Here is a 72089-nt window from a genome sequence, read left to right on the forward strand (position 1 = left end):
AGACGTCTGGAGGATCTCCGAGTGATCAGCAGTCCCCAGAAGGCCCAAGACCACACATCGTTCATGAGGTAACCGCTGCTCGTCCTCCAGAGTGTGGATAGTCTCATAGTTATGCTATCAGGCCTTAGATGGCTCCGCTAAAGAGATTTGTGTCATTCTGACGATGGCTTATCCTTTTATTTCATAGAAAGGCCAATATTGTCTTGTCGCTGCTTCTAGACATTGTCCTCGGCATCTTCCTCATTTCCTGGCTCTATCAGGGGAACCACATAGGTCAGCTGGCGGATGCTCTCATGCCCGTGGCTGATGTGAGTTATATCTATTTATGTGGTGTGTACGGGGATCTTATTCTGGATTGATCATAATCGATTTTGTCTCTATTTTTTTTATCCTGTTTCTACCATAGCGTGTGGCCGTGGAACTTCAAGGCCTCCTGCAGTGGTTGATGGGAGCTCCGGCCGGGCTGAAAATGAACCGGGCGTTGGATGAAGTCTTGGGGCGATTCTTCATGTATCACATCCACCTATGGATTAGTAAGTTACCCTTACAGCTCTGATATTGCACAGAAACACTAATACAGTTCACCTGTTCACCCGTGTGTCTGCCTGGTAAATGCACAGCATGTATTTCATGGCTTCCTCACTCCCATACCTGACCCTAGTTCACTGCTTGCAGGTTACATCCGCCTGATGTCTCCATTCATTGAGGTTATCCTGTGGTATATCGGATTGTCAGCGTGTCTCGGGCTGTCCGTGGCGCTCTCTATTCTCTCTGATATCATTGCACTCCTCACCTTCCACATATATTGCTTCTATGTGTATGGAGCCAGGTAAGCAAACCACCCACGAAACAGCCTATCACTTACTTCTTTAGAATAATCCCTATTTATATCTATGGCTCTTGCACTAGTGATCAGAGGGGCACTGGCCAGTTCCACGTAGTGTCAGGGGATTTCTAAATGCCTTTAGTCTGACTGCGCTTTTCTCACCCGCCAGACTTTACTGCCTGAAGATGCATGGGCTTTCTTCTCTCTGGCGTCTGTTTCGTGGTAAGAAGTGGAATGTCCTTCGGCAGAGGGTGGACTCTTGCTCATATGACTTGGATCAGGTACACAAGCTCAAGATTGCCAGCAGAGGGCGACATAGCAATGCATGTGAATAGTTTATATACTGAATATAAAGCAATATGACTGGTATATAGTTATTCATGAGCTTCACTGACAGTGCTGTACTTCTCTATGGTTTGGTGTATGATATATGAATTTATCATGTCTTAGTCATTGATTCTATCCCTGTGTTTCTTCTGCAGCTGTTTCTCGGGACCCTGCTGTTCACAATCCTGCTCTTTCTACTGCCGACCACTGCCCTTTATTACCTCGTCTTTACCCTGGTATGTTATAGTCACTATCACAAGCGTGACAGTTGTTACCTTGTGTAATAATTCCCTTTTATGAGTCTTACAATTTGCCATATGTCTCAGATAAGTTCCTGATATATAGATCAAACATACCTATAGGCATCCATTCACCAAATATAGGCTAAAAGCGCTGTGTGAATGCAGCTCTATCTAAACATATCAACATCATGTCCGCCTCTATGAGTCATAATAGGAAGCAGCTCTGAACAAGCACCTCCTGTTCTGTCGCCCTCGAGATCTACTTGTACTACAATCACCTGGATGGCCGCCATTTCATACTATATCTCCTCTGCAGAAGCCGCTGTATAACGGTTAAAGCTTGACCAGGACAAATCATATTATCACCCCGGGGAGGTTGTCTCTTTAAAGGGGTTTTCTGAGTCTTACATATTGATGACCTATTCTTAGGAAAAGTCATCAATATGGGATTGGTGGGGATCCAACAGCCAGGACCGTCACAGATCAGCTGGTAGAAGAGGCTGCAGCCTTTTAACTGAATACCAAGCATGGTGCTGTACATACTAAAGGGGGCGGGGCTATGCTTGGTATTGTAGATCAGTCACTTGACTGGGACTGAACTGCTGTTGTACAATGTGACTGATAAATGTTACATCATCAGCACAGGGAAAAGGCCACACAGATGTCATCCATGCTGTTTAATAATGGCTCAGCGACACGCACACAGTCATGTGTATGTTGCCTTAATCAGAATGACTTTTGGGTTTCCTTTTCCCCCCCATTACTTTCAGTCGAACCCTGGGATGTGGACCCTGACATCTTCAGTATTGGTGTGGACCTAACTGATGCACCATCCCCCACCTTATTGACGTGCCCTAAAAACGGGTTATAGGGAAACCCCTGACAATGGTACCGCTTACCCCTCGTCATGTGACGTTGCCCCCTACAGCACTGTGTGCAGACATTCACAACCAATGATGAGTAAAGGAAGCGAGATGGCATTAGATCACATATGTAAATATTAGATTAGTAAAGCCTGGTTGTATTTCAGTGAAATATATATATGGGGTTGGCAGCAATGGCCGTGGCACCGATCCTGCCTGCAAATATTTACACAGTGTAGTCATCCTTAACCAAGGAAATTAAATGTCTTTATTATGAGTAGGCTCTATCTGCGCTACCTTTAATCTACTATGACTAAATATTTCCAAGGTAAATTATATTAAAAAAAAATTAATTGGCTTGTTCTACCCTTAGGATATGTCATCAATATTAGATCAGTGGGGGTCCAACCTATGACACCCCTACTGATCAGGGTGAGTGCTGCAGGCTCTCCCCAGCTCACCAGACACATTGTCATACATTATATAGCGGCTGTCCTTTCTACTGCAGCTCAGTCCCCTTTCACTTGAATGGGGCTGAGCTGCATACAGACCATGTGATAATTGAACTTGACATTGCTGGCCTGTGTAGCAGAAGCAGCTCTCACAGGAGGACTGCTGCTGCTTCATTCAGCTGATCTGTGGGGGTTCCAGGTGTCAGTCTTTCACAGATCTAAGGATGGGTCAGCAGCATGTCTCTTCTCAGCTGCTCCACCGTCTTTTGGTATTAGTACAACAATGTTCACTGCATATGCAATCCTATCGGACAAATATATAATCCGAACAGAAACCAACTATGCTAATCTCTGCCCTTGCCCCAGCTCAGCACTGCCCCCTCCCCTCCATTAGGAGCAGGGAATCTGTCCTGTCCAGGAAGGTTTTTTTATAGATGTAATGCAAGTTCCTGCATCTTTCTGAAAGTACTCTGATATTCCTTTGTAGTTTTTTAGTTATTTTTCATCCATTCCCAGAAAACCCCTTTAAAGGGCGGGCATTGACTTTCACGCCTTAGTACCGTATGGGCCGTAGGGTTCAGCCAAGGGCCTGCACTATAACAGTGAATAATAGATAGGCTTATAAGCTATGGAATAGGAAGTTCAAGAGTCCAACCACAACCAGTACCTGTCACCAGTGTGAGGTGTTCAGCAGGGGCTGATCTGTAGTGACCTCCCATAAATGGTGTCTTGTCCAAAAAAAAAAAGGAAGTTACCGTGTAATAAAACCTACTATATAATGTACAAGCTTCTGATAAACCATTCGTATATACAGGTGACATTTTCTCCTAACCATTCAGAATTAACAGGTGGGAGGGCACACGACACGTCATGGCAGGCCAATATGGTGACAAGTCACCGACACTATACTGCCTGGTACATATTCTATCTGTGGCCTTATTCTCTCCCACAGCTGCGGCTTGTCATGATCGTGGTGCAGGGCGTGATCCAGATGACCATAGATCTCCTGAGCACACTCCCTTTCTATGCACTCTTACTGCGCCTATGTCGCTCCTACAGATTGGCAGGTGAGGTTCTGCACATTTTTGCAGCTAAAGGAAATAATGCTGTCATGTGAACTCTCTTGTATACCATATATACACCATGTATACACCTGTATACACCATGTCTGCTCGGTGTAGTAATGGCGCTCTCTTACCTCCCGCAGCTGGTGTAAAATTTCAGATGTTGGAACAAAAAAGTGGAAAACCTCTTAGATTACTGATGCAGGTAACGTACGACTTCTTCTCTACTGGAGTACACTCCCCGGGACTTGTTGGATATTGGGGTGAAGGCTTTAGTCTGTCTGACACACTCTATATATAAACACCCTATATAGCAGAGGTGTAACTTGAGGCCCCAATGCAAAACCTGTAATGAGCCCCTTTCTACTATGTTCCATTTAGAATAGTGGCGTATTTTATTTTGCTGAGGGCACTTTAGGGCCCCTCTCATGGTCCAGGGTCCAGAAGCAACTGCAACCACTGCACCCTGTTATTCCCGGTCTAACTCAACTTTTCTGCTCCTTGGGATGTTTTTTCCAAGTAGTAAAGGGGTGAAGTTATTTCTTTGGCTTTTCCAGAGATTCCTTGTGGTCGAGGCTATTGTACATCTTATGTATCAAAACCTCAATCCCTGCCCATCTAGTGTTATCTGTGCGATAAGACAAAGCATTCACATACACAAGAAGCAAATGGAAGACACTCTAGACTTCATTCATCACAATGGGATGATTATTTTTTGCACACAATTAACCCTTTGAATATTGCTATCCATCTATACATGACTTGTTTATTTTACAGCCCTGGAGTCCTAAAGATTTCCTCATACAAATTAGGATATGGGAACCCTTTCTGTGCTTCTTAGTGGCCACATATAAAGGGTCATTTTATATTTTTTTTCTTTTTTTTGCCATAGATCAACCCATTACCATATGGACAGGTGTTGCAAACCTACAGGCTGCCATCCAGAAGATGTTACCCTAAGGATACTTGGGGTTCCTTATGTAAAAAATTGTTCATTGGAGAAGTGATCTACCCCTGGAAGCAGAAGGATAAACAGCATTAAGGAGGAGTCTGCGACATTACCTTTAAGTGAGGGATGAGACGCTGGAGTGTCCTTACCCACAGATTCATTAAGGTCATTAAAGGGGTTTTCCAGGCTGCATAATTGATGACCTATCCAACACACAGGCCCCCAGCTGATCAGCCTCTTCATGACTTACCAAGCACAGCGCCATATAGCTGTATAGTGGCTGTGCTTGGTATTGCAACTCAGCCCATTCACTTCAATGAGACTGTGATCGATGAACATGGCACCACATGGCCCGTGAAGTGGAAGCAGCACCACTGCCACTTCAGCCAGCTGATCCAAAGGGTCCATGGTGTCAGATGGATCTTCAGCTGCTGCCCAGTCCCAATAATAGGTTATTGATTACAATGTTCTGGAAAACCCCTTTAAGACGCAATGGGGGAGAGTTACTGATCAGTGCTCCAAAAACAGCTATTCAATGTTTTAGATACTTTGTTGCCTTGCCTGGGAATGGGCGGGGCTAAGACAGAAAAGGTGTGGCCTAATATGTACCAGGATTCTGGCGCAACGTAAGGCTACATGCCCATGACCGAGTGTGCATCCGAGGGGGGACCGATGTCACAGCAGAATGCACTCTGATGACTTCCAAGTGGGTTCTGTCCCCATGGACTTCAGTCGGGGGTTCATTCCATTCCATTGTCACGGAGCAGGATAGGACCTGCCCTATAATTATTGAAAAAGAATGGAGCACATTCAGTCCTATAGGTGATCTAATCCCAGACTGCACAATTGCACCAGATTTATCCTCCAGCATCAGCCACGATGATAAATCTGGTACATATTTAGCCGGTCGTAAGCATTATCCGGATTAGTAACCCCCCCTTCCCCCTGAGATCTGCAGTGGAACGTCAGTGCCATCCCTCCTGCTCCATTCTCTTGTGCACATTCATATTTAATAGTAAAAGTACTGACCTCAGACTGCACAAAACAGCCACACACTCTCCATCCCTGGCAGCTTATTACCTATATGGAGGGGCCCCCTTTTTGTTTCCAGAAACGACCCCTTTCTTCTTGATGGGCTCTAACTGGTAATCCAACAACAGTAAAGACTATATCTTTAGTTGTGCCTGTGTTGCAATTCCAGATGCAGCCTGTTCATACAAGTGGCGCTGTTTCTGCAAGGGGATGGAGACCTGTTTTATTCTAATCTAACATAACTCCTTTAAGTTGTGACCGATCCTGTATTAAAAGGGGTTGTGACATTATGGACACTTGTGCCCCATCCTGTGGATAGAGGATAAGTGTCCATATCTGGGCAACCCCTTTAAGGTTGCTGTTTCTCTTCAGACTCTTTTGCTATTAGAACATGGCAGCTACGCACACGTTACAATACGAGGTCAAAGTGAAGGATAATAAGTGCCACATAGAAACTTTATGCTCTGGCCAGATTTAGACACCCCTGTATTTTAGAAGCGGGCAGGAACCACTTAGAGCCCAGTCATTGCCAAAAGTAACAGAATACCTATCCATATGTATAATATTCAACTTTCTAATCTGCTTTGGGTTTCACTTCTCCATTTTTCAATACCTCTGCTTACTTTCAGTGGATGGTAACTTGCTTACTTACACCCAGCAGCTTTTTTTTTTTTTCAATTTTCACACTGAGGAGAGCCCGCCCTCTCAGTGACATCATACAGGGGAGTGACCGCCCCCTCAGTGACATCATACAGGACCCAGCAGCTCTGTTCATGGCTTCCTAACACGGGTGCAAAGCGCGTTACACTGTGTCGGTGATCCTTTCCTTCTATATTTAACCAATTCTACAATGAACACATTTTATTTATGTGCTTCTGTGTTACTAACTTTTCCACCGTCTCTGTATAAATCAGTAGTGCAGGGACTGTACATAAAGAGTCTCGCTATTCCTGCCCCTTATAGGACTTGCATTTTGTAGTTTTCCCCCTATGCAATCTCTCTCTAGTTCTCCCCGAGCTGGTGGGTGAAGACTAGCCCCTGTGATGTCTCCCATACACTGCCTACAGAAGGTAAAGGAGAACCTGCTCCCTATCTCCATCACGCAGAAGCTGCAGCAGGACCTTTTAGGACAGTATAGATAAGTACTGACCTGTATTACTGTACAAAAGCACTTGGAGTGAAATAGAAACTTACTATGATCTGTGTATCTTCTTTCCCATTCAGATTCTGCTCACTCCTTTTCCTTTCCTCTCCATAGACTTCTATGTAATATGAAACCTCTGTTAGAGGGACAGATTCTGCAGAGATTTCAGAGTGAGTGTCAGTTTAAGGGGCGAGAGATCTGGAAAGGTAGAGGGAGAAGCATTTTTATTTTCTGAGATATATTACAAAGTTTATTCTATTTACTTGTACTATTAATTTGTGCAAAGTTTTTTTAAAGTTTTTTGGGGGGGTTCTTAAAGGGGTTATCCACTTTTGAATATTGATGCCTTATCCTTGGGATAAGCCATCAATATCAGACAGCCAGGACCCCCACAGATCAGTTCTCTCAGTGCAGCCCAGCACCCAAGACTGTATTGTCTGATCTATGTTGGTCCTGGCTGTCAGACCCAAACATAATATAAGGAAGTGGATCGCCCCTTTAAGCCATATTAGAATGGGACCAAAAGGTGGTGGACTATAAAATGTTCCTAAAATGAAATCTGATAAGATGATAAATGAATTATTTATGTTGATTTTTATTTTATTGTTTAATCTAATTCCTATGTGACAGACTGCGCTGTGTGTACAGGACCTAATGGCGTCCCACCCTGGATGAAGAAGGTTTTTTTCTCTTATAATTGTGATTCTATGTCGTTCTCCTTCCTCACCATCTATATATAGAGTTGGGCCGTTTATTTCACAATCCTTATTGTGTTGATTCTGAGACATTCTCCATGATGATAATCTTCTCTCCTACTACGGAGTTGCCGCCTCTAAGTCTTGTATTTCCATTTTTCCACGTCTTAAGTCCTCTCTCCCCGCACCTGGAGGCAGATTTGTCTTATAATTGATGACGTCTGTGAATAGTTTTTGTAAAATTTTTAATTGTGGAAATTCCTGAAAAAAAAATATAGAATTACAATTTTTATCCAGAACGGTTGTGGTGAATTCTATGTAGGTGTGGAATTGTATAGTGAGAGTGTGTTCACATGTTGCGGTTAAGATGGGTATTGTTGCAAAGCGGTCTGGTTTTTGCAGCGATTTTACTGAGATGTGTGATTTTAAGTGAGATGTGTAAAGCCCGGGCCAAAAACCGCAGACCCTGCAAAATTCCAACCTAAAAGGTACACAATGACCACCGAATGAGATGACGTACGATGACCGCTTCTGTGATGACGCCTCTTCTCCGGGCTTTGTCACGGAAGTGATCGTTGTGGTCAGACTCACTATCTTAGTGGTCCTTGTGCACTTTTAAGGGTGCATTCACACTGAGTAAACGCTAGCTAATTTTGTAGAGTAAAATTACACTTGTAAATTTTGCTATCCCATTGACTTCAATGACATTTTACAGGCGTATTTTTTACAGGCGTATTTTTTACAGGCGTATTTTTACACTTGTAAAAAAATATCATTGAAGTCAATGGAATAGCAAAATTTACAAGTGTAATTTTACTTTACAAAATAAGCTAGCGTTTACTCAGTGTGAATGCACCCTTAAGGGTCCTAATGACCAGTAAGCCTCTAGTCCGGCACCAATGACCAGGCCTCAATTCACAATTCTGGATTCATCCATTGGTTTGACCCAGGACTTAGTTGTTTGGTGGTCCATGACCCGGTACAGGTCTGCGGCCCGGTAATTGGGGATTTGGAGTGACACCATAGACCCATGTATAGTGAACTAAAGATGGAATCGCTGCAAACCTTGGCCCATTGAATCGATTTATTTTCTGCAGAGCACAATGGAGTTGTTCAAGTCTCCTGCCCCTACCAGGATGTCGAGCTCGGCCGTTACCACAGGGAGTGTCTCCTGCAGGATCCGGTTACTATCTAACAAAAGATCCCAGCAGTAACCTGAGCTGTGTAAATAAGGAAATTGGTTTCTTGTAGGCTCGGCTCCACTCACCAAGACCATAGAAGGAAGAGCAGAGACCTTAATATATCTGTATAATATATTCTACATGTGAAGTAATGGAGCACGCCAGGCTTTACCTGTCCAACATCTGCCCGGTGACAACATTGTGACATTTGTCAAGAGTCCTCTGGCACTTAGGCCTCAGGCAATACCGAGTCACAAAAGCAGACGGGAATAGGAGCTGCTCTATTTTTTGTGGCTCGGCCCTATGACTCCCCCACATGAATCTGTATCACAAATATGGCCATGTGCATGGAACCAGAGCAATTAATGGGTCCATAGCCATTAGTAATTATGGGAAATAAATATGGTTGTGTGCATGGTGCCTAAAACATTGATGGCCAGTTCTTAGGATAGATCATCAATAACCTGGGACCTCTGCTGATCAGCTATTTGAACAGACTACAGAATTTATGAACACTGCGGCTTCTTCCTTGTGCTGATGACATTGTGTTCATTGGTCACATGGTACAGCTCAGTCTCATTAAAGTGAATGGGGCCAAGCTGCAATACCAAGCACAGCCACTATGTAGTGTGTGGCGCTGTGGTAGTCAGTGGAGACTTTGCAGCACTCATCCGAATGCTGTGGTCTCTTCATATAGTCGATCTATTGCGGTCTTGAGTATTGGTCACATTGATGAGCCATCTAAAGGACCTGACAACCAATGGTAATGGTATGCAGATGGGGAAAAAAGTGTCACCACTATACAATGTATTCACCAAAAGTACTTGCAGTATAGATTTGTATATAGTACAGTATAGATGTGTATAGTATGTACGGTATAGAGATGTATTACAGGATAGAATTGTATGTGGTACAGTATAGATATTACAGTATAGGTTTGTAGTACAGTATAGATGTGTATATCAGTGTACAGAACAGATTTGTATATAGTACAGTATAGATGTGTATAGTATGTACGGTATAGTGATGTATTACAGGATAGAATTGTATGTGGTAGAGTATAGATGCATACAGTATAGATGTGTACAGAACAGATTGTAGTATAGATTGTATATAGTACACTATAGATGTGTACAGTATAGATATTACAACATAGAGTTGTATTACAGTATAGGTTTGTATATCATAGTGTACAGTATGGATTTGTATATAGTTTATATGTATCTCTCTTATTGGACGATGAATGTCATGTGATCATAGCCTTAGCCTAAATAACACAGTACGGCTCTGAGAGCCCCGGCACCTGCAGAGGACGCCCCCTGCACTCCAGTCTAGGTGGGCGCTATAGAGGGGTCAGGCTGGCGCTGATGGCACTTTCATCACCTCCACGTGTCCACCAACAACACAACAGCAGCTTCCGGGTATGGCCGGCCACGCCCCTCGCCTGCTCATTGGCCGAGTATATTGTGTGTGTTTCGGTGATTGGTCAGAGCGCGCAGTGACGTAGAAGGGGAATCCTCTGGACTCAGACAGGTGGAGAAGTGTTATTGTAGCCCAGATCCGCCTGACACCCGGAAACTGACACCCAGCTCACCCGGAATATGGAGGAGGGACACTGAGCCACTGCCCAGAGGATGAGAAGACCCCCAGAGAGCCCCCGACACTATGCACCCTGCTGTGTGGCTGCCACTGAGCCTGTGCCTCGTACACATCCTGCAGGTGAGTTACTGACAGTAGTTGTGGTACTACAGATCCCAGCATGTCTGTCAGGCCAGCCAGAGAGAGAAGAGCTCTGCTTACTGACAGGTGTAGTTACTCTCCTGCTGGGATCTGTGGTTCCACAACTACAACATTGCCAAGATCTTTAGTCCCACAGCCACACAATTGCTGGGATCTGTAGTTCTACAATCATACAATTCCTGGTCTCTGTGGTGTCACAGCCGCACAAGTGCTGGGATCTGTAGTTCCACAGCTATAACATTTCCAGGATCTCTAGTTCCATAGCTATTCTATTGCTGGGATCCATAGTCCCACAACTACACTGGTGCTGGGATCTGTAATTCCACAGCTATGCTATTGCTGTTATCTGTAGTTCTACAATCATACAATTTGTAGTATCTGTGATGTCACAGCCGCACAACTGCTGGGATCTGTAGTTCCACTGCTACACTATTACTGGTATCTGTAGTTTCACAGCTATATGTTATTGCTGTGATCTGTAGTTCTACAACCACACAATTCCTGGGATCTGTAGTCCTTTACTCCTGGAGAGCCACAACCTGTCTAATACGACCACCATTGTGCTGTGTATCCCTGTGTAGATACCTATACATCACTTGTACAGATTATAACTATGATAGCGAAGTCATGTTGCACGTTTCGCCAGAGTTGTCATAGTCCCTTAGTACATGTAGCACACAGAGATGACTGACGCGCTGACAAGTGCATAGATCAGGTGTAAAAAAAAATTTAAAAAAACAACAAATTTGCCATTTTCTTCATTTCTTTTGTTCCCCAATCTCTGTGAGAGTCTGCCTTGGCAAGGAAGGAGTTAATGTTTGGTCTTCCGTACAGAGATTAATGTAAATCGGGGCTTGGTTTAACCCCTTCCACTCTACTTTAAGTTCTCCAGAAGAAGCCATTGTAATTCCTGTTCCTTCGGGTGGGGTCTGCACGGGATGTACTTTTGGCTGGTCAGCACTTGCAGATAATTCTCCGTAATGTACAGAAGAGAGAAAGTCATGCAGGAGAATTCCGGAAAATCCAGCGCTGTATTTGTGGAAAAGTGACTCCTCAATGGCCACATCCAATGTGAACCCGGTCCTAAAGCTGGAAATATGAAAGTCGCAGATGTAATACAGTATGTAAGAAACAGGAAGTGTGATAATTATTACCGCTGTATTTAAAGGGGATTTCCAGATTTAGAGAGATTGTTTTGTGACTTTGCTGACAACACTGTGTGACTCCTAATAGAAGTGAATGGGGTCGCACCGCGAATCTGGCGATTTTATCATCATAGCCCTCGCCTAAATCTGATGTAGTAGAAAGTTCTACAACCAGGATAATTTCTGTATAAATTTCTTTCCGTTTTCAAGATCTCTCTTAGGTTAAAACCCCACGAAACATCCCGCAGCGACAACAAAAAAAAAGCTGCAGAAAAAACCCGCAGCGGTAACGCATCGCGGTTCTTCCTGCAGCGCTCTAGACAGAACGTTTGCAGCGTTTTCCTCCGTGGACTTTCTATTACAATTATACCTATTGGAAACCGCCAGCGTTTCCGTAGGTATAATTGACATGCTGCGATTTCCAAAACCGCAACGGTTTTGGAAATCGTGGCGTGTCCGCAAGGTGGGCATGAGATTCCTTAGAATCCCATCCACTTTTCTCTTTCTGTGAAATGCCACCATTTTTCTCGCAGTATCAAATTGCGGCGTCTCTGTCCCACGGTGCCCCGAGCACTGCTGCGACTGGTCACTGGAAGCCTTAGGACTCATTCGCACCGTGGAAAATCCGCACCAGAATCTTCCCTCCATTGAAGCGCCCTACTCGATCTTGCCACACATTCTGCGGCAGGATCTAAGACACGAACCAATCCACTGATCAGGCCCATCGGAGCTGAATCGGGGTGAAAACCGTGTCGCCTTTTTGCTGCGGGAGGATGGAGCGGTTTTGTCTGGGTCATGTGATCATCACACATGAACTTTTGGCTTCATTATGGTGCCCGTACACATCACAGCCGAGCCACGGTGACCACACGTGATTTATAAATCAATAATTATTGATCATTTCCATGTTTGCCGCGATTGTCGTTTAGTGGTTAACCACGTGTGATTACCACAACTCAATCGCAACGTGTACGGACACCCCGACTGTATAAGGGTAATGATCCATGGCCTGGACTGACTAACATTTCCTCCACGATGACCCCCATAACGTACCGCCATTGAAACCGAAAGTATACAGGAATGTTGTAGTTGCCCCTAGTAGCCTATCACGTATCAGCTCTCATGGCCTATATGTCTATTGGAAATTGAAAGCCGTATTCTGATTGGTTGCTATGGACGACTACTCTGCTTTTCCTCGGTGCCATTTTGGTATTTGCTTCGTCTAGTCGTCGTATCGCGCGTCTCCGTGTTCCCGCTATTACATTTGTAGCTTGCTGTGTAAGACAAATAGGATCCGGTTCTCTCATGGAAACTTTCCTGGCCAAATCAATATTTGCTCCTGTCAGTGACAGGTGTATATTACATAACAGCGCGGTATTCTCAGCTGCGGGATATCACCTCGCTTAAAGGGGACGTCCATTTGTGCCCATAGATGTCCATGGAGTTGTATAAACCTAGAAAAAGATGGCTGCTTTCTTCTACAAACAGCGCCACTTTTGTTCCTTGGTTAGTTACGGTATTGCAGTTCGGTTTCATTCGAGCAAATGGCGCCTGGTCAGTATAACTTATTGTGAATTTATAAAGCGCCTCTTAAAGGTGCAGTGTCTCTTTAAATCCTTAGCCCTGCAGGTTTGCCATTGAAGATTCTGACAGTCGCTCCTTAGCCGCAAGCGTTGTGTTACCACTTTATATTGTCATGTATTGTTACTAAGGTTATCCATAGTGATTGCTGGAACATGTAGTCCCCCAAAACCCCTAGTGCACCAGCTTTGTGGAACTACAAATCCCAGGCAGTTTTTGGTCACAGTATTGTAACTCTTCTTGTGAACGCGCAGGGCTCATCCTCCTCGCAGGAGAACTCGCTGGAGTGTCATTCATTTTCTGGGTCTATATCAGGGGCTTCTGGGGACAGGTCATGTGTGTTGCACCAGTTCAGTTTCACGTGTGTCACCGTATGTCACCGTCTGTCATGTGACTTGTGCTTTTCCATTGTTTGAGGCGTCTGGATTAATCCACCCATTGTGCAAACAGGGCGATGGGCAGGTGTGTGAGCCGATGCTATACACACAAGCTGAATTCTTTTCAATGGGTCTACCTCGACCCTCACTATGCAGCCCCACTGTCTTCTAATGCTATACATAGCGGGACAATGCACTTTCTGTGCCAGGGATGGGGGCGCTGTTGGCAGTGCTGACTGGTATATAAAATGGTATGCCTGTGCCTATGGTTATCAGACATGGGAGTGGTAGGAGATCACTGTGCAAACTGCATGTGTGAACCCGACCTAAACGTGAGGTGTGTCTACTACCGGTGGGCAGGGCATGGGCTACAGGTTTATAAAATGGCCTTTTAAAAATGCAGCTCCAATGAATAAGGATTTGGGAAGGGCAATATTCAGAAATGTCCTGAAGAAATGAAGTTTTACAGATGAACGCAAATATATAATGCTGGGAGCTGTAGTCTTATGCGGCTGCCCTCCTGGTGCAGTCACTGTGTACATACATTACATTACTTATCCTGTATTATACTCCAGAGCTGCGCTCACTATTCTGCTGGTGCAGTCACTGTGTACATACATTACATTACTTATCCTGTATTATACTCCAGAGCTGCGCTCACTATTCTGCTGGTACAGTCACTGTGTACATACATTACATTACTTATCCTGTATTATACTCCAGAGCTGCGCTCACTATTCTGCTGGTGCAGTCGCTGTGTACATACATTACATTACTTATCCTGTATTATACTCCAGAGCTGCGCTCACTATTCTGCTGGTGCAGTCGCTGTGTACATACATTACATTACTTCTCCTGTATTATACTCCAGAGCTGCGCTCACTATTCTGCTGGTACAGTCGCTGTGTACATACATTACATTACTTATCCTGTATTATACTCCAGAGCTGCGCTCACTATTCTGCTGGTGCAGTCACTGTGTACATACATTACATTACTTATCCTGTATTATACTCCAGAGCTGCACTCACTATTCTGCTGGTACAGTCACTGTGTACATACATTACATTACTTATCCTGTATTGTACTCCAGAGCTGCGCTCACTATTCTGCTATTAATACTACATGTTATGACTAATGTAGTGATGTCTTGTACTGCAGTGTGATACTGGAGCATCGGTCTCTCTGCCGGAATCTATGCTCTTTGTGTCTACGCTGGATGGCAAATTTCACGCCGTGAGTAAGAAAACCGGAGACGTACTATGGACCCTTACAGACGGTAAGTCTTTTTGGCGGTAACAATCTTGTCGTTGGTTATGTCTTCAGCAGAAGTATATGTATGGTGCAGATTTTCACTGCGGATATCGCTCCGTTCAATGTATCTGCAGCACAATCCACGTCACATGTAGATCTTGCTGCAGAATTGTTCGGCCACGTGTTGTCCCTGGCAGTGCCCTCTCACAGTCGGCGTCTTGTTGTTGCTGGAGGAACAATACGAGTCATGTTGTGATCACCTCAGCGACCGCCGCCGTTTCCTTTGGCTTCTGCCCAACATGCTGATGGTTTCCTGACTCCGTATCCATAACTGCGACCAATAAAAGGTGCAGCTGTTTATGTAGACAGCGTGCCCGCTGGTTGTAGGGCCGCGCACTATACTTAATAATCATTGGACTTTGGATACATAGGGTGAATTATGGCTTACATTATAGGAACGTTCCAGTTTGGAACCTGTTCACATTTTATATTGGAGAACTGCATCATGAGCAATACTGTGATTTAAAGGGGTGTGCCGATCTGAGACATTTTATTTCTCTACTAAACCTCTAGTACCCCTGACTTTAGGAGAAAGGGGATCCCTTAAAGGGGTTTTCCAGGCTTAAAAACTGAAGATTGAACAGGTCGGTGTTTAAAGACACCACAACATTGGAGTGAGCGTTGCGGCCCCTTCATTGAATACCAAGTACAGCGCCATACATTGTATAGTGGTTGTGCTTGGTATTACAGCTCAACCATTCAAGTGAAACACCACTGACCTCTAGCAGCATCACTACGGCTTCAATCGATTGATCTACGAGGGTCCCAGGTGTCAGACCCCCACTGATCTACAACTGATGACCTATACTAAGGATAGGTCATCAATTATGCCCTAGAATCCCCCTTTAGCCCTATATGTTGTCATTTTGCCTGTCATCTTACCAACATTATACGATTTGTGAGTTCTTTGTCAGTCTCTTATGTCATTATACTGCAGCGTATTCATGGTGTCCGTTCCAGTAAAATGCTGACGTCTGTCCTGTATCTTCTCTTCCAGACCCTGTGATTCAAGTCCCCTTCTATGTGTCTGAGTAAGTCCAGTATTCACACTGACTGGGGCAATGCAGAAACCGGTTGAGCAGTTTTCTACCTTCCTCCCACAGTTAAGGCGATGTTCACATCTGCGTTGGAGTCTCCATTGACTTGCAGTGGTTTAGGTTTAAAAGATCGGACACCGGACGGCTCCCATTAGAGTGAATGCTCCGTGTGTGACTCCGTGTGTGACCGCTGTTGTAGTGACGGGTCACAACAATGGATAGACCAACACTAGTGTGAGCCTAGCCGAATAGCACTGGGTAGGGGGCAGTGGGGTCTACATCCTAAAATCACCCTTGTTTCAGTAATCCTCTATGTTTCTGTGCTGTATCCATAGTCTGATTTATGACATACAGTACTGTAAGGTTCTGATTATAGGGGGTTATGTCACTATATTTATATACCTGATTGGTGGGGGTCTCACTGCTGAGGCTCCCACGATCCAGAGAATGGAGGAGTTTCCCCAACCATGGACATTCAGCCTTCGCTCTGGGGATCGGTGGGGTTCTCTCTAGTCAGACCCTTCCCCACTGCAGCCCTGGGATCCTGGGTTCAACATCTGGGCTTGTATGCTGGCCACTTGCTCCACTGCCCACCCTGCGCTTTAAGTCCTTTGTTTGAGAACAGCACAATACGGATGGTTGTCATCTTACCTTACCTTTCACGGTATAACCCCCTTACACCTTATGCATTCTGTCCAACAGACCCGCTTTCCTCCCGGACCCCAGTGATGGCAGCCTGTACATCCTGGGGGGAAGGAATAAGGAGGGGCTCATGGTAAGTACCTTTTTGATGATTATGTAACTTTATGGGGAAGCTTTTTGTGTATCTGTTACTGACCTATATGCTACCGCTACGGGGTCTGACCCTGGTCCAGAAATTTCCGTCTCCAAATTTTAACCCCCACTGCATGCACTTGAATGACCTCTTAGATTGTGATAGATCATGGTTGTCACTTGTGCTCCTGGACTGCTTGGTTTACATGTGATCCAGTTGGCTATGGTCACAGTCCCATGTATGTCTGTGATCTGACAACTGATTATAATATAATGCTATTTTCAATCAAAAAGTTGTCACTTGCTTCAGTACCTAGTTACATGAAGAGAAAATAAAGGACTTGGAGTTGGAATTTCTGGACTATGGTTTGTGCCCATGGCGGGACCAGAAGCTTTTGAGTCACGAGGTATATACGGATTTACAATCAGGACAGGTTACATAGGTATAGCCATTTGTGTAGGTAATAGAGCCCTGTAAGGAGAATGTATACTAAGAAATAATAGAGGGAAAATAATTGGGTAGAGCCACAACTTATCTGCCTCCATATTCCCTAGAAATTACCATTCACCATCCAGGAACTGGTCCAGTCCTCCCCCTGCCGTAGCTCTGATGGAATCCTCTATACAGGTAATAATACCCTTGTATGTGCCCCTATACGGTGTCGGCCAGCAATGTCCAACTATGTTATGGTAGGGGCCACCTATGTGTTTTATGAGTAATGGGTCTGTCTGTGATTACTCCTGGACAGGGAAGAAGCAAGACACCTGGTTTGTTCTGGATCCAAAGTCAGGAGAAAAGCAGACCACGCTGTCCACGGAGTCATCTGACGGGCTGTGTCCTTCCGCTCCTCTCTTGTACATAGGCCGGACACGTAAGTTGTACATGGACACTTAGACAAAGCTTACTATACACCTTTTTATGTCCATTTGACTTCTTAATGTAGCATTACATGGCAGCCATTTAGATTACGAGCCAACCAAGTAATGCCTGGAGTAGAAAACCCCTTTCCCAATCTTTCCTCTAATTGGCGCTGTCACCTTGAGCATTTTGATGTTTCATTTATTCGAATCCGTTCAGTTATCCCAAAGCTATAAGCCCTGTTGGGTTGTGTTGATACAAATATGGACCTACTAGCCAAGTGGGCGGTGACACTGGTTTCTCTGGGGCGGGGTCTCTGTACGCCATGTACTGTTACTGCTCAATTGGCTAGTATAATCTAATTTCCATCAACACTAACAGGGGTTAAATCTTTGGAACGGTTGAACGGATTTGGATAAACAAGACGCCAAACTGCTCAGGGTGACAGCGCCGCCGATCAGATGATGGAGGTCACTGGGATTTTCTGGTCTGGTGACACGTCCTCTTTATATGTTTGTATTCAATGACAGCAAGCAGAGATAGTGGGAAATAGTGACTGCATATTGTAAGATCTCATACCCGGTGACTGTGAGGCCCCAAACCCCTTATTTATAGGCCTGTACTTTGTGGTTACAGTGGCCAGCTATGTCCTATAGCATTGTGTCCTGTGATTAACCATCCATTTTATATCGTTCAGAGTACATGATCACAATGTATGACACAAAATCCCGGGAACTGCGCTGGAACGCCACCTTCCACGACTACTCCGCTCCTCTGTGTGATGACGCCTATGAATACAGTGAGTACAGTGAAGACATTCAGCATTGGTTTCAAACTTTTTTGACACATTTTTAGTTTTTCGGGGGTTTTTTGCTGTAGCATACTGTAAGGATCTGAAAACTTTTCTTTAAAAAACGCTAGAGGTTTTTGCAAAAAAAAACGTCAAAAACCACTCCAAAAAACCGTATCACATTTTTTCCGCCTCCCATTGACTTCAATGGGTTTTCCCAGGCGGAATCAATCTGAAGATAGGACATTTTCCTGCAAAAGAAACTCCGTGTGAACAGACCCTAAGGGTTGCATTGGTTTCATCTGTAACTGGGTCCAGAAGCCAAGGGGCGGGGGGATGGGTTACGGGTACAGTTAATCATAAATTTATTCCCCCTGCCCTCTGGTGCACTGGAGTGTGAAGATTTATGATACACAGCCTTCCACTGACAGAATAGAGAAAATTAACCCTTAAGTGGCCAAAAATTAGCAATTTATTCAACAGATTATAGTCAAGGACGAATTCTGTGGGGATGTTGACAGGGAATGGGTATGATGGGAAGTTTGTGCGCAGAGGTGTTGTGCACAAGTCATCATGGTGGTCTGGGCCAGAAAGAGAAGGAAGTGTTAATTCTGCTCCAATGCACAGATGGAACACAGATGATGGGTGTGAGGAGACATGGCCAAGGGGGCCAAAGCTGACCTTTTGTATCCAGGCCCATGAGTCTCTGGTTTCTCCTTCTTTACCATAGAGATGGCTCACTTTGCCTCCACTGGAGATGGGATGCTGGTGACTGCCGACCAGGGGAGCGGAGAAGTCTTATGGATGCAGAATTATGGTTCCCCCGTCGTCGGACTTTTCATGTGGCACCAAGACAGCTTGAGAAGAATCCCGCATCTGAATGTCGCACTGGAAACCCTCCGTTACTTGACGTTCAACTCCCAGGACATACGTCTCCTCAAGTGGAACTACCAGGCGGTCCAGGAACTGAGCAGCACCAAGACTCACTTGCTGTGAGTAGACTTACCTGCTAGAGGCATGGCCTAACCTGGGGTCTCAAGCTGCAGACCACCGTGAGAACGTTGAAGGTGACTTGTTCCCTGCTTTACATACAGTGGCGTAACTACCGCCATAGCAGCAGAGGCAGCTGCCACAGGGCTCAGGACATTAGGGGCCCGGTGACAGCCGCTACCGCTGCTATCATTATACTCGGGGGTCTTTTCGGATCCCTGAATATAATGATCGGCGGCCCGGGAGAGGTAAGAAACATAAAAATCACGGTTACTTACCTCTCCACGTTCCGGGCAGGCTTCGGCCTAGCTGGATTGGAAAAAACTTGATGCTGTTTTTGATTTTCCACATGACCCATTAATCAAATATTCTTCACCTTTGGAATTAAGAAACGGCACCAAAAAACAGCATGCACTTTTTATCCTGATACAGTTATGATACAATTTTTAACTGTGTCCAACTGCACCGTGTGAATAAACCCTCATCATCATGGTTTCTTATAATTCTGCATTAGACCTCTATCAGTAATAACTACAGTATGAAGAGTGTCTCTCGTTGGAGAACTCGGCACAAATATGCATTGCATAACCAGCCATTGATTGTATTGGGCACCATGTAATACTTCATTTTCCCTGCGGAGGTGCTGCAGTGAAATGCAGCACTTGCTTCTGGGTTCCCTCACAGATAACAGCTGATCGATGAGGTTCCCAGTGGCTAATTTTAGTAGGTATTATGTAAATTAGAATCACATTTAGGCACTTTTCTCTTTCTAGGCCGTCTCTGTACGTTGGGAAGCACGCCAGTGGGTTTTATGCTTCCACGTCGCTGATCCATGAGGGAGTCTCTGTAGTGGTGAGAATATTTTCTAGCCATATTCTTTGTCAGATTTGCCGGTGTCCATCTAGGTAGGACTGATATTAAAGGGAGGTTTATGAGTTATCACAATGTTCTGACCTACTGACTTGTCCCTATGAAAACACTTCCTGGATCCTGGGCTTGTGTAGTCTTGTTCTAGAGACATTTAATGGATCCAGATCCATTTTGATTAATTTTTGATATACTGTTCCTTATCTGAATATGTCACGTTTTGCTATCACTACTAGCCCCAGGGCATCACACTGGCCCGTATAGAGGGGCCCACCACTCAAGATGTCACCTTGAAGGAGTCCACTGAGTTTGGCGTAACCCCAACCACAGATGTCAAGTACCCGCTTGGGAGCATTGTGTCCGCGAATCAGTGGCTGCTTATAGGTAAGACCTTTTGTATATTATTCGAGCCCGATGTGTCACTGTATGGCACTATTATGTGTGCAGACTATGGCAGTGGTATATGGGCCTGGTATAGTGGTATCAGTTACTCTTAGGGCAATAGAACTTTTCATTCTCCTCTTCGGCTTACAGCAATTCCCCCCCCCCCCCCGATATCTAGGGGCCCCCCAAACCTTGATCCAGCCCTAATTCTATACATACTGACATATGTCTGCAATTCTATAATATTTAGGTGAATTTTACCAATACATTTTTATATGGATAACATTTTTGCCATCTAGGACACCATGAAGTTCCTCACATTGTTCACACGACCATGCTCCGGGCGTTTCCAGAGACCCTGAGGAGGGACACGGAGACAATCATTCGTGGACCCGCACCCAGGACACTATTTGATGATGTAAGTGATCTGGAAGAGCCGCCACTTGGTGTAATACATTCACATCTGTGTTGGCTGATCCATTCTTGTCTGTGATTTCAGACACACTCTGATACGTTACTAATATATTCTGAGGATTACATGTCTTTGTAGGCCCTAAGCCTGAGGCTGCACTACTGACGCACCCTACTGTAGACATGGCACCTTCAGATGTCTGATACAGTGTTGTTATAGAGACCTTGCGTAGATCAGAATCAACATACTCATCAATTTTCCCATCCCGTGTGACATGTTTGGTACATCAATGTGAGTGCTGTGGCCTCAACTGAATACCAAGCACAGCGCTGTACATCGTATAGTGGCTGTGCTTGGTATTGCACCTAGTCCCACTCACTTGAGTGGGACTGACAGCTTTATCCAGTGACCAATGAACATGATAGAAGTGGACGTAACAATTACAGGGCCTCGGATGTCAGACCTCCAACAATCACATATTAATGTAACCCCAAAAAATCCATCACATGCATGCAAGGTCTCCATGGCAAAGTTGGCACCTGACATAAATTTAAAAATGGGGGTAAGTTGTCATCCGAATCTCTAAGTAGTAGTCTCAGGCTTTGGGCCTGTAACTATAAGCAATTATATCTTGGTATAGAATTGAGTTACGGTATTAAAAATTAATTAACTAAATTAAGTTTTTTTGTAATATTTGTTAGTGTTCTCTCATGCGACCCCTCATTTTATCTCCCGGCAGTTTCTGACCCCTCAGAATCAAGGAGGATCCGCTGAGGGTGACGCAGAAGGGCGAGTAAAAGTGGAGACCACCCCAGAAGAAGGAGGATTTGTCGTTCCCGACTCCGCCATCACCAATCTGCTGGTGACGGGTATCATCACACTACTTCTTGGAGGATGGGTGCTCTTTGGATTCACTTTTCCCAAGGTAAGAGGGTCAATTATGACCTTAATTCCGATTATTTAGGCCATGCCTCTTTTAGACGCCACACTCCCAGAAATGGGGCGAAATAGGTTGTAGTCTGGGCCCAACGCCAAGTAATTGCCCATTTACTCCCATTCAAATCCGACCTCGTAATCAACTTTATCGGCATCCGCCATTATAGCAGATTACTGTTGTGCATCTCGGGAGTCTACTGGAGGTGGGTATGTGTTGGGCCTCAGCGGTTCCTTGGGTCACACAACATCGGGATGCTTGTGTCCTTGGTCTCAGCTGCAGTGAAACTACATCTCCCAGCATGCCCTGAAAGGATAGTAATGGAGTCTTTGTGTTTCAGATGTGGGAGCAGCAGCGCAGGCAGCAGCAGGAATTGCAGCAGCAGCTTGAGGCGAAGCTTCAGGAGCTCCAACATCAGCAGCAAATGGCATCTGAGGCCTCTGCACACGTGACAAACACGGACAGCAACATGTCAACCGGGGAGCAAAGCTCCGGGAGCAGCAAGCGGAGGAGCGGAGAGCAGGAGTATAGTCAGGCCAATGGTACCAAGAGGTCAAGTAATAGCGAGTCAGAAGGTGGGTAAAGCAGCAGGTTCATCAGTGGCGGGATTTATTAGCCCTACTGGTCACCCCTTTAAATGCAAAATTTTCTGTCTAACCACCACCCCCCTTATAACAAAGCTCTGACCCTTTTGTGGTCGGCCACACTCCTTTTCTGCAATGGTACATCCCTTTTTTGTGACATGAAATATGCCGGTCACATCCCTTTAATATGACCCAGGAGATTCACCCACTCTTACCAGGTCAGTGGGAGGTCTCCTCTCTTTGCAGGGACCTCCCAGATGTTTGGGGAGAGTCTGCAAGTGTAAAGCAGCAGCCATTGTGTAAGGTATGAAACCTCTCACAGCCTGATTGTGTTACAGCCCACTTCCCTTCTACGTAGGGGATGGAAGTGACAACAGCTGTTGGAGCCAGAATTTGGTGGTCACGACAATTTTCACTTTTTTTTACCCCCTTTACTTTTGCAATTTCACCATTTTCATTCATTTTCGTGGAAGATATTCAACACTTTTGTGTCTCAGTAAGTCAGTAGTAAATAGTACAAGATTCATATCGATGAATCGCCAAGTGTCGCCCTCCACTCCTTCCATTGTGTGTAAGGCAATGAAGCCATTACAAGAGGAGGTGACCTTTTACTCTTTTGCGCCTGCAAAGTTTCCTGACATGTTTACATTTGTATTTCCCAAAAAATACCCATAGAATTTGCTGTTCCTCTGTTATTCTTCCTGGAATAAATAGACCTCTTGGGGTTGCTGTTCCCCTTGACACTGGAGTCTGTCGCTACACACTCTGATCCTATCCAAGCCATAACCCATACTTGTCAGCTCTCCCATACTGTCCTAGAGGCTCTTTAGCTAAAGACTTCCAGAATCTAATATTTGACAATTGTTTCCAGGGATGGTGCGCATGACTTTCAGCGGTATAGATTGTGGTAGGTGAAGTTTCCATGAATATTTCCACCATATTTGTGATGATTTATACCAGTTTGCTGGTCCCTGAAGTGTATGTCGGCTACAAGCTGGTGTAGATATCCATGTGCAGGGTCCAGCGGGGGGTGTATTTGATTTATGAGAAGGCATACACACCCTCCACCGGTGCGGAGGATACGAAGATTGGCGTTGACACCAATCTTTGCAAATCCTCCCCACTATGTCTGGACGCAGCACTTTTCCTGTGTTGGTCTGACTCAGCCCCTTCATCCTAGTTGCACATTCAGGGTGTTGTGCGGTGGTCCCACCCTGATGTGGTCAATAAAATGGTGGCATGTTTATGGTCAGAAGATCAGATGCATCCTTAGTGCGGCGCCCCCTCCGGTCTCCTGCAAACTTTTTAGCAAGTACGCCATAAAAATTGTCCAGGAGAATGGGAACTCCTAGTTGACAGTTTATTTATACAGTTCCAGGAGGAATAACAGAGGGGCGGCACAACATAGAGTCATAAGAAAGGCCTGTTTTCCTGTCGGGTAGTTTAATAAATGAGGGGCAATTATTATTATTATTATTGTTTATTTATATAGCACCATTAATTCCATGGTGCTTTACATTTGGGGGTTACATACAATTCACAAAATATACAGGTACATATCATACTAACAGTGATCGGCTGGCACAGTGGGGTAGAGGGCCCTGTAACTGGGACAAAAGTTCTTCTGGGAGAACAGGCCTCGTCGCCCATAGCAAACCAATTGCAGCGCAGCTTTCATGTCATTAACTACTCAGCTGAAATGAGAGCTGCGCTGTGATTGGTCTCTATGGGCGACGAGGCCTGTTCTCCCAGCAGATCCTGTGATAAGTGGCTCCATGTTTCTATATGTACGTGACTTGTGTGGTCGCTGTGATTCCAGTTGTGATTCTTCTTCCCTCCATTTGCAGCTTTCAATGAGGAGGAGATCGAAGTCGGGAAAATTTCTTTTTCCTCCAAAGATGTTTTGGGCCGCGGAGCAGGAGGAACATTCGTATTTCGGTAAGTACATGAAAAATCCTGCCGTATCCGGGTCTCTGGTATCATTGGAATTATTACTGTTATGACCTGTTCTCCCACTTTTCTTTAAGGGGACGGTTTGATGGTCGTTCGGTGGCCGTGAAGAGAATCCTGCCGGACAGTTTTATACTGGCGGATCGGGAGGTGCAGCTACTGCGAGAATCTGATGAGCACCCCAACGTCATCCGCTATTACTGTACTGAGAGCGACCGTCTCTTCTATTACATTGCCCTGGAGCTGTGCGCGGCCACCCTGCAGGAGGTGAGGAAGGCTGCAGATAGGGACGCGATGGTCTGCAGAAAGCACTTAGTGTATGTTAGTGGACGCTTTTATATCATTGAACGCAAGCTATTGGGTGAAGCCCTCATCTATGTCAGGATATGTCAGGAGGTTTCTAATCCTGACAGCACTTTTCCTTTTCTTTAGTCATTGTAACTTTGCTAGTGGGAAAACAATATGTCATGTTGCCGACAACATTGTGTTGTCACAGAGTACTGTCTCCCCAGGTTTTCCTGTAAATTATATAGGTACTGATCGTACTGGAACCCTCTATATATGTAAATTATATAGGTACAGATCAGATAGTACTGGCCCAGATAGTGCTGTCTCTCTCGCACTCATATGGGTACAGATAGTACTGGCACCCTCTCCCTTTCTGTAAATTATATAGGCACATATCAGATAGTACTGGTATCCTCTGTAAAAAGTATAGGCACAGATAGTGCTGACTCTCCCTCTCTCTATCACATAGGTAAACATAGTACTGGCACCCTCTCTCTGTAAGCTATATAGGTACAGCTAGTAGTAGCACCCTCCCTTTCTGGAAGTTATATAGGTACAGATAGTACTGGCACCCTCTCTCTGTAAATTATTTTAACTTTAACTCCATTTTTCGGCAGTATGTGGAGAATCCCTCTTTTCCTCGTGCCGGCTTAGATCATGTGACCCTTCTCCATCAGGCTATGTCTGGACTGGCCCATCTGCATTCTCTCAACATCGGTGAGAAGTACTGGACTTTTATTTATACATTTATATGAATTTTAATTTTACATAACAGCATTTTTTTTCTCAAGGAGTGAGGTTTTTAGTTTGATGAATGCACGGGACTAAAGGTTGAAATATTAAAATTAACAAAGTTATATAGTGCACTAATAATACCACCATACACTACCCATGTAACAGAGCTCTATAGTGCTATATAATACCACCATACACTACCCATGTTAAAAGAGCTCTATAGTGCAATATAATACCACCATACACTACCCATGTAACAGAGCTCTATGGTGCACTAATAATACCACCATACACTACCCATGTAAAAGAGCTCTATAGTGCACTAATAATACCACCATACACTACCCATGTAAACAGAGCTCTATAGTGCAATATAATACCACCATACACTACCCATGTAAACAGAGCTCTATAGTGCAATATAATACCACCATACACTACCCATGTAACAGAGCTCTATAGTGCTATATAATACCACCATACACTACCCATGTAAAAGAGCTCTATAGTGCACTAATAATACCACCATACACTACCCATGTAACAGAGCTCTATAGTGCTATATAATACCACCATACACTACCCATGTTAAAAGAGCTCTATAGTGCAATATAATACCACCATACACTACCCATGTAACAGAGCTCTATAGTGCTATATAATACCACCATACACTACCCATGTTAAAAGAGCTCTATAGTGCAATATAATACCACCATACACTACCCATGTAACAGAGCTCTATAGTGCTATATAATACCACCATACACTACCCATGTAAAAGAGCTCTATAGTGCACTAATAATACCACCATACACTACCCATGTAAACAGAGCTCTATAGTGCAATATAATACCACCATACACTACCCATGTAAACAGAGCTCTATAGTGCAATATAATACCACCATATACTACCCATGTAACAGCTCTGTAGTGCAATATAATACCACCATACACTACCCATGTAACAGAGCTCTGTAGTGCACTATTAATACCACTATATGTATGTACAATGTCCAGAGAACAGGACTGCTGTAATGGTGCCCTCTAGAGGACAAAGGGCATTGCCCCTCTTTGCTCAGCCCACAATGTGATCCCTGACGGTCGGTTTCTCCACAGTGCACAGAGACCTCAAGCCGTGTAATATCCTCATCTCCCTGCCCAATGCCCACGGCACACAGAGAGCGGTTATTTCAGACTTTGGCCTCTGTAAGAAGCTGGGAGTGGGAAGGAACAGCTTCAGCCTGCGCTCAGGAATCCCGGGAACCGAGGGCTGGATCGCACCGGAGGTTCTACGTGATGGACGGACGCAAAATCCAGTACGTGATCACATGGTAGTCTCTGATAGAGAGATGAGACGTGCAGTATGACGTAGAATTTGTGTCCTGTATCCTCAGACAGCAGCGGTGGACATTTTCTCGGCAGGTTGTGTGTTTTACTATGTCCTGGCAAGTGGACAACATCCATACGGAGACAACCTGAGGAGACAAGCGAATATATTAAATGGGTCGTACAATCTGCTGCAGCTCCAGGAGGAGACATATGGTAAGAAGCTGCAGCCGGGTATATGGATATACGGCATTGTGTATATAACCTAGGGCAGTAGTGTTGGCTTCAGCATCCATTTAGATGTCATTTGACCAGTAGGGGAGTGTTCACACATGTCATTTGGGATTCCCCAACTACTGCAGACTACACATAGCTCATTATATATCTGGACTGATCATGTGACATGCCTTATATTGTTTCTGCAGACAACGTGGTAGCCCGCGACTTGATAGAAGGCATGATCAGCGGTGACCCCAAGCTGCGGCCCTCAGCCCCTCGCGTTCTGAGACATCCGTTCTTCTGGGCCCATGAAAAACAGCTGCAATTTTTCCAGGTCTGTGTGATGGAATTGTCAAAAAAACATTTTTGGATACAGAACTCCAAATCCTGTCCCTTTTTATAACTGTTTGTGGACACCACTAGGGGGAGCCCAGGAGCTCTTTGAGAACTATGATTTTAATATATGCAGTGAGCGCCCCCTAGTGGTGACAGCAGGCAGATAGTAGATGAAACTATCCAGTAATAGTATATTTCCTCACGTCTTCAGGATGTCAGCGACCGCATTGAGAAGGAGCCGCAGGAGAGCCCCCTGATCGTCAGCCTTGAGACGGAGGCGCGTTCTGTTGTCCGGGTCAACTGGAGATTACACATATCTGTTCCCTTACAGACAGGTAACATCACAATGAAGGCTTTGGGGCTTATATATGAAAACTAGTCCAAAAAAAAGTGCACAACAAGTCGTAAAATAATAGCTGAAGTGTGATGCTTCATTAAGCAGCAAGGGATTTCAGCTCTGAAGCCTGTGACTGCAGTTCTATAGTAACTATTTTGATGTTTTTCTAGATCTGAGGAAATTTCGTTCCTATCGTGGAAATTCTGTACGAGATTTACTCCGAGCCATGAGGAACAAGGTAGATGACACCACCGTCACAGCGTAGTCTGTAGCTATGGAGATAGAGATCAGTATAGGGGGATTATTTTAGGCTATTTATGTTCTATACTTAGTCATTGATTATAACATGGTCCACTTTTATTGGCTCCCTCCAGAAACATCATTACCATGAGCTGCCGTTTGAAGTCCAGGAGACACTCGGCTCCGTCCCTGATGATTTTGTGGCTTATTTTACATCCCGTTTTCCGCGTCTGCTCCTTCACACGCACCAGGCTTTGGAACAGTGTGCACATGAGAGGCCGTTCCATCCCTATTATCATGTGGAGCCGGGACGTTAACACTGCGACTACTGGGTCATTCTGTTGGGGGGCTTTATGGCTAGCACTAGCCGGACAGGACTTGATGTATTATGAGCGGCCACGCTGGAGGCTTCGTAGTGCTGGCACTTGTTATAGTGTTATCAGCCCCCTTGTTTGTTTCTTACATTGCACTGCCTTTTATATTTGCACAATTTTATCATATTTGTAGCTTTTAGATCATGTGCAACATGAAGGCACTTCCATCACTCATGGCTTTGAGCAGGTGAGAAGAACTCACCATGTCAGATATAATAAGTTATGGATCCCATTAGAACAATGGGATCTGCTTATTGCCAAAATGTCCAGAGATCAGTGTAGGACATCCCCTTTATTTTTTTTTAATAGTATGAGTGTCCTGGGAACCTTGACAGCCATTTTACATTCCGTCTTGAGTGATATTTTAAAGTCACATCCAATATAGAATATTTTTCCTAAATATTAATGAAAGTTAAGGATTTTTTTTAAAGTAATTTATTTTGTACTTGCTGGGGAGAGTGTATATAGTCTTTTAAAGAAGTGTTATAAAATGTGCCAATGGAATTGATTTTTTTTTTTTGTATTGTGCACCTGACACTACACCTGCCAACATAAATCTCAGGGGATGGGAAGTCACCGCTGTCATTCACGAGTCCAAATCTATTCTCATTGTCAGTCTATAGCAGTGATGGTGTGAACCTGTTCGAGACTGAGTATCCAAACTGCAGCCAACACTGCCTCCTGGGTGACAGCAGTAGTTCTTGGCCCCTGTTGAAATCCATGATTGGTCTCAGGGGTGACATGGAGTCAGAACATCATGATACAAAGCAAGTAGCAAGTATCAAGATGTCCACACCTCTTGGTGACTGCAAGAATTCCCACACTTTGAATGCTGGTTCGAACCCAGCTTTAGATGTGCAGAGATGTATGGAGGGAGAGGGGAGAAGGGGGTTTAATGTGTGATGTAGCATGAAGGGAACTTTAAAGCGGAGGGGGGGGGGGGGGTGAAAAAGGGGTTGGAACATTATGTAGTAGAGCCTTGTGCAGGAAGGAAGTCATAGGATACACGTGTGGAAGGGAGAAGCCATGACATTTGTTTAAGAAATGTGGATGCAACAGGGAGGTGGGGTGGAACGATGTAGCAGAGCTGTGTGTAACAAGCACATGTAGAAAGAATAAGCAGAGAACAGGCAGAGCTGAACAGCGGAATAAAGGTCAAATATCACCGACTCCAAGTAGGACCATGGAAGTTAGTCCTGAATGGAAGTCCCACCTGAAAAGGGCTCCTGCTATGAGAAAGTTTAGTAACCACTAAAAATACATTTGACAGGTACGATTATGGCTCCAGACACCTGATTTAGAAATGGGGGGGGGGGGGGGGTGTTTATATACATACACATTCATGTTTGAGGCCACTATTCTGTAATCACACCCAACAGGACTGTCAGAACCCAAGGAAACAGACAAGATGGCAGACAGATATACATATACAAAGAACTTTAATCTGATATTAATATACAAAAGTTATAAATTTTGATATTTTACATTAAAACCTGACAACATTGAGAAGTGACAGACAGGTTCTTGCTCAGTGAGATTCATGATAGTCACCCAGTAACAGGAGTCTGCACGGTCTGCACTAGAGGTAAGTGCACTTTCCAGGCAGGTGAGTGATGGACAGTCCGGTAAGTTAGACATCTACTTTAATACACAACTTGGCACTTCTTGGCTCTGGAATAAAAACAAAACATCGGCTGCTGCCGCCAAGGCCTGGTTTAACTTCCTACTATGATACATAAGACTTCAGTGCCCTGGCAGCGCAGCAGTGGGGGCATCCATGTTTCTGAAGTCCAGCTACGCCGAGGCCTTAACATGCATGGCGGCTCCAGACCTAGTGTTCTGCAGTTTCTCCACCATTGTGCGGGCGTAGCGCAGGCGGCTTGCCAGTTCTTTGCAGCAGCCGAATTCCTCTATTAGGCTAAGCTTGTACGTGTGGAATTCACGTTTATCGTCAATGTAGGAAACAGCAGCCATGAGAGGGCACAAGATGATCTTTGTGTGATCCTGCAAAATGGAGATCAGTTAGTTGTGGCCATTGGATTGGAATATGTGATGCATCAGTTTCTATTCCATGTGAATTGGTCCCTACTCATCACTGAATTAGAGCAAGTACCTTCCCTTAAGGACATACCTGGAAGAAGTTGATCTGGACAGTCCCGTTACTCAGATGAAGGATAATGGCGCTTCTGGTCCGGAACCAAGTTCTCAGGTAGGGAAGGCGAGCCAGCTCATCTCCCTCCCGTGGGGTGATGTTGGCCCCCGCTTTAAGCAAATGCTCGCTCATGTAGTTCCGGAAGTATTTCAGTAGTGTGATCTGCAGGGAACAAAGGGCAAGACAAGACCTTTAACCCTGATCCAACATGAGAGCCAAGATGGAAGCAATTCATGCACCGGACAGTAAAAACCTTACAGGAAGTGGAAACAAGTTTGGGGTGTATCATTCACTGGCTTTAAGGGAGTGTCCAGTCTCACAGGTGACAGCTTTCCCCTTGGAATCTTCCTGTTTGTTTCTATGCAAATGAACTCTTTAGAGCAATGGGACACTTATTGCTCCAAAGAGGCAATTTGCATATCAAACACTTGGATTGAACCGTGAACCAACAATGTCCCGTCATCCATGACCACTGCTCACATATGGCGCTGACATCCCAATGTTAAGAATGACTGACTGATGCTTTTTAGATTGAGAATAACGTCAGTACAACCTAATGCTACAGTCAGACCAGGTACCATGGAATACACCTTACCTTCTTGGTCAGAGCTGATGGGTAAGAGCGCACATTCAGGTAAGACTCCGTATTATTCCTTTCTATGTACTGTAGACTATCCCCATCATTGTACATTATCAACCGAGTTGAGTCGTTGAACAGGACGCCGACACTGTTGTCACAGAGCTGGTAACCTGCAAGGAACAAGGCGCCATGTTATCTCCTGTGTAACACCAGCGAAGACAACAGGGCTAGCTGCAGAGCGTTACATACCCAAGCCATACTTGTCAGAGTAGTCCACCCACTTACTGACCCAGAAGATGGGATTGCAGGCTGGATCCTCGGCCTCCTCTGCAATGGGAACACAAGAGCAAGGGGTCAGAAGAGAACACCAATTGGTTTTTGGTCAAATGGGGGAACCAAATGTCAGCAAGTCATCTTACCTTGACGGATCAAGACTTTCTCTGATGGCTTAGCAGCATTGACACTAGTGAGCTGCTGCATCATATCAGACAGGTAGCAGTCAGCCGGCTCAGCAAACTCCAGAGGGACCATCTCTTCATCCTTGGAAGGTGCAGGTTTATCTACATTGGGAGAGTCTTGGCCTATAATGGGTGCGACAGGTTAGTCACTGGGACCAGTATACTGGATGTATGGGCTAGTGACCCAAAGTGATTGGGATCTTACCTTTATTTATAGCAGTAAGTGGTTTCCTGAAGCTCGGGTCAATGGTACTGGGTGCTATTGAGAACCGTGGGGGGACCGTCAAGCAGGTAGTGGGCAGGCGGTTGGGAATGTGGCCGCTGGTGAAGAATTCGTCAGTAAGAAGCTCATCTATTGTGGGCCTGGTGTTGGGGTCTGAGCGCAGCATTCTCTGGATGAGGGCTGCAGCAATTGGGTTAATGTGCTGGAAGCAAAAGAGCAAGATGTCAGCTATAAATAATACCGAACCTAGAGAGCAAGGAGTCAGCTACAACAAGTACCGAAGTAAGATGTCAGCTATAAGTTCTGGAACCAGCTACACAGTGCATTAAGACGCTAAAGGGACATTCCACCTAAAACTAATGTTTATTCATCTGTGTTTCCCTTTCTCCCATCTAGATCACTAGTAACAGCGATTCTGCCTCCATTGACATGAGTTTCTACTTAAAGAGGACCTTTCACCATATCCGGGCACAGGCAGTGTTATATACTGCCGGAAAGCTGACAGTGCGCTGAATTCAGCGCACTGTCGGCTTTCCCGATCTGTGCCCGGTGTGAAGAGCTTACGGCCCGGTACCGTAGCTCTTCTATGGTCAGAAGGGCGTTTGACCATTAGCCAGAGACGTCCTTCTGCCTCGCGGCGCCTATCGCGCTGTGCTGTGGAGCCGGGAGGAACTCCCCCCTCCCTCTGCTCACACAGCTTGTCCGTAGACTAGCATTATCAGGAGGGGAGGGGGCGTTCCTCCCGGCTCCACAGCACAGCGCGATAGGCGCCGCGAGGCAGAGGGACGTCTCTGGCTAATGGTCAGAAACGCCCTTCTGACTGTAAAGCGCTACGGTACCGGGACTGATAGCGCTTTACACCGGGCACAGATCGGGAAAGCTGACAGTGCGCTGAATTCAGCGCACTGTCAGCTTTCTGGCAGTATATAACACTGCATGTGCCCAGATATGGTGAAAGGTCCTCTTTAAAGGGTTGTCCAGCATAAGCCATTTCTGACAAGGCTGGCGAGTGCCCCCACCAAACCCATTGCATGGACTATAGTGATCAACAATCTTGTAATAGTCAGGTGGTGGCTGCAGGGATGTTTGCATTGATTTTTCAGCTAAGGCCCCACGTTGCGGAAAGGCGGCTTTTTTGTTGTAGATTTTGTTACAGTTTCTGAGCTTAAGCCAGGAGAAGCTACAATGGTATTGGAAGTCTATAGAAAGCTCTTATATGTCTAAGGGCTCGTTCACATCTGCGCCCGGTCTCAGTTCTGCAGGTTTCCGTTTCCTGCACAAAACAGAGGAAGGAGACTGAAACCTGCAGGACTCTTTCATACCTATTCATTTGAATGGGTATGAAAGAAGTCAGTCCGTGAGGTGGTGAGCGTTTTATGCTCTCTGCCGCAAAACAGGTTTTTTTTTGTTTTTTTTAAATCAGTCAAACATGCAGTTCTGTGTCCGGTTAAAAAGAAAAAAGCCGGTTTTGCAGCAGAGCGCATAAAATGCTCACGGACGGACCCGGTCTGACAGGTTTCCGTCTTCTGCATGCAGAAGACGGAAACCACAGAACAGAGACCTGAACAGTAGTGTGAACCTAGCGCAACTTCTGCTCAATCTAGTCCTGGCTTTGGCTCAAAAAAAAAAAAAAAAAAAAAGCTGCATTTCCACAACACAAGGCCTTAGCCTTAAAGAGTTTTTCCAGCTCAAAAACCCACCATCAGCCAGAAAATCCTTTTAAGGTCACTCAGCATTAGTTATTGGTATAACCAGGGCCAGACCACAGTACAAGACCTCAGGCCTCCTGGTGCACCCCTCTTACCTTAGGAATGGAGTACTCGTTCTTTTTAATCCTCATGTAAGTTTCCTTTAAACAAGAGGTTTCAAATGGCGGTTTACCAACCAGCAGCGTATACCTAGAAGAAGAGAGACTGAGTCAGTGCCGTACAACGAGCCACGGACCACCAAGCTACAGCCACATCTATAATACATCAGGCAATTCAGTTCTATGCTGCCCACTACAGAGGGGCAAGTATATACTTTATATCCAACTTGACAGACCATTCACCAACTACGTAATGTTACATTCCAAGCAACCCCTTTACTATAAGACCGCCTGCCACACCCCAAATATATGAATTCTCCAATGCTTATACTTACATGATACAACCTATGGACCAGATATCAACCTCAAAACTGTGCCCTTTCTTGCCCAAAACCTCCGGTGCAATATAATTGGGGGTACCACATAGGGTTTTCTTTCGCTCCCCATCAAATTCCACTTTAGTGGCCAATCCAAAGTCACCTGCAAAGAGAAAAGGGTATTAGACGCGTCAACAGGTGAGGAGCCAAACACCATTGCAACCACATTCAGTCCAATAACCCCAGTGTGCCGACATCTTGAAAATTTAAAACCAGGTTCACAGCGAGATCCACCATGCAAAATCTGCAACGGAAGTCTCCCTGCCAGCAGCAGAAAGATTTCATTCACTTCAATGGGCGATCTGGCCAAAGTCACCCAAAGATCGGGCAGGACGCTGATTTTATCTGCTAGCTAGTGCCGGTGAAAATTCTGCCTTGTATTGTGAATGGGAGGCAAACCCCAATGTGAACTCAGGCTTAGAGACTCCTGCCCTGCAATCCTACTAGGTTATTGCAGTATACAGATATGGCTGCACTATAGCTGTAGACCAGAACTACAATTCCCAGCAGGCCCTAACAGCAGCACAAAGCCAGGAGATGTAATTGTGCAACCACAGACTGAAAACTCCTCCTTAGACAACTCCTATTGTCAGGACCCCCTATTAAGATTCCCCACCCCCACATCCTTAGACAACCACTACTGGCAGACTAGCCCACTTTCCCTTCTCAGTCTTAGACGACCCTTCCTGGCCCACTTACCTATTTTCACCTCCATATCGTCATTGAGAAACAGATTCCCGAGCTTGAGATCTCGATGGATGACTTTATTGCTGTGCAGGTACTGACACCCCTGGATAGTCTGCCGCAGGTAATAGCGCGCCTCCGGCTCCGTCACCGCCTTCCTCCTCTTGTGCAGTTCCAGTAAGGACTGAAAGAGTTAAACGTTACTCTACAGGACAAGTCTCCAGCTATTGAGATACTACAACCCCCAGCATGTCCTGACCACAGTGCTATTTGGTTACTAGGTATGGTATAAAGTGACCGAAACATTGTAAGATTTCTCATGTCTTGGAGACGTCTCAGCCCCAGCAGCAGAGTCTCAGGAGGAGGAGAAGGAGACCCTGCCATAGAAACTGAAACCTAAACGGTTCAGAGCTGCAGCTCACGCAGGCAGCCAGCAGGTGGCAGTAGGGGGGCAGCTCCTGTTGGTATGTGGACTGTTATTGAGCCTGGGGCCATAGACAGAGCTGGAGGTTCTGAGTTCTAGAACCCCCAACCCCAGAACCAGCCAAAGCTTCTGCAGCACCTCTTTAATATCCAAGCTGTTACACAGTAGACAACAGTGATCTAAAGAACCAAAACCCAGGGGGTGCAAGGCCTGTGTAGGCCAGCTGGGACATGTAGTCCTCCTGCTGCACTGACTAAGACAAGGGAACAGTTAACCCTTTTCTGGCTGAGTTGGGACTTCTAGAACAGGCTCATCCATAAGGCACATGCTGGGATATGTAGTCCCACAAGCTGCTAGTGTCAGTTATAAGGAGTGCTGAGACCTGTAGTACCCACAGACCAGTGACAAAGGGGAAAGATAACCGTTATACTGATAGAGGACATGCTGAGACTTATGGTCCCCCCCATACTGTAACACATGACGTTTACAGCACAGCCATCACTGACATGCTGAGCTCTGTAGTCCTACACCAGAGAGCTGCTAATCTCAGCACCAGTGAATGCAGACTGACCCTGGGCATGCTGGGATCAGTAGTCCCACTGCAGCTGTGGCCGTTATTACTGACAGGACTGCCCACCCCCGGGCTCGCTGGGCCCTGTAGTCCCCTGATCAGACTGCCCACCCCCGGGCTCGCTGGGCCCTGTAGTCCCCTGATCAGACTGCCCACCCCCGGGCTCGCTGGGCCCTGTAGTCCCCTGATCAGACTGCCCACCCCCGGGCTCGCTGGGCCCTGTAGTCCCCTGATCAGACTGCCCACCCCCGGGCTCGCTGGGCCCTGTAGTCCCCTGATCAGACTGCCCACCCCCGGGCTCGCTGGGCCCTGTAGTCCCCTGATCAGACTGCCCACCCCCGGGCTCGCTGGGCCCTGTAGTCCCCTGATCAGACTGCCCACCCCCGGGCTCGCTGGGCCCTGTAGTCCCCTGATCAGACTGCCCACCCCCGGGCTCGCTGGGCCCTGTAGTCCCCTGATCAGACTGCCCACCCCCGGGCTCGCTGGGCCCTGTAGTCCCCTGATCAGACTGCCCACCCCCGGGCTCGCTGGGCCCTGTAGTCCCCTGATCAGACTGCCCACCCCCGGGCTCGCTGGGCCCTGTAGTCCCCTGATCAGACTGCCCACCCCCGGGCTCGCTGGGCTCTGTAGTCCCCCGGTACATGTACATGATGATCGGACTGCCTTACCCTCCGCCTGCAGAGCTCCAGCACCACATACACGAAGTCATTGTCCTCGAAGAAGCCGTGGAAGCCGACGACATGCTTGTGCGCCAGGCTGCGCTGGATGGCGATCTCCATGGTCATCTTGTCCTTCTGGTGCGGCTTCAGCAGCATGGTCTTGGGGACGATCTTCCCGGCGAACACTTCCCGGGACGCCAGGTCGGTGATCTCATAGCACTTGGCGAAGCCGCCTTTACCGAGGAACCGTCCGCGGAGGTAGCGGCGCCGGGTGCGGGGATCCACCAGGATCTCGGGGATCTCCTTCACGGCGGAGATACCGGGGGGCTTGGCTGGCTGAGCAGCCGTCCTGCCGTCCACTTGAGCCATGACTGTCCTGGTTGCTGCGCTGGTGCCCGGCTGTACGTGCTTCTCCGTCGGCCCTTTAATCCCTGTGCTCCCGGCCCTGCAGCCGCCGTTGGTTTTGAAGCAGAATGCGCGCTCCGGATTGGCTGATAGGATTTAAATTCCAAAGCCGCTGCCGCGGAGCATCATGGGAGCCGGAGATTTAAAAGGCCCGGGGAGGGTCAACAAGCTTTATCGGCTACAGGGCTGGAGACAAACGGACAAGATGAGGGAGGAGGCGGTTAGGTCTCTGCGGCAACGTACATAGTGTGAATAACGTCATACGGGAGGATGTTTGCACGGATTTGTTCCTTGTGTTTGTGAATATTAAAGAGATTCCTATTATTTATGTCTCATAGATGTCTCTCACACACTTATATACAAGTAGATGCTTAGGCCGCATTGTAAATGGATAACTGACAGTTTGTATACAGATACTGCCACCATATAGTGCACAAATAACATAATGACAGGGCCAGAGTGCCCCCTATAGGTAGTATGGCCAGCAGGGTGTCTGTATACATAATGCCAGATAAGTGCCCCCTGTAGATAGCGCCCCCCGGGGGCAATGCCAGCTTAGCATCGCATGTACACTATAGTGCCTGAGGGGTGTAACATGAAGCTCCTGGGTCCCAATGCAAAATCTGGACTGGGCCCCTACCTACCTAATGGTATAGTTTTTGATCTTCGGCCCCTCTGACTATAGCTACAGCCCTGTTATCTCCATAAAGAATGCCGCCATCCTATCCAGGACACCGGGTAGACCGACCACTACAACGACAGTCGCATCGCTACGGACCCCATTAACCATAATGGGATCCATCGAGTGTCTGTTCTGTTATACTGAGCCCATCGGATGAGAAAGTTGCAGGACTTGGTGATTTGGAGTGCATGCTACGACGGAGACTCCAGTGCCAATACGTGGCCTTAGTGTCCCCTGTATGTAGTCGTGTCTGCAATGTACCCCCCATACATGTCTGTGCCAGCAGAGACCTCCATAAGGCCAGGACTATACAGTGACCACTATAATAACATTAATGATGTCCTGCCATGCTGATATCACATCATACCGTGGTGATCACGTGACGCACGGTTCTTTGTATCCCTTTGCCGTGCTCCTCTCTTCAGGCACAGAGTTGCCGGAGTTCTCCCTTAATCAGATCACATTTCTGTCTTTGATTTTCTCTTGCTAAAATAAATGATTATTAGTAAAAGAAAATGTCACCCCCAAAACATTTCTATAAATCCTGAGGCTGAGGACGTCCCAAAGGCCAACATAGTAAGACCCCAGTATTCTAGACAGCACATGGTAAGTGCCTGTGAATACAAGCCATTATCACCTCCATTATATCACCTAGACAAAGTCCCTCCTCTACTTCTCACATACTGCAGGTGTGAATAGATAATTGATGGGGCTATTGTGCTCATCCTGTAACTCCTGGTGCATCATCAGGGGGTCATTTACATTCACTATCAGTGTGCTCAGCCCCTGCTGTGTTCACAATAACACTCTCCATGACCAGGGGCTAGGATTACTTATGTAAATGTAGGACATTAAGATCTGATATATCCACTAATAGTACACAAGTGATCCTCAAGGAACTCTTTATAGAGCAAATGGAGACATCTGAGGAACAGGAAGACTTAGATCTAGTGTGTATACTGGCCTATAGTCTAGCATGCATGAGGATAGGAAGAGGGGCCTAACAATAGCACTCGTTCCAAAAAGAAAGCTGTGTCTCTAAGGCCGGTTATACACGACTATGTGCTTACTGTAGGCCGTGACTATAAGGCAGATGTCCCCCATGTCACACCTAACGTGTCATCTAATAGATGGAAGGAAGCGTTCCTAAGGTGACATTGGTCATTGGTGCGCATTGGTTGCAGATATGGCATCCCCGCTCCTGCGCTAAACTCTGCAGACCATCGGTGTGACTACTATCAATAACCCCTAAGCCAACTTACTTAGAAATGTGTGATGTGGTCCATATGTAAAATTAGCACAGGGAGTAGACGTCACCGCGCTGCCTTATACCGAGGCTCCCTTTTTCGGATTGTTATGCGGCTGTCTGGGAACACACAGAAGGCGGCATAAGGATCTCGGTGAAGGGGGCAGAAAAGCTATATAAATGTCTCATATGGTCACCCAGCTGGTAAAAGGATATGAGTCCAGATTGATAGTTCACATACACACCGAGCAGATGTATAGGAGAGTTTGCAGCCACTTCTTCCCTCACTTTATTGTGAAGAGCAGAAAGACAATGGTGGTGCTGACGGTATTCCAGACCCCACGACTTGTCATTGAAACCTATGTAGGCCTCATCGGCCAGTGTCTTCCTGTCCATGGTCTGGTAAACCACTCCGACAATCCATTCTTTGGCCTTACGCACGTCCACCACCCAATAATGCTGTGCCGAGAAGCTGCAGGTGCTGAGAACCTGACAGACATTGAAGCGCTCCGGGCCTTCCGGATACCCTTGATCCACATTAATGTAAGAGGCCGATCTGCAGTCGGGTGATACACGTATATAGTTACAGGCGGTTTTTATATCCAGGAATACATCCGAAGGCTTTAGCCCAGGGCTCGAATGGATGAATTCAGATAGCATATGAATGAGACTGGACAAGCACCGCTTCAATGTCAAGCTGATGGGCGTCTGGTCCAAATAAACCGTAACGCTGTCACTTTGGTGATACCTGTCCACTATTTCAGGCCCCTGTTGTAAAACGGTTGTGGGATCATCAGCATGGAGCAGCTCCTGGGTCTCCTGTATCTTCTTGGACAGCTCGTGCTTCTTCATCTCCAGCTCCTGGATGAATCTGGAGACCTGTCCCAGGGCATGTTCCTTCTTTCTAGAGATCTCGCCCAGCACAGCCTTCTGGAATTTCTTGATATCTTCTTCTATCATAGTAAAGAATTGGTTTATTACCTTCTCCAGACTATCTGAGGTTTCTTGAATTTTACTTTTCTGTTCATTGAGATTGTCAATCCTCTGCTCGGTGGCTTCTCGCTCTCTGGTAAGGTCTGAAAGTGAATGTTGTAGTTTTTTCTGAGAATTCGCCTGCAGACCTTGTATTATGTTTCGCAGCTTTAGGTTTCTTAGTATCACAGGGTATTGGTCATACTGTATCTTGCACTCGGGGCAGGTGTAACGTCCAGATCTATTGGTGGCGGCCAGAGCACGGTGAATGCACTGAAGACAGAAGTTATGGCCACAGGTCAGCATCATGGGGTCATTGTAGATGTCCAGACAGATGCAGCAGATCAGCTCACCGCCCAGTGACTCCATAGTGCAAAGACACTATCGGGAACCTGAAAGCAGAAACCAAAAAAGACCCGGTGAGAGGAATCCTGGCTTCCTGTACCTTGTTGTTTCTGTTTCTATGTGATGCACAAAGTCCTCAGAGAAGGAGAGGAGGAGAGGACTGCAGAGTCTACTGAGGATACGACCTGGTGTTTCTTGGTTCATTCCTTGGATTCACACGGAGAGTGACAGTGGTAGATCAGAAGCTCTGCTGTATACAAGGAGCAGCCGGTTATATATATGACCCAGCCCAGGACATGTCTCCTGTGTATCCGCTCCCTCTGGAGGTGTCAATAATACAAGTGCTGCAAATGGCGTCCGGCACTTTCACTTACTTAAAGAGGACCAGGTCTGAAAAACCCAATAACACACGTAATATGATGTCAGTGGAATAGTTCCGGATTCCGGGTGCTGTCCTGGTTGGTGGGAGGTATGGCCCAACTTAAATTCATCTGTGCTTGAAGATGCAGATGAGTTGAATACAAAGGTGAAGCAGCGAGCCATCTCATTCCCTCCTTCACCATTTGGGCCGTCTCTGCTCCTGGGGTCCTGGGATAAGTCGGTGTAATGTGAGGATGTCATTTATATTGTACCAGCTACTCCCTGAATCCTCTAGGAGCAGAGATGGGAGACGCCAGCAGGGGAATGGGGCAAAGTGAAATTTGGGTATGGAATCCGTTCAGCCATTCTAAAGAAATAAGCCCTTATAGGCTAATGCCTGGCGCAGGTCGCAGCAAAAACGCACTGCGGGAAAAACCGTGGAGGCAACGAATGGCGGTTTTTCCCGCAGCGCTTTTCACAGGACTCAGCATGGCCAGGGATAAGACGTTCAGTAGCATGAAAAAGCTGAGTGACAATCTGTGGATGCTGTAAAGACACAGGGATAGTGGTAATGATGTCTGTACAGATTATCAGGAAATAATGGGGTGTTTTGTACAAAAACAATTATTAAGATGCCTTGGTTTGTATTAATTTGTTGAGGTCAGACCCCCCACCATACTATCCATAACCACCTATCCATGGCATAAGTGACCAGTATACTCTTATATAGACCCGGGTTCTGCGTGCACTCCCATCATTCACCATGCTCAGATCTGCCGCCTGCTTCAGATGATGGAATAGTCATATATATATAGCAGCTCCGGCAGCAGGGACACGCCGTAAACATGTAATTACCGTATCAAGGTTGTTTTGGAGAATATGTCTGAGCTGTGACTGTCTACATCTATTATTTCTATTGCATCCAGTAAGAAAATCCCACAAGACATCAGTGCAAAATGTACAGGGACCCCAAAATCTTTAATCTGGGGCCCATACAATGCATTATATTGGTCACTCCCTTTATTCTTCCCTGGTGGTTGCTATCGGGCCCTCAGGGGTCCAGCTCTGGTTGCTCCCACTATAATGGGTAATGACCGGGCACCTGAAGTTCCATCAGCAGAGAGAGGACTCACAACACCTCGGCCTTCCTCTGTATTGTAGATGTTGGGGTACAGGGGGACAACACATCCCGGCCTTGTTAGCATTAGTTGCACAGGCCTTTGGGGTTGTATCTGTACCTGGGCTCCCACTAACCATATACGCTGGGGTGCACGGGATCCCTGAACCATATACTTATCAGTATTACAGAAGCCTTGTCATCATGTAATCGTATGTACAAGTCTCCGGGTAAGAAATCGATTCCTCCTGTCTGATATTAATGATATGAAATATATTAGAAGTCGTCTTCTCTATCATGTAAGTGAATGTCCGAGAAAGAAAATACAAAATGACCAAAATGTTGTTTTTATTTTTCTTAGTCATCTCAAATCTACAAAGACTGGAAGATAAAAGTGACCAAATACCCCAAATTATTGCCAATAAGCAGCTCTCACAATACAAGTCCTCCTAGCGCTCTGCTCACACAGTCCTCTCCCAAACATAAACTATCAGTTCTATGTACCCAAAGATGACATAACCCACAATGGCGTCTGCCGGGTTTCCACCGTTTCTATACGTGTTTGGCAGAATCTGCGGTGGATGTGAGCCGAGCCATAGACTGCTGCATGGCCGCCTGCCGGGACCTCCAGCGCTCAGGACAGCCAGCCTCCTCTCATGCTCCAGTTGTTGTGGAACTACAAGTATCAGCATGGCTTCTTGCTCTGCTTCTCATGGATATACCCATAGAAATAAATTGAGCATGCTGGGAGTTGTAGTTCCACAGCAGCTGCAGTTCTGATGGTTGCCGAACAGATACCCCTATAAGGACAAGTCCACACATGACGGCGACGGCAAATTATTCATCATAGAAATCCGAAAAAAATCTGTGAAATCCGCGGTGAAGCCGGCAGCGTAAACTGACATGGGGCAGAATGAAAAGCATCGGTCAGGATACACTGCAGGTATAGGAGAGCATTATACCTATAGGGGGAGGGACCCTATACGTATATATAGCATCAATGGTCTGTATACAATGCATAGAAGCCAGGTCTGTAGGTGCAACCACCAGGGGCGCTATTACAATAAATGGTTAACCCCTCTCTATCCCAAATACACTTAATATAGAGTAAAGCTCATTGTAAGAGGGGGAAGAACTTTCACATGAATATTTTCTGTACCCTTAGTGCCAGAGCGCCCCCTAAAGATTAGAGTACCCCTAAAGAACACTAGAGTGCCCCCATAAAGAAGAGTAGAGAGCCCCAATAACCATTGTCAGAGCCCTTTCATATGATTATGTTTTTATAGACCCCCAGGCACATGTATTACACATCTATTCTTTCCATACACATTAGTAGTAACACTATATAATAATGGACTATGGGCACGGCCGGCCCTCATACAGCGCTCACTTCTTCCCCATCTACTAATAAGGCAGCACTAGAAGTCGCCATAAAGGTCTCTCCCAATCCTCAGGACACTGGACTGTCTCTCACAGTGTATATGTCAGTGCAGGGCAATGGACACTGCCAGGCAGGAGCTACCTGAGGGTCTCACGGCCATGACATCACGTCACCTGCGCACGGCCAACTGACATTCAGAGCTTAACGGTCGACGGCGGAGAGAAGAAGCGATTTGAAAGATTTCTAAGGATTTCTACAGATTTCATTTTGGATTAATTGGATTTATTTGGACTGAGTGAGACAACCAGGATGGTGTCCACTGGAAGAGGAGAGGACGGAGAGGAGAAGAAGAGGAAGAGGGAAGAGGAGAGCGACGGAGAAGAGAAGAAGAGGAAGAGAGTAGAGAAGAGTGACAGAGAGGAGAAGAAGAGAGAAGAAAAGAGGAAGAGGGAAGAGGAGAGCGATGATGGACTAAAGGAGAAGAACAAGAAGAAAAGATCCCAGGATAAAGGATCGGAGGACCAAGAGCCGACCCCTGGCAGGAGCCAAGACGCTGGAACATCAGGCCCCTACCCCGGCATTACCATCAGCCGCTTCATCCTCCACAAGATGTTGGGTAGGGGCAGCTTTGGCAACGTAAGTTATATCACTTCTTATTCATTTTAACCCCTATTTTATTTTGTGTTGTCAACATTGCAGACTGGGTAGATATTAATTGTAGTCTAGGTCTATGGGGTGACTCTTAGGACGCCCAGAGACTTTCCTGCCCCCATGACCACTGCTTTGTGCCCCATATCTCATCTGCTCTGTGTATCACCATAGTTAGGTTTAGTGTTAATATAAAGGAGTATTAATATAAAGGAGTACTCTGACTCATGGAGGATCTCAGGATCAGAGCTGGGGGGGGGGGGGACTGTTTATTTCCATGCTGATCCCAAACCGATCCACCCAGCCTTCTTGGGCCTATTCTGTCCATTCCCATATGGTAATAGTAGAGTCCCCCTTTATGGCCTTTCCATACACAATCCCAGAGCTGACACTACATGATGCCTATGAGCCCCTTTTCCTTTTTGATGTAGTAACCATTTTCTATTTGTCTCCTTCAGGTTTTTCTGGCATCAGTCCCTGGCCGACAAACATTCATGGCAATCAAGACCATCGACAAAAGAGAGGACAATATGGATACCATCGTGAGAGAGCAGCAGATACTCGCCGCTGCCAGAGAATGCCCGTTCATATGCCACCTCTATGCCGCACACCACTCTGAGCAGCGGGCATATTTAATAACCGAGTATCTGTCTGGCGGCAGCCTGGAGGATTTGATAAAGATGTGCGGCTGCCTGAACATCGGCAATGTAAGGTAAGAAAAGGGGTAGATACCGGGAGGGGGGGGGGAGGGGGAGAAGATAAAAGCTGACGTCGGGGGTTGTAGTCAGGGATTTGATAACACTGACATTTCTCTTTGTTCTTCCCCCGAGATTCTACGCGGCAGAGATCGTTTGCGGACTTCAGTTCCTCCATGGACACGGCATCGTCCATCGGTAAGAACTTTCTTCCTTCTATGTCTCTCCTTTACATTCTGTATTTCATGCACCCAGCTTTCCTAGGGTCCTGCCTGGTCTTGTAGTCACCCATCCCCCGTCTCCATTGTCATTGGTCAGATTGTCATTTTCTTCTCCTATTTCATTACAGTGACATCAAGCCAGGAAACATCATGTTGGATGCAGAAGGCCACACCCGTATCATCGACCTGGGGCTGGCCCAAGATGGAGTCACCACCTCCTCCAAACTCTGTGGCGTGACGGGCACCTTCAATTACATGGCCCCAGAGGTGCATTTCAACACCGGATATAGTGTAGCAGTGGACTGGTGGAGCTTGGGAATAGTGACATCCAAGATGGCAACTGGACAACACCCGTTTTCCGAGGGTAAAAACCGACGGGAAGCCTTTAGAGCCAAACTCACCAAGAAGCCAGAATTACCAGATGACATCGATGCGGACTTGAAAAATCTTGTTGAAAATCTGCTACACAAGTCTCCTACACATCGCCTGAGTTTGTGCCGCAACATCAGAGAGCATCCATTCTTTGCTACCATCGGCTGGGAGGAACTGGAGCAGAGGAGGACGCGGCCACCATTTACACCGTTTCAGCCAGTTCTGGAGAAGGAAGATCTGGAGTGGCCGGAGGACAGGAGCGCCCTTCATCCCAGCAACCACCATAACTACACGTCACCAAGCTGGGATGCCTTACAGAACGAACTGGCGCCTACAGCCCAGAACTACACGACTCCTCCATGTCTCTGCTGCTCTGAACGACCAAGGCTGCCTTGAAACACCGACTCTCTCCATCGCCATGCCACACTTGCCAAACAGCGTGAAGATCGTCTGCGTCCATCGGGAGCGGCCTGTGCTCGGCTCAGCACAGGCCTGGTAAGTATAACGCACAACACACATCACATACACTACATGATAGGTATAGGCAGCACACACTACATGATAGGTATAGGCAGCACACGTAGACACATAGAGATAGCGGCCATTGATCCTGGGATTTATTCCGATTGCCAGATTTGGGGTCAGGAAGGAATTTTCCCCTATGCTGAGGACAATTGGCCCATTCCTCACAGGGTTTTCGCCTTCCTTAGGATCAAAACACGGCCTTAAATAGGATTAGATAAGTAAGTAGTAGTAATAGTAATCTAAAAATAGGAATTAATAGGAAAAAAATGTAGTTACAAAAATATAAAGATTAGATAAATGTATAAGAATCTGGAAACAGAAATAGTAGAATAGAAATCTAGGAAAAAAACTAAAAAAAAACAAACTAAAAAAATAAGATGTAGGTTATAGCTCACATATAAACACGCACACATATAGAATATATATATACACTAGCTTAGTATAGAAAAAATAGGATAATATGTAGATTTAATATTATAGGATAAAAGAAAAAATAAAATATAACTCATAGATCTCACACACATATAGAATATATATATACACTCGCTTAGTAGACGTATCAAAAAAACTTAATACATAGTTTTAAGATTATAGATTGAAAAAAAAAACATAAAAAAAATGTAAATAAAATATTAGACAGAACACACATATACATATATATATACGTACAGTAATTTAGTAAGTATAAAAATAGCGTAATATATTGTTTTAATGTATAGTATTAAATAGTAAAATATAAAACTAAAAAAAAAAAAAAAAAAAATGTAATTCTGACTACCCATGTTAATATATAGCAGTGTAACACATAGGAAATAATAGTATAGTATATCTATATACACATACAGTAATGACATATAGCATTAATATAGTAATATAATGTAACCCCTCCCCCATCTATAAATACGATTAGTATTATACACATTATATAGACATAGTATAATAAGAATATAGTAATATAATATGACCCCGCCCCATCTATAAATAAGATTAGTAATATACACACATATATAGACGTAATATAATAAGAATATAGTAATATAATATGACCCCTCCCCCATCTATATATACGATTAGTATAATACACAAATATACGTAATATAATAAAATATAATAATATAATATGACCCCTCCCCCATCTATAAATAAATTTCCCCCCTTTACCTCTTACATCTTTGTCCTTGTCTTTATTCTCATTGGATCTCCTTGTAGTAAATCTTGTTCAGGCCTCGATGTCCTTTCCCAGCACTCGGGATCTTCAGGGGTTTCCAATCTCACTTTAAGTCATGTTACCTCTAGATGTCTATAGGTGGTGTGAACAGAGCCCTAAAGGGGTTGTCGTCTCTTTACCATCCCTTCCTGTGACCTGTGGTCGGACCTGACTGCAGCCGTTCACTTTCCCTACAGCGCCTCTAGAGGTAATGAAGTATAACACACTTCTCACTGACATCACTGGGTTGTCCATGGACCTCTTGGGTCTTCTGTTAATCCCTTTCTGGCTAATAGTTGGTGGTTGTGACTGGAGGACCCCCCTCTATTACCTCAGGATTCCCCGGGGCAGTATTTTATATGGGTTTTCTAAGGCCTGGTTCACATCTGGTTTTTGATTATCTAAGCCAGTCCAGGACAAGCTGTCCTGGACTGGCTTAGCACTGAGCGGTGGTTTGGGGAGGCCCTGTGGACGCAGCGCTGCTCCAGCAGCTTCCTCTCACGCTCAGGCAGAGAGCAGGTCTTCTCCATGCCTGCTCTCTGCCTGCGAACGCTGCTAAGCCCTGCTCCCTTCGCTCCGCCATGCCCCCTTTGCTCCGCCACACCCCTTCGCTCCGCCCCCTCCTCCCCGGGGCGGGGGGGGGGGGCGGCTTTCTGTAGTTCGCCTCGGGCGGCAAAAGGGGTAGGTTCACCCCTGCATGGGGTAGGCCACAGCTTTATTGATCTGAACAATCCAAAACACTGTGAAAAGTAAACATACTCGTCCTTGCCCCTCCTCCGAAAACGTCTTCCTCCTCCTCCTCCTGGATGCTCTGCTGCGAACCAGCAAGCACGTAGGTCCCAACTTTACCATATCTGGGCATGGACCCCCCGCCTGCTGTGACAACGAACCTGAAAGAAAGAGAGAGAAAGAAAGAAAGCAAGAACCTGTGAACCCGCACTCACCTGTAGCCGCACTGCAATGGAAAAACTCATGTGCAGAGGTCCTGGCTGTCAGACTCCCGCAGATCTAATATTGATGGTCTATCCTAAGGACAGGCCTAAATATTAGAAACATGGATAAATCCTTTAAAGATATTGTCCAGGAACTCATGTGGCAGGCCGGAGGTTTACAATAACAAAGCAAACTCACCTGTCCTGGGCACCCCGTTGTCCGCCGCCAGTGTCCATTCAGTCGTATGCCGGCACCTTTTTGGTTGGCTTATAGTACACCAATCGTAATAGAACAGCCATGTCGGAGTGAAATGCACCAAAACGATTAAAATGGTTAATTATTACACCTCATAATCATTTTGGCACATCTCGGGTGGTCCATGCGCCAGAAATTGAAATTTACACCAGCTAGAAATGTGGAAAATATCAAAATATTATAGTCACGCATCAAAAATTGTTACTTGTGACATGTCCAGTACAATTCAGTCCCCATATTGTTTCATGTACTGACAGCAGAGGTATAAATACATTGATGAGTGTCCTCTGTACAGCTCTGTGATCAGATGTACTACCAGCAGTCACCACTAGGGGGAGAGCTCAGCACATAGAACTGACAGCTCAATGGAAACTGTGACCGTCTGCTTACACTGCGCTCCCTCTAGTGGCGGATGCAGTGAAGCGCAGTGGAAGATCAGGACAGGGCTGAGGCTCCTCTAACACCTCTTGTATCACAACAGAAAAACCAGTTTGGTCCTAAAGGCCAAATATTGTCAGTTTGTGATAATTTGCAGCAAAAGACCCTGAAAAGGGTTTGGGAAATATATAGGAGGTTCTTATATCTCTCCTTTCTGCTCAAGTCACCCCTGGCTTTGGCTCCTTAAGACGTAGATAGAGTTGAATCAAGATATGCGCCCATCTTCACAATGGAGTGTCATGGCACCCCTAGCAGGTTTCTGCAGCGCTCTGGATGGGAATTGCTGACTATATATATATATATATATATATATATATATATATATATATATATATATATATACAGGTAAGGGATAAACGGATGCTGGGATCTAGAAGACCCTACTGAAGAAACCTGCGCCCAAAGGATGATGGCGGGGAAGGACAGGGGCGCAGCTATAGGAGGTGCTGAGGTAGAAATCCCTACTGGACCATGGAGGCTGAAAAGGCCCCTACGACATAAAACACACCAGTATTACATACCATACAGAGTCAGCGGAACAGTCCCTAATTCTGGGTGCAGCCCTGGTCGGTCAGAGGTATGTCCTGTCCGGAGGACGCAGATGAGTTGCTCCCTACCGTCCGCTCCCTACGTCACCACTTGCAGCAGCGGGCGAGGAGAGGGAGGGTCAGTGTTTTATTATGTGTTCTTGGTACTAGGAGAGGGACATAATACTAAGGGGGACAATAAATTGGGGGGCAGCTGGAAGGGACATTATCATATGAGAGCAGCTGGAGGGGGCATTATACTGTGGGGGCAGCAGGAGGGGGGCATTATACTGTGGGGGCAGCAGGAGAGGGGCATTATACTGTGGGGGCAGCTGGAGGGGGGCATTATACTGTGGGGGCAGCAGGAGAGGGGCATTATACTGTGAGGGCAGCTGGAGGGGGGCATTATACTGTTGGTGGCAATTGGATGGGCATGTTATACTATGAGAGAAACCAGAGGTGGACATTATAACTTGAGGGTGCACTATGTCAGGGTGGCTGTAGGGCCATTGTAATTTATACAAAGGGCTACAAAGAGAAATAGATAGAAATGGGCGGCATCAGAGTGAAAGGGGATGGGGCTATATTTCTCCATTGTGCACTATTTGTCCGTCTTCCAGTCCTTTGTATGTTGGGAGCAGGGGCGTAACTACCATAGAGGCAGCGGAGGCGGCTGCCACAGGGCCCGGGCCATTAGGGGGCGCAGTGACAGGGGCCACTATTGAGGATAATACTGTGTGCAGGGGCCACTATGGGGCATAATACTGTGTGCAGGAGCCACTATGGGGGATAATACTGTGTGCAGGGGCCACTATGGGACATAATACTGTGTGCAGGGGCCACTATGGGACATAATACTGTGTGCAGGGGCCACTATGGGACATAATACTGTGTGCAGGGGCCACTATGGGACATAATACTGTGTGCAGGGGCCACTATGGAACATAATACTGTGTACTGGGGCCACTATGGGACATAATACTGTGTGCAGGGGCCACTATGGGACATAATACTGTGTGCAGGGGCCACTATGGGACATAATACTGTGTGCAGGGGCCACTATGGAACATAATACTGTGTACTGGGGCCACTATGGGACATAATACTGTGTGCAGGGGCCACTATGGGACATAATACTGTGTGCAGGGGCCACTATGGGACATTATACTGTGTGCAGGGGCCACTATGGGACATAATACTGTGTGCAGGGGCCACTATGGGACATAATACTGTGTGCAGGAGCCACTATGGGGTATAATACTGTGTGCAGGGGCCACTATGGGACATTATACTGTGTGCAGGGGCCACTATGGGACATAATACTGTGTGCAGGGGCCACTATGGGACATTATACTGTGTGCAGGGGCCACTATGGGACATAATACTGTGTGCAGGGGCCACTATGGGACATAATACTGTGTGCAGGGGCCACTATGGGACATAATACTGTGTGCAGGGGCCACTATGGAACATAATACTGTGTACTGGGGCCACTATGGGACATAATACTGTGTGCAGGGGCCACTATGGGACATAATACTGTGTGCAGGGGCCACTATGGGACATAATACTGTGTGCAGGGGCCACTATGGGACATTATACTGTGTGCAGGGGCCACTATGGGACATAATACTGTGTACAGGGGTTACTATGGGACATAATACTGTGTGCAGGGGCCACTATGGGACATAATACTGTGTGCAGGGGCCACTATGGGACATAATACTGTGTACAGGGGTTACTATGGGACATAATACTGTGTGCAGGGGCCACTAAGGGGGATAATAGAGTACGGAGGAGGGGGTCGGTCGAGGTCTTCTGTGTCGGTTGGGAGGGGGGGCCATGCCAAAAGTTCGTCACGGGGCCCCACCATTCCTAGTTACGCCACTGGTTGGGAGGTGTGGTATTATACATAGCACATGGCCAGGAATAACTCCGTATTTAAGGGCCCGTTCCTGCCCTCAGAGCTGTGGAGGAATGCAGTGCCGTGTTGCCATCATCTTAGTTCTCGCCATTGCCCACCGGTGACTATAACCCTGCGTTACGCCACTGCAGAAGAAAAACGTAGCTAATCTTTATAATGTCAATACGGTGCAGCTCCACTAGAGGGCGGTGTAATACTGTGAGGATAGTGGTGTCACATCATAAGTATAACAGTATATGGGTATCCATATGTCATCGTGAGACGTTATAGTACAGACTCACGTTATAATGTCCATGCGCAGGGCTGTCATACCACCATATCAGACTGAATGACATCCTCTTCTTACCCTGATCATACAGATTTCTGGTGCTGACAGTGGAGATGAATGGTTCTGAGCTTCAATACCATAAACAGCCAATGAAGAAGGATGGCGCTGTTACATTCACAAAGAAAGGCAGAAACACAGCAATGCCAATAGACTTATATGCACCTATAATGGTGGTATTGTATGGCCATAATACTGCTGATATTTGACCACAGTATGGCGGTTTATCTAGACACAGAGAAGTTGGTTGGAACAAATGAAACCCCGAACCAGACTGACAACCCTGCTGACAATCAGTGTTATAGATGTTGTGTGAACAGGCGTATAATAGGTGATGGAGAAGACAGTGCTGGATCTTCATCAAAGCATTAATATTGTTCCAGTGATATTCCTGGAAGTCACAGAAGAATAAGAGAGACCGATCGTACCGCGGGGAGAAGCGCAATACACGTAACATCTACACGTACTAGAAATGTGTTCTATTTATATACCAAACAGCTAGAAATAATAGTGTGAATAACAATCCAACAGTAAGATTGTCTGACAGCGTTATATATATATATATACTGTGTGACATTAAAGGGGAACTCCAGCTAGTTATGTCAGCTACATAATAAGTAACCGAAGACTATAGCAAGACTTATCACAGAGCCCCAGTGATGTCATAGTACAGGATAATACACACAGTGATGTCACAGTACAGGATAATACACACAGTGATGTCACAGTACAGAGATAATACACACAGTGATGTCACAGTACAGAGATAATACACACAGTGATGTCACAGTACAGGGATAATACACACAGTGATGTCACAGTACAGAGATAATACACACAGTGATGTCACAGTACAGGGATAATACACACAGTGATGTCACAGTACAGGATAATACACACAGTGATGTCACAGTACAGAGATAATACACACAGTGATGTCACAGTACAGGATAATACACACAGTGATGTCACAGTACAGGATAATACACACAGTGATGTCACAGTACAGAGATAATACACACAGTGATGTCACAGTACAGGGATAATACACACAGTGATGTCACAGTACAGGATAATACACACAGTGATGTCACAGTACAGGGATAATACACACAGTGATGTCACAGTACAGGGATAATACACACAGTGATGTCACAGTACAGGGATAATACACACAGTGATGTCACAGTACAGGGATAATACACACAGTGATGTCACAGTACAGGGATAATACACACAGTGATGTCACAGTACAGGGATAATACACACAGTGATGTCACAGTACAGGGATAATACACACAGTGATGTCACAGTACAGAGATAATACACACAGTGATGTCACAGTACAGGGATAATACACACAGTGATGTCACAGTACAGGATAATACACACAGTGATGTCACAGTACAGGGATAATACACACAGTGATGTCACAGTACAGAGATAATGCACACAGTGATGTCACAGTACAGGGATAATACACACAGTGATGTCACAGTACAGGATAATACACACAGTGATGTCACAGTACAGGGATAATACACACAGTGATGTCACAGTACAGGATAATACACACAGTGATGTCACAGTACAGGATAATACACACAGTGATGTCACAGTACAGGGATAATACACACAGTGATGTCACAGTACAGAGATAATACACACAGTGATGTCACAGTACAGGGATAATACACACAGTGATGTCACAGTACAGGATAATACACACAGTGATGTCACAGTACAGGGATAATACACACAGTGATGTCACAGTACAGGGATAATACACACAGTGATGTCACAGTACAGAGATAATACACACAGTGATGTCACAGTACAGGGATAATACACACAGTGATGTCACAGTACAGAGATAATACACACAGTGATGTCACAGTACAGGGATAATACACACAGTGATGTCACAGTACAGGGATAATACACACAGTGATGTCACAGTACAGGATAATACACACAGTGATGTCACAGTACAGGGATAATACACACAGTGATGTCACAGTACAGGATAATACACACAGTGATGTCACAGTACAGGATAATACACACAGTGATGTCACAGTACAGGATAATACACACAGTGATGTCACAGTACAGGATAATACACACAGTGATGTCACAGTACAGGATAATACACACAGTGATGTCACAGTACAGGATAATACACACAGTGATGTCACAGTACAGGATAATACACACAGTGATGTCACAATACAGAGATAATACACACAGTGATGTCACAGTACAGAGATAATACACACAGTGATGTCACAATACAGAGATAATACACACAGTGATGTCACAGTACAGAGATAATACACACAGTGATGTCACAGTACAGAGATAATACACACAGTGATGTCACAGTACAGAGATAATACACACAGTGATGTCACAGTACAGAGATAATACACACAGTGATGTCACAGTACAGGATAATACACACAGTGATGTCACAGTACAGAGATAATACACACAGTGATGTCACAGTACAGAGATAATACACACAGTGATGTCACAGTACAGGATAATACACACAGTGATGTCACAGTACAGAGATAATACACACAGTGATGTCACAGTACAGAGATAATACACACAGTGATGTCACAGTACAGGATAATACACACAGTGATGTCACAGTACAGGATAATACACACAGTGATGTCACAGTACAGAGATAATACACACAGTGATGTCACAGTACAGAGATAATACACACAGTGATGTCACAGTACAGAGATAATACACACAGTGATGTCACAGTACAGAGATAATACACACAGTGATGTCACAGTACAGGGATAATACACACAGTGATGTCACAGTACAGAGATAATACACACAGTGATGTCACAGTACAGGGATAATACACACAGTGATGTCACAGTACAGGGATAATACACACAGTGATGTCACAGTACAGGGATAATACACACAGTGATGTCACAGTACAGGGATAATACACACAGTGATGTCACAGTACAGAGATAATACACACAGTGATGTCACAGTACAGGGATAATACACACAGTGATGTCACAGTACAGAGATAATACACACAGTGATGTCACAGTACAGGGATAATACACACAGTGATGTCACAGTACAGGGATAATACACACAGTGATGTCACAGTACAGGATAATACACACAGTGATGTCACAGTACAGGGATAATACACACAGTGATGTCACAGTACAGGATAATACACACAGTGATGTCACAGTACAGGATAATACACACAGTGATGTCACAGTACAGGATAATACACACAGTGATGTCACAGTACAGATATAATACACACAGTGATGTCACAGTACAGAGATAATACACACAGTGATGTCAGAGTTTATGGGAAATGATATTACTGTATACAGAGATGATTGTATACGGTCTGGTGTTACGTGTGACAATCTTATGTAAATTCATCTGGAGTGAAATTTTTGACAGTCACATTTGTGTCATAATTGATGCAAATCTCAAGTATAAATGTAATAATTTGTTGGCATATAATGACATCACACATATGTATAATGCAGACATGATGTCACACACTCCCTTTAAGTGTTAGGACCGCCGCCGCTGCCTCCATTCACACTATAATAACAGTCTGCAGTAAGACTCCTTGCCCTTGCCAGTTGTGTACATGAACACTCGGCCTCCTATAGCAAAAGAAAAACTGGTACTCCAGCCAGGGAGGCAAATTTCTCCTCAGATCTCTTTCCAAGTGACCTAGATTCAGTCTGGCGCGGCGCGGCGCAGCGTCACCATCTCATATATCATTATACTTGGAACCACAAACACAATGAAGAACATAGAGATGGTAGATATGGTGTTACCATCTGCTAAGTCTTTACTTAAAGGGGTGCTTGTCTACGACTTTAGTATTGCGACCTGCCTGCACCCCCGCCGATCAGCTGTTTTGCTGGAGCTAGAAGCATACAGCGCTATACACTCTGTAGTGGTTGAGGAAGGTACTGCAAGATCAGCCCCATTGACTTGTATGACATCTGATAATCTGGGTCCTACATACCGAAGACACCCATTTGGCACTAGGTGCCCGTGCTTGTCCGGTGTCACAGCAGGTAAGCCCTGTGGAATCCGGACATTTATTCTGCATTAGTTGAGGATTACGCCTTCTCGCAGGAAACCTTCAGTGTATTTTACCGATTTACGTCATCTGATCCTTATATATGTGATGTTTTTGTTTGTCTTTATTAAACCCCAATACAAACTTTACTTTTATCCTCGTCTTAGAGTTCACGATTCTCTATTAGATCCCTATTCACACATCAACATTTACATTGCAGACATTTGTGTGGCGGACAAGGGTCAGCATGGACGGTCTGCAGCTGTACAACCCCATACACAGCGAGCCGCGATGCTCTGCGTGAACTGATCCCTTCTATCACAACTAGAAGTTACCTTTACAGCAACATCGCACAACAACCCCTAGGAGATAGACCCTGGTGCCCTTCCTATGTGGGTGTCTTCTGCTATTAGAGCTGGGGCCCTCCAGAGGATCCCTATACAGGCCCCCATACAGTAAGGGTTTCTTTTACAGCCCCCCCCCCCATACGGTAAAGGCCCCCATTAAAGGCTCTCATATACTAATTCATCCAAAATTGAAAAATCCAGCATCAAATTCCTTAAGATAAAACTTAGCTTTTATTGTGAAAAATTTCTTTGGACATGATATGCCCGATAAAATGTTAACCAATGTTCATGATGGCAGAGTTGAACAAAAAACGTCTGACTGACGCATTTCGGGGCGTTATAGTTGCCCCTTCCTCATAGTCTGGATTTTTCAATTTTGGATGAATATCTCATATACTAATGACTCCTGTTACAGGCCCCCCCATAAAATAAGGGCCCCCGTTACAGGCCCCAGTACATTAAAGGCCACTGTTATTGTCTTTACTTTATGGGGGCCTGTTATTGTCCCTGTTACAGGCCTTCATACAGTAAGGACCCCCATTGCAGACTCCCATACACTAAGCGTCCCCATTACAGGCCCCCATAAGTAAATTCCCCGTTACAGGCCCCCATAAAGTAAATGTCTCCATTACACACACACCCCCACACAGTACAATCTGCTCCACAGTGGCCCCCACACAGTACAATCTGCTCCACAGTGGACCCCATACAGTACAATCTGCTCCACAGTGGCCCCCACACAGTACAATCTGCTCCACAGTGGCCCCCACACAGTACAATCAGCTCCACAGTGGCCCCACACAGTACAATCAGCTCCACAGTGGCCCCCACACAGTACAATCTGCTCCACAGTGGCCCCCATACAGTACAATCTGCTGCACAGTGGCCCCACACAGTACAATCAGCTCCACAGTGGCCCCCACACAGTATAATCAGCTCCACAGTGGCCCCCACACAGTACAATCAGCTCCACAGTGGCCCCCACACAGTATAATCTGCTCCACAGATGGGTGACCAAAGAGAGGGCTGTGAATGCAACCTCTTGCACCCGTGCCATAGGTTCGCCATCACGACCCTAGAGGGTTACTGTGCCATAGCAGAAATTAAGATGGATCTGTAGTGTTTGGGATAGAAGGCGGGCAGCGTCCTCCTCTGTGCTAGCATTGATGGGCATGATGGGCTCTTATGGGGTGAGCTTACCCCCCATGTTAGCGCTGTCACAAGTATCTATAGCTCGGTTTCCCGTAGTCAAGGTCTTGGCTGGCGCTGTAGGTTTTGCCAGTAAGTGACGCTGGATATTAAGAGTAAACATGAAGTCAGTGAATATTTGCTGTTTTCGCGATCCAGCTTCCTTCTTCTCGCTCGTCTTGACTTTCCCACCTTGTTTGCTCAGATCTTCTACATCTTATTGTTTAACTTAGGGCTCATCCTTACGAGCACTTCTAGCAAACAATGCACGAGCCGGGGTAATGTCTTATGAGACGTGCCGCAAGTACTCTGCAGAATTCTACTGAACGTGACCTGCAAAAATCCTCCAGGGATCACCCCCCTTCTCCCAAATAGAATTTTCAGAGCCCATGATCACGACCATATTCTAGCTCAGTATGCTATTGGTATTTCCCGGATAGCGCTCGGACCCATTCATCTGTATGGGCCCATTCACACAACAATGATTTATACGGTTCCGTGTGCGGACTGACAGTCCGGGCTGCAAAACTCAGGACAGGTCGCTGGCCCCAATGAACAGGGCCACAGAAGCTTGGCCAGTGCCCGGGATAGAGATCACCCCATTACAGTCACCTCTTGTCTCTTCCCGCAGGGTCTGAGTTTGCCAGTAATTCATATTATATGTAAATATGTCAGGATCTCGTGTCCTGGCTCCGGCTTCCTTCTCGGTGTTGGACTGTCTATTTGTTTAGACATCTTACATCTTATATTTCATGTTTCTTGGGCTGGGTCTCATCCTTGCACGTGCGGGAAGGATTAATGATTTCTGAGCGTGGTGTAGGGACTATTTATTCTGGTCACCATACAGTTCTTCATGTCATATAATGATATCCTTCACGTGTAGAATTTTGTCTTAAAGGAACAGTCCATCTATTTTCTCATTATTTTTCCCACTGATCCAAAATTATATATTTAAAGGGTTGGAAACAGACCCCAGACTTGGACCGCTCATTCTAGTGCCATAGACGCTACCTGTCATACCTGGGACCCGTGGGCTGTCGGGCCCATGGAGAGAGGAGGCCATGACCTGGTTTTATTCAGGGTCTGTTTTTATTTACAAGGTCCGGTCTGGGGTCTGTATTTATTTAGCGGGTCCGGTCTGGGGTCTGTATTTCTTTGGAGGGTCCGGTCTGGGGTCTGTATTTATTAAAGGGTCGGGTCTGTAGTCTGTATTTAATTAGAAGATCTGGTCTGGGGTCTGTATTTGTTTAGAGGGTCTGGTCTGGGGTCTGTATTTATTTAGAGTGTCTGGTCTGGGGTCTGTATTTATTTACAAGGTCCGGTCTGGGGTCTGTATTTATTTACAAGGTCCAGTCTGGGGTCTGTATTTATTTACAAGGTCCGGTCTGGGGTCTGTATTTAATTAGAAGATCTGGTCTGGGGTCTGTATTTAATTAGAAGATCTGGTCTGGGGTCTGTATTTGTTTAGAGGCTCTGGTCTGGGGTCTCTATTAGTTAAAAGGTCTTGTCTGGAGTCTGTATTTAGAGGGTCTTGTCTAATATCTGTTTTGTATAGGGGGTCTGGTTTGGAGGTATTCCCTATATGGGGCGGGCCTATATACATATATGTATAGCTCCATGATGTCACTTCTCTACCGCTGGTCAGTATGGTGCACGCCTGGCTCCTTGTGCACCCATTACAGATATGTACCAGAACTTTCCAGGTAATGTCCTCAGATCTGGAGCAATGTGATCTTATCCCTCGGTATTACCGGGACTGATCTGGAGAGTGATGGCTCACGTGCGCGGTGAGCACAGCCCGTGTATGGTGATGTCTATGTTAATAAGGTGATTTTCGTATTTCACGTGCAAAGTTAGGAAAGCAAACAGCCATCTTGGTGCGGGTGATGTCATCTGGTGCATTGTTTTAGCCGATGCACCTGTGTCTATTAAAACTTGGCAGGGGCGAGCTGTGTAAACAGGTTTAATTAAAAATCGGAGTGTACCGTGTCCAAAGACATTTGCTTCCCAGCATTGACTGCGCCTGGCTCCATATCCTTGTGCTATCTGCTGCGCTCAGCCAAGAACCATTCGTCATTTATAGGGCTAAGACGGGTCCAGATTTGTTATTTTCCATTGTGGGCAGCACAGAGACCGCGCTCCTGGATCGGCAGGGCCAATGGTGCCAACAGCTTTGGAGCAGAGGCATAACACAAAATTTGTAATGGGGGCCTTAACTATCACGTGCCCCATACTGGTGTCACCTTATGCTGTAGAGAGGCCTCTGAGGCCAGGGCCATTGTTACCCCTGCACCCCTATACTTACACCCCATCTAATAGCTGGATGGCGCCAGGAGGTTGTTGTCAGAAGATCCAGACTGGTGATTTTTGGGACATGGGAGTGAAGACCTCCTCCATAGGTGTGGCGGTGCCTGGACCCCAACAGATCACATACTGATGAAAAAATCGATTTGGGGGCCAGAAAACCCCTTTAACACTTCTTGACCCTGCAAACTAGACACGGGAACAGTCAAGTGTTCAAGGTGTGCGCCCACACCATCTTATAACAGTACTGGTCTCCTCATATTGGGAAACCATAACCCCCTTAAGTTACACTTTTTGCCCTTGGGCACTGCCTAGAGATTTCTGTTACTGCACGCCTAAGACAACATTGATCTATATGGATCTTTGGGAGTTGGGCTGGATATCAGGATGGCGAACCATGCATGCATGTGCAAAGGAGCATCAAGGGGACATCTTGGGCCCCCATTCCTCTGGCACTAGGGTTCCCAATGGCCAGATCCTCAAAATTCTGAAACCTATCTCATAAACTTTGGATTGGGGATATGTGTTATTTGTCCCACCACCCCTTTAATGGATTTGCCACAGTAGCCATCTCTGCGCCCTGACGGTCACATCCTCCTCCATTATGTCCTTCTCATACATTTCTATGATATCACTTGGACTGAATTTCGCCTTTCAAGGTACTCAACAGTCGACAAATCCGTGACATTGCATCTTAAAGGGGTGGATCGGAAAATCCAACATAGTCGGTCGCGTGGCGGACATTTGCGTATTTTCGCTGTCAGAAATATTTGCTTTGCTGCTGAAGTTCTAGAAGTTTGACGTTTGTCATTGTGTGTTTTCCGATGTCTCCCCTCTGGTAGGAAACCCCTTGTAGCCATCGTATTCGGGTCACTTGCGCCCATGCGGAAGTAGCCTCTGCAGCGCGGGGAACACGGCGTTACGGCACGCCCAGCCAGATCATACAATATTATTTGCCTCCTTTAATAAACTTTCCCATGGCGGCTGAAGGTGGCAGAACACAAGGTGAAGCCGGTCCTGGGCCTTATCTGACCCCACATGATAGGGTAATCTGATGTCCCCGCAGCTGTGTATACTGTACGCCATTATCTCCGGTACATTTGTGTCTGTATAATCCTATCGCATAGAAACAGGGCTGTGCCGCAAAGTGACCTCAGACCATTACGAGAATGAAGTGTTTACCGATGTCTGGAGTATTGTAACGGCACTTCAAGGATTTCCAGGAATAAAATATTGTAGGCCTAGCCTCAGCAGAGTGAAGTGGATGAGGCTGAGCTGCAGTACCGGGGACAGCCACACGTATGGAGGTGTCACTGTGCCATAGAACCGCCTTCAACCTCTCTTTGCAGCAGGAGGTGGATGCTTTATGGCATAAAAAGGGAAAGTGTCGTCAATTTTTTTCTAATCAGTTTTTATTTTCTTATTTTTTATTCTGTTTTCTGTCCAGGATTATGAGGACGGCCATCTTGTCTGAGCTTCTTCTCTGCTTTACAGCCTAGCACAGTCATGGCCATAGGCAGCAATAGACTGAGGCCAACTCACTGAGGTCTATGGGAAAGTTTCTAGATCTGCTCGATGCAGGGAGACGGAGGAAATAAGCCATGACATCGTCCATTGCCAGTAGTGATGTAATGATGGATCAGTGGTGTTATCTATAGAGGCGTTACCTTCTATTGTAACCTTATATGTGAGGTAAAGGAGGTGACTGCTGCAAAGAAAATCCCTACAGAATTGTCAGGTAGCTGTCTATTATTAGGCTTAGTGGTCAGAATGAATATTGTAGGATTTAGTTTTTGTTGCTGCTCATTTGCCTATTAGTGCTAACGAACTGAAAACAAAGGATTATGTAGATAATCTTGTTTCCCTTAGTCCTAACAGCGGCACAATGTGGGGTATTTCGTGCCCCTGTGTGCTGGTAGGACAGGCGGAATTTTAATTAGCCATGTATTAATTTCACATGGCTTGTTCCCTTTAAGAGGGCACAGATACCTCCCCCCTGTGCGTAAATAACAAGTAATAATACATACATTCCAAAATAAACAACAATAGGGGGGGAATCCTTGTGCCGCTGTTAGGACTAAGGGAAACAAGATTATCTACATAATCCTTTGTTCCCTGTCGTCCCTACCAGCGGCACAATGTGGGGAAATAGCAAGTAATCCCCATAAGGGTGGGAGATTAAACACAAGCAGAATGTAATACAGTACGCCCGAAGGCAGTAGCTTCTGAGCCATACCGATCAAGTCGGTAGTGCTTCACAAAGGTCAATTCTGAAGACCAGGATGCTGCTGCACAAATCTGGTCCAAGGTGAGAGCCTTGACCTCTGCCCAAGAGGTCGATACTGCCCGCGTCGAATGGGCCCTTAGGACGGTCGGCGGAGGTAAGTTCTGACTCACAAACGCCAACTTGATTGCTTCCTTCACCCAGCGAGAGATGGTGACCTTAGAAGCCTTGCGGCCTTTATGGCCCCCTACATAATTTATTAACAAGTTCTCAGATCTCCTGAAAGCGCGTGTGCGCTGAAGGTAAATCTGCAGGTTCCGGACTAAATCTAGGGTATGCCACTTCTCCTCCTCAGGGGAAGTGGGCACGGGAAAAAAGGTTGGCAAGCAAATGAGCTGACTCACATTCGCCCTAGAAGAAACTTTCGGCCTGAATCCTGGCAGAAATCTCAACTGAACACGGTCTTCAAAGAAGGCAATGTAAGGAGCTTCCGATGAGAGTGCTTGAAGCTCCCCTACTCTTTTTGCCGAGGTGATAGCGAGGAGAAAAGATACCTTATAGGTCAGCCACTTTAGATCCACCTCCTCCAGAGGTTCGAATGGAGCAACACAAAGTGCCGTTAGGACCTTGCTGAGGTCCCATTGGTGGACAGGAGCAGAAACTGCTGGTCTCAGCCTAGTTGCCCCTTTGATAAAGGTGCTCACTAAAGGATCCTGAGACAACCGCCTCCCCAGATAGGCGGACAAAGCGGCTACATGTACCTTCAGGGTAGAAGCTGCAAGCCCTCTGTCTAGGCCGTCCTGCAGGAAATCCAGGATCGCCCTCACAGGGGGATCGGAGGAGTCCACTTCGTGTTCCGTGCACCAGGCCTGGAAAATATTACCGATCCTACGGTAATTCTTATTGGTCGAGGTGGCTCTGGCGCTGGCTAAAGTCCTTAGGACGCCTTGAGACAGTCCTCTATTCCTTAATAGGGACTGGTCAACCTCCAGGCTGTCAGATTGAATCTCCTCAGATCGTGGTGTCTCAGCTCTCCTTGTGTCACCAGATCTGGGAGGGGGGGAAGCCTCCAATACCTGCCTTGACTCATCCACATGAGCTGGGCAAACCAAGTCCTTTTCGGCCAGAACGGGATTATGGCAATTCCCGAGACTTGGTCCTGTCTGATTTTCATCAATACCTTGGGTATGATGGAAACTGGAGGGAAAATGTATATCAGCCTGAACCTCCATGGGATGGACAGGGCATCCACTGCCAAGGCATTGTCCTCCTGGTACAGAGAGCAGAAGGTTTCCACCTTGGCGTTGAGTCGGGTTGCCATGAGGTCGACATCCGGAAGGCCCCATGTTTGGACAATCTGATGGAATATGTCTTGATTGAGAGACCATTCTCCTGATACAGGGATACCCCGACTCAACTGATCCGCTACTATGTTCAGGGAGCCCTTGATGTGAACAGCGGATAGGTGGGTCAGATTCTTCTCTGCCCACGTGAAGATCAAGTTCGCCTCTCTCAGTAGGGCTGGAACCCTGGTGCCGCCCTGTTTGCTCAAGTATATTACCGTCGTCATATTGTCTGACCGGACCTTGACTGCCTTCCCTTCGAGAAAGGGGGCGAAGTACTTCAGCGCCAGATACACTGCTTTTAGCTCCTTCAGGTTGGAGGTTCCTACCTCTGGATTCCTCCACAGACCCTGGACAGTCCTGCCGTCCAGGTGGGCTCCCCATCCCGAATGGGACGCATCTGTTGTCAACAGGGTCCAACGAGGTTGAACCGAGGACCTTCCGTCTTTCAGGTGTCTCCACCATCTGAGGGAAAGACGGGTACCGGGAGAAAGGCAGATCTTCCTGTGCAGTCCCCGTGGAGATCCGTTCCAGGCTCTCAACACTTCCATCTGAAGGGGACGCAAGTGCCATAAAGCCCAAGGGACCGCCTTGGCTGAAGAAGACATCAGGCCTAGGACCCGCATGGCGGTGCGAATGGTGATCCATCGGGACCTGAGGAGGCCCCGAACCGAAGCTTCTATTTTTGCTCGCCTTGGACGAGATAGGAAAATCTGCATGCTCTGGGAATCCAGAACAAACCCTAGGAATTTCTTCCGGGTGGATGGCACTATTTCTGACGTCTCCCAATTGATCAGCCAACCTAACTCCTGGAGGAAGGCGATGGCTATCTGGAGGTGGTGATGGAGAATTGAAGTAGACTGAGCTTTTATAAGCCAGTCGTCGAGGTAGGGAACCACGAAGAGGCCTTGAAGTCTGAGAGCGGCGGCAACTGGTGCGACCATCTTGGTGAATACATACGGAGCTGACGATATGCCGAATGGCAGAGCAGTGAACTGTAGGTGCTCTCTGTGACCAGCCATAAGAACGGCTATACGTAGATATTTCCTGTGTGGCGGGAAGATGGGGATATGTAAGTAGGCATCCTTCAGGTCCAGGGTGACCATGACCTCGTTGCGCAATAGGAAATTGGTTACTGAGTCTATGGACTCCATCCTGAAAGGTTTTTTCTTTATGAAGAGGTTGAGGAACCGAAGATCTATAATCATCCGCCACCCTCCTGTGGACTTTGGAACCAAGAACACGGGTGAATAAACTCCTTGACCCACTTCGGGAGGAGGGACCCTTTCCAGGGCCCCCTTTAAGAGATATTCTGCGACGGAAGCCTCCAGGCAGTCTTGTTGTAGGGCTGGTAAGACCCGCGTAGTGATGAAACGATCCACCGGAGGATGGGAGAACTCTATTGCGTATCCTCGCTGAACAACTTGAAAGACCCATGGGTCCAGAATGTGAAGATGCCATGCCACAAGGAAATTCGAAAGGCGCCCTCCTACGGGAGAGCTGGTCACAGAGAGCGGCGTCTCCTCAAAACCCCTTCTTCTTAGGGTCCTCCTTGGGGATCCCGCGACCCGCCCCTTTCGGACGGTATCTGGGGCGTCTCTGGCTTCCTTGTTGAGGCCTGTATTGAGACGTGGAGCCTCGACCCCTAGAAGGGGGAGGCCTTCTTTCTCTGGTTGCTTGTGGTAGTGATCTCCCTCTACCATCAGCCAATCCCTCCATCAGATCGTCCAGCCCTTGGCCGAAAACCTTCCCAGGTTGAAAGGGGAGGGAACACAAAGAAAACTTGGAGGCGACATCAGCCCGCCAAGGTTTGAGCCACAAGGGCCTCCTGGCGGCGGTATTGAGGGCCATGGCCTTGGAAGCCAGCTTCACCTGCTGTCTTGCCGATTCTCTCAGGAAATCCGTAGCGAGACGGATCTCCCCCATGGATGCCAGGATGTCGTCCCTGTTAACCCCGGAGTCGATATCCCGTTCCAGGCGGTCCAGCCGGGCTTGAAGCTTATCAGCTACTTCCGTTGAGGCGATGCCCACCGTCACCTGGGCTGAAGCAGATGAATACGCCTTCTTGAGCGTTGAATCCACTCTTCTATCAAGCAAATCCTGAAGATTTGACCCGTCATCGATGGGCACGACAGTGCGACGGGAAAGCTTAGAGATGGCTAAATCCACCTTGGGTGGCGGACCCCAGCGATCCAGCTGGGAGGGATCAATCGGATACACTGCTTTGAAAGCTCTGGTGGTGACGTAAGCCTTCTCCGGCTGCTTCCATTCTTGTTCCATTAGGCTGGCCATGGAGGCGTCCACTTGGAAAACCCTCCGCTTCCCAGAGGTGGACGCAGAGGCTTCCCCCTCGCCAACCTGGTCCCACGACCGGATGGCCTTCAGCAGTTTATTAGTCTTTTCCCGATGGAAAATTGGTCTGCTGGTACAGGAGGACTGATCGTCCGATGATATGGACACCTCCTCCACCTGGAGGCGCTCCAGGGAGGGCAGTGAAGCAGAACGCCTTTCCACGCGCTGCTTCTTGGTGAGCTGAGCCAGTGAAGTACGGATATCCTTTAAAGAATCATCCTGCAAAAAACACAAGGATACTTAGAAGCCGGAGGGGACCCTTCCCCTCTTTGCGGCAACCGTACTCACCATGTACTCCTTGACCCATGCTACCATATCACTGGTAACGGGTTCCTCCCGCAGAGGTCCCCTGCATTGCTGGCAGCGTGACCAGTCATAGCCTAAAGGCAAAACAATGACATTCAGGATACTCCCACCATTGGGAGAATTAGCAGACGAAAAAACCGCACCTACCATCAGGTAGTGGAACGTCACATTCAATGCAAGCCAGGTGTCTCCTTTTAGAAGACTTCTTCCGTCTTACTTGATCCCCGGGAGGGGTAGAAGAGGAAGACATGACAAATAGAAACTAGCTTTCAGCGATACCTAAGCATGGAATATGAAACATCAGAGGAGTACATTCAAGGAACCATATGAGGAGACTCACCCAGCTTCTGCAGGCCACTTACCAACCTTCAGCAGAGTTTGCAGTAGAATAAATGCAGATTGAAGCGGTAACCACAAGCCACAGCGGAGAAACCAGCTAGGGATTAGACTAGCAGGCAATGAGGGATGCAACCTGCCCCCTTTTTTACAGCCCCATATCCGGAAGGGGCGTGGCCTTAGTCAAAAGCTCCGTTCCTTTGCCCTTCATAACACTCCTAGCCCTTCAAGTCACGCTCCCCCTTTGAGCCAACTACATTGGCACGTACCTTAATCTCCTGAGGACCTCCAGTGTCCAACGCTGCTGTTCGCGTGGTCCCGGAGCGGCGAATGCCGAAAACCGGAAGTTGCCGGTGTTACACTTCTAAACGACCGGCCGGAACCCTCCTACACAGAGGAAAGGTTCCGCGAAAACCGGAAGTTCCCCTCATGGAGCCGCGCGAACACGCCGGCTGGCTGCGCGCGGCTCCGAAGCCCAGCAGGACTGGATGCCGGGGAACAGGAGGTAGGATTGCGTGAGGGAGGTGGGCAAAATAGGTAACTTTAATCTTACCTATTCTCTTTGCAGGACCGACAGAAGTCCAAAGGGGCAGAGTGCATCATTGAAGACACCTGAACAGGTCTGAGCAGGTAAGTACCTGAAACTTCTTCTTACTCTTTCTCTTTAGGAGGACACAGAGTCCTCCCCACCTGTCCGATCCTTTACACAGGACAGAAAAAAACGCACAGGGGGGAGGTATCTGTGCCCTCTTAAAGGGAACAAGCCATGTGAAATTAATACATGGCTAATTAAAATTCCGCCTGTCCTACCAGCACACAGGGGCACGAAATACCCCACATTGTGCCGCTGGTAGGGACGACAGGGAACATTGTTTTACCACAGACCGTAAAGTGAGACTGTTTGATCGTACCAATCCAAGTGTAGCTTCTTTGGCCAGTAGGTGTCAGCACATGTAATACCGTTTTTTCGTAGGATAAGACATGTCTGACTATAAGACGCACCCCAGGTTTAGGAAAGAAAATTAGGAAAAAATATTCCTATGATTGTAACCTTCCTTGGTGGTCAATGTCACTAAACTGTGGCACCAACTATTATCAGTAGTGGATTTAATGATGGCTCAGTGGTGTTATCTATACAGGTGTTATCTTCTATTGTAATCCTGTGTGTGAATGAGGTGACTGCATTAAACTTTGTGGGGCGCTAACATGCCATTGTACTGTGTGGGGGGGCACTAAAGTGGCATTGTATTGGAGGGGTACTACGGGCCATTGTATAGTGAGGGGGCGCTAACATCCACCAGCTCCACCATGGGGAGGGCAGCTTTCTCTTTCTGAAAAATCGGTGCGGGGCAGGGATAGAGAATGGTACGTGGCCACATAGACCTCTGTATTATTGGGGTCTTTGGGTCCTCTATTAGTGTTTCCCAAAAAAATTAAGGAAGCGGTCAGGGGGGTCTGGCACTGCCCAGTCACAGGCTTTAGTATTCACACTGGCAGTGCTGAAGTCATGGCGCTTACATTAAAGGGCAATCATGTTGGCGAGCCCCAGGTGACCACTAAGACCCTATTACAGCCCCCTGCAGCCCCCGGGGTGCCCTGTCCATGAGTAAGCTGTTATATAGAACGGACCCTATGTACGAGCCTATCTGTGCCACAATGATGGAGGGCAGGTGTCCTGCCCCATTACAGACCCTTAGATTAGGGTCATGCCCTCTGATGGGTGCCAGGTTCCCCTGTACTCGTATCGATCACCCTAGCCCTACCTATATCCCCTAATTCTGCACATGGGGTTGCGATGTTAGTACGTTGCGCCTGCACCTTTAAGACCCGGGGCATGTCTTATTGCTTCACTTGAAATCTACATTTATTCCCCTGTTCCTCCAAATGACAGATATTTATTGTACTCCAGACTATAACAGAAGGATCCTTGCCAGGCACAACAGCAACTTCTAAGAAGTGAAGTGGAAACTTGCCCTACAGACCTTGTTATTGTGCTGAGGAGGAGGCATGATGAAATCGGCGGGGGAGACAATGCCGTACAAAAATATTTACACAGCAATAGTATTCTCTGCACACCTGAGATGTATCTGCTGTCCAGACTTCCAGAGATGAACAAACTAATCCTGGTACTGCAACCCGCAACAGTACAGGGGGCGCTAGAGCTGTGGGGCAAATAAGTGCGGTCAGTATCGGAATGACCCAGCAGAGTAACAGAGGATCCTACAGCGGGCCAGGATCTAGCACAGTAATGGTCCAGCAGAAGACAATCAAAGTGGAAGGGTACTATGATCTATTTCCAAGGGGTTGTTGGAGGGTGGACCCCCGAGTCATTTTATCTGGAGGGCCCAAGGGCCCTTTTAGTGTCCGCCCACAGTATAATGCCCCACTCGTTTTGGACCCCACACTATAATAACCCCCTTATTATCGGCCAACAGTATAACGCCCCCCTTATGGTTGGCCCCACAATATAATGGTCCCCACAGTATACTACCCCCACTCACTGTGGCCCCCACACTATAACGGACCCCTCATTATGGGACCCACAGTGTAATAAGGCTCCTATAGTATAATGCCCCTTTAATGTAGCCCCCACAATATCATGCCCCATACTATAATGGCCCCCTCACCGTATAATGTCCCCCTTATACTCACCTCACCCCATTCCCCCTCAGTTCACTCCGGTCTCCACTGCCGGCAGGAAGGACAGAGGCTATATGGTGTAGACGACTGAGATATACGGTGTGGACGCCTAGTGTAGCATCGCCCTGCAGCCATGTCTAAGACAGGAAGATTCAGTGTAAGGGAAACCCTGTAAACATGAAGCAAAGACAAGAGAAGCCTACAGGGGACGTCACCAGATAACATACATCTGCGAAACAAGTTTTCACGTTAAACACACAAAAAAAGTATTAAATCCTACAATTTCACTCTGACCACTAAGCCTAATAAGAGACTGACATTTGTCAATTCTGCAGGGGTTTTATTTGCAGCAGGCACCTCATTTACATCACACACAGGATTACAATAGAAGATAACACCTGTATAGATAACACCACTTTACGGACTGTAGTAAAACGATGTTCTCAGTTCAGTAACACTAATAGGCAAATGACCAGCAAAAAATATCAGATCTATTGTACATTGTAAGACCAGAGGTGTGAACAGGTGACAGCAAGGGAGGAGATATCCGTGGGCCGATGGTGCCCAGAATCAGAGATCGGGTTTCCTAAGGATGACCAGTGATGTCATTGTCGTTTGGGCATGTGTCGGCAGAATCGGGCCTATTTTTCAATCCAAGTTTTTACGTTAGACAGACTTTTTTTTAGAATCTTTATTATTTGAAATAATTTCCTACCTATATTTCAAAAATTGACTAATTCCTGCAATTTTCACCCTGACCACTAAACCTAATATTGGGCTGATACCTGACAATTATGTAGGGATTTTCTTTCCTGAGCTTCCTCTAGTTATGTTTTCATTTATGTCGGTGCAGGGAATAAATAGATGCTCCGACCACATGAAAATATTTTTAGAAATTAGGGCCGATCCACTTCAGAAACAGGGGTGGACCCAGAATTAAGAAACTCCTCCTATATGCAATAATTTAACAATCCCTTTTCGCTTTCTGACACGTATTGCAATAACTAAACGTGCAAAGTCATAGGGCTGTGCTGGGAAATAGCAATCTTGAAAACCTCAGGTATAGGGGGTGCAGGGGTAGCAGTTACTCCTGGGCCCTGGACCCTGAGAGGGGCCAAAAACACCTCTGCTGCATAGAAAGACACCACAGTACAATATCTAGAAGCTGTAATATCCCTGTATGGCCACCAGGTGGCACTGCTTATTGGAGTCCATTATACTCTAAGGGTGCATTCACACTGAGTAAACGCTAGCTTATTCTGAACGTAAAACACGTTCAGAATAAGCGGCGTCTAAAGCAGCTCCATTCATTTCTATGGGAGCGGGGATACGAGCGCTCCCCATAGAAATGAATGGGCTGCTTCTTTCGCTCCGTGCAGTCCCATTGAAGTGAATGGGGAGTGCCGGCGTGTACGCTCCGGCATGAGCAGAGCTTGCCGTATACGCCGGCACTCCCCATTCACTTCAATGGGACTGCACGGAGTGAAAGAAGCAGCCCATTCATTTCTATGGGGAGCGCTCGTATCCCCGCTCCCATAGAAATTAATGGAGCTGCTTTAGACGCCGCTTATTCTGAACGTGTTTTACGTTCAGAATAAGCTAGCGTTTACTCAGTGTGAATTCACCCTCTGGCAGTAGAGGGTAGGACATTTTGGGAGGTTACTGATATATTTGGAGCCTGAACGAGTAGCCGCAGCAGGGCAAAGGGCAAAAAACGGAAAACAGAGGAGGTAAAAGCCAAATGCAACGAGGCCTGGACTGAGGTGCGATAAAAAGCCAAATTGTTTGCATTGTTACAGACAGTATAGCGGAATCTACGGGAAAATATCTTTACCAGGGATGTAACTAAAAGCTCACGGGGTCCAGGTGTGAAAGGGTTAATTTTCTCCTTTCTGACAGTGGCAGGCTGTGTATCATAAATCTTCTCCCTCCAGTGTAATATATTCATTCTCTATGGGACCTGCCGGAGACAGAACAGTACAGACTTCTGTCCAGGGGTCTCCACCGCCCCCCATTACCCCGCCAGCCCAGGTAGGACTATTTACCTGCAGGATGTATCACAGGGAGTCCTTATTACGGTATGTTCTTCTCTGGTTTGTTTAGCTATGTAAACACGGCTGTGCATTGAGGACCTGTCATCATCCAGGGCTGGGGGAGGGTAACGGATGTGAATTTTTATGTTTTTTGCTTTACCTTCTGTAGGTCTCACCGTCTTGGATGACTTCCAAACAATGACTTAATCTCTGGTCACACAGGAGCCCCCAACCAGATCTCGGCGGTTTTTCGCATTCCTTCACGTGATTCCTCAAGTCCATCAGCGGAGGAACTAAACGTGTCCAAAAATAGATCTGGTCAACTTCTGAACCAAAAAACAAAACAAAACCTGGTTGTAGACCATGACCGAGGTGATGGCCACCCTACAAAGGTCCCTACTGGAAGAGACTCAGCACAGGTTTACAATATGAGACATCTGGTGGGCTTGTGCTGATACACAGGAGCCGACCTGAACAGGCAGAACTGCAGTGTAAAGCATAGTGGAGCAGGCATTTGTCAGGGCATGCTGGGAGTTGTAGTTTTGTAGAGCCACAGGTGCACCCGGGTCATCTAAGTTTGCCATATATTTACAGTACTTCTTATATTACATGGCAGGCGACCAATTTATGGCGTTACAGTGTGGATAAAGCAATTTTCCCACTGTCCATTTACTGTGTCTTGTAATATTTACTGTGACTGTGAATAATATCACAGAATGTTCCGGAGCCGCCAATAAGCACATTCCTCGAAACTCCTTCTATTCATTAATGCCTGATGATAACTGTGATAGGGTCATTGTAATACCGCTGGAACGTGGCCATATTACACCGCTAATACATACTCTTACCATTGTAACAATATCAGGGCATCAGTATCTGCTGGTTTTGAGTCTACTGATAATGAACAAAAAATCTGCAGTCACCATGTATATACATTACATTACTTATCCTGTATTATACTCCAGAGCTGCGCTCACTATTCTGCTGGTACAGTCACTGTGTACATACATTACATTACTTATCCTGTATTATACTCCAGAGCTGCGCTCGCTATTCTGCTGGTACAGTCACTGTGTACATACATTACATTACTTATCCTGTATTATACTCCAGAGCTGCGCTCGCTATTCTGCTGGTACAGTCACTGTGTACATACATTACATTACTTATCCTGTATTATACTCCAGAGCTGCACTCGCTATTCTGCTGGTACAGTCACTGTGTACATACATTACATTACTTATCCTGTATTATACTCCAGAGCTGCGCTCACTATTCTGCTGGTGCAGTCACTGTGTACATACATTACATTACTTATCCTGTATTATACGTCAGAGCTGCGCTCACTATTCTGCTGGTACAGTCACTGTGTACATACATTACATTACTTATCCTGTATTATACTCCAGAGCTGCGCTCACTATTCTGCTGGTGCAGTCCCTGTGTACATACATTACATTACTTATCCTGTATTATACTCCAGAGCTGCGCACACTATTCTGCTGGTACAGTCACTGTGTACATACATTACATTACTTATCCTGTATTATACTCCAGAGCTGCACTCACTATTCTGCTGGTGCAGTCACTGTGTACATACATTACATTACTTATTCTGTATTATACTCCAGAGCTGCGCTCACTATTCTGCTGGTACAGTCACTGTGTACATACATTACATTACTTATCCTGTATTATACTCCAGAGCTGCGCTCACTATTCTGCTGGTGCAGACCCTGTGTACATACATTACATTACTTATCCTGTATTATACTCCAGAGCTGCACTCACTATTCTGCTGGTGCAGTCACTGTGTACATACATTACATTACTTATCCTGTATTATACTCCAGAGCTGCGCTCACTATTCTGCTGGTTCAGTCACTGTGTACATACATTACTTATCCTGTATTATACTCCAGAGCTGCGCTCACTATTCTGCTGGTGCAGTCACTCTGTACATACATTACATTACTTACCCTGTATTATACTCCAGAGCTGCGCTCACTATTCTGCTGG

At 46.3% G+C, this 72089-nt stretch overlaps 5 protein-coding genes across 7 annotated transcripts in view; 3 read left to right on the forward strand and 2 right to left on the reverse strand.

Moving 5' to 3' along the window:
- CAPN15 (calpain 15) overlaps window positions 1–4903 on the forward strand; it is a 107561-nt gene extending 102658 nt beyond the window's left edge. For all 3 annotated transcript variants that reach the window (XM_075284079.1, XM_075284077.1, XM_075284078.1), the window contains exon 13: window positions 4889–4903. The gene's annotated coding sequence lies outside the window, so the exon portion shown is untranslated. The remainder of the gene's footprint in view (window positions 1–4888) is intronic.
- The window catches only part of PIGQ (phosphatidylinositol glycan anchor biosynthesis class Q), an 8067-nt gene extending 2256 nt beyond the window's left edge, over window positions 1–5811 (forward strand). The window contains exons 3-11 of the mRNA XM_075284090.1: window positions 1–68; window positions 188–308; window positions 407–533; window positions 676–829; window positions 996–1107; window positions 1309–1389; window positions 3663–3777; window positions 3918–3979; window positions 4667–5811. The exon at window positions 1–68 is cut by the window's left edge and continues 64 nt beyond it. Of these exons, the coding sequence (XP_075140191.1) occupies window positions 1–68; window positions 188–308; window positions 407–533; window positions 676–829; window positions 996–1107; window positions 1309–1389; window positions 3663–3777; window positions 3918–3979; window positions 4667–4816 (990 nt within the window). The 3' untranslated portion in view covers window positions 4817–5811. The remainder of the gene's footprint in view (window positions 69–187; window positions 309–406; window positions 534–675; window positions 830–995; window positions 1108–1308; window positions 1390–3662; window positions 3778–3917; window positions 3980–4666) is intronic.
- Window positions 5812–10286: 4475 nt separating this feature from the next.
- Window positions 10287–28836, forward strand: ERN2 (endoplasmic reticulum to nucleus signaling 2). Its single transcript, XM_075284080.1, has 22 exons — window positions 10287–10494; window positions 14780–14897; window positions 15930–15963; window positions 16672–16744; window positions 17299–17371; window positions 17493–17615; window positions 18300–18401; window positions 19123–19384; window positions 20156–20234; window positions 20486–20633; window positions 20933–21051; window positions 21785–21970; window positions 22320–22554; window positions 24411–24501; window positions 24591–24780; window positions 25419–25518; window positions 26658–26857; window positions 26936–27083; window positions 27293–27420; window positions 27634–27757; window positions 27930–27997; window positions 28134–28836. Exons 1-22 carry the CDS (start codon window positions 10441–10443, stop codon window positions 28314–28316), a joined length of 2838 nt encoding a protein of 945 aa, XP_075140181.1. The 5' UTR covers window positions 10287–10440; the 3' UTR covers window positions 28317–28836.
- A 1035-nt stretch (window positions 28837–29871) lies between these two features.
- Window positions 29872–36677, reverse strand: PLK1 (polo like kinase 1). Its single transcript, XM_075285627.1, has 10 exons — window positions 36318–36677; window positions 34670–34838; window positions 33929–34073; window positions 33591–33684; window positions 31769–31988; window positions 31525–31686; window positions 31355–31432; window positions 31121–31275; window positions 30505–30687; window positions 29872–30377 (listed from the first exon to the last, which is right to left on the reverse strand). Exons 1-10 carry the CDS (start codon window positions 36675–36677, stop codon window positions 30168–30170), a joined length of 1776 nt encoding a protein of 591 aa, XP_075141728.1. The 3' UTR covers window positions 29872–30167.
- A 2072-nt stretch (window positions 36678–38749) lies between these two features.
- Window positions 38750–39989, reverse strand: LOC142216564 (E3 ubiquitin-protein ligase TRIM62-like). Its single transcript, XM_075284510.1, has one exon. The coding sequence runs from the start codon at window positions 39980–39982 to the stop codon at window positions 38750–38752; it is 1233 nt and encodes a 410-aa protein (XP_075140611.1). The 5' UTR covers window positions 39983–39989.
- Window positions 39990–72089: the final 32100 nt, after the last annotated feature.

Source organism: Leptodactylus fuscus, chromosome 8, assembly GCF_031893055.1.
Source record: "Leptodactylus fuscus isolate aLepFus1 chromosome 8, aLepFus1.hap2, whole genome shotgun sequence".
NCBI classification, from domain to species: Eukaryota; Metazoa; Chordata; class Amphibia; order Anura; family Leptodactylidae; genus Leptodactylus; species Leptodactylus fuscus.

What these genes read in the sequence shown, in the direction of transcription:
- LOC142216564 (XM_075284510.1), bottom strand. Translation starts at nt 39,982, where the DNA reads ATGGAGTCACTGGGCGGTGAGCTGATCTGCTGCATCTGTCTGGACATC.
- PLK1 (XM_075285627.1), bottom strand. Translation starts at nt 36,677, where the DNA reads ATGGCTCAAGTGGACGGCAGGACGGCTGCTCAGCCAGCCAAGCCCCCC. An exon ending in ACTTACTGCTATAAATAAAG is followed by an intron (nt 31,687 to 31,768) that starts GTAAGATCCCAA and finishes CACCCATTATAG; the next exon opens with GCCAAGACTCTCCCAATGTA. An exon ending in TCCAGATCAACTTCTTCCAG is followed by an intron (nt 30,378 to 30,504) that starts GTATGTCCTTAA and finishes TCCATTTTGCAG; the next exon opens with GATCACACAAAGATCATCTT.
- ERN2 (XM_075284080.1), top strand. Translation starts at nt 10,441, where the DNA reads ATGCACCCTGCTGTGTGGCTGCCACTGAGCCTGTGCCTCGTACACATC. An exon ending in ACTATGGACCCTTACAGACG is followed by an intron (nt 14,898 to 15,929) that starts GTAAGTCTTTTT and finishes CTTCTCTTCCAG; the next exon opens with ACCCTGTGATTCAAGTCCCC. An exon ending in AACAGCTGCAATTTTTCCAG is followed by an intron (nt 27,421 to 27,633) that starts GTCTGTGTGATG and finishes TCACGTCTTCAG; the next exon opens with GATGTCAGCGACCGCATTGA.